This window comes from Amblyomma mixtum, chromosome 9, assembly GCF_055824585.1.
Source record: "Amblyomma mixtum isolate Tamu chromosome 9, ASM5582458v1, whole genome shotgun sequence".
NCBI classification, from domain to species: domain Eukaryota; kingdom Metazoa; phylum Arthropoda; class Arachnida; order Ixodida; family Ixodidae; genus Amblyomma; species Amblyomma mixtum.
Genome location: NC_143020.1, coordinates 8,914,334 through 8,985,842, shown reverse-complemented (window position 1 = coordinate 8,985,842; position 71,509 = coordinate 8,914,334). Strand labels below are relative to the sequence as shown.

The 71,509-nt window shown below is 48.9% G+C and overlaps 3 protein-coding genes across 3 annotated transcripts in view; all 3 read left to right on the top strand.

Annotated features, from left to right (window-relative positions):
• The window catches only part of LOC149328246 (uncharacterized), a 20,594-nt gene extending 18,692 nt beyond the window's left edge, over positions 1 to 1,902 (top strand). Inside the window, exon 5 of the mRNA XM_089559774.1 lies at positions 1,536 to 1,902. Coding sequence (XP_089415900.1) covers positions 1,536 to 1,902 — 367 coding nt within the window. The remainder of the gene's footprint in view (positions 1 to 1,535) is intronic.
• Positions 1,903 to 15,833: 13,931 nt separating this feature from the next.
• LOC149328245 (uncharacterized) lies at positions 15,834 to 21,583 on the top strand. Its single transcript, XM_089558947.1, has 2 exons — positions 15,834 to 15,938; positions 20,882 to 21,583. The coding sequence occupies exons 1-2, from the start codon at positions 15,834 to 15,836 to the stop codon at positions 21,332 to 21,334; spliced, it is 558 nt and encodes a 185-aa protein (XP_089415073.1). The 3' UTR covers positions 21,335 to 21,583.
• Positions 21,584 to 33,302: 11,719 nt separating this feature from the next.
• On the top strand, positions 33,303 to 63,128 carry LOC149328244 (uncharacterized). The gene is made up of 5 exons (XM_089561278.1): positions 33,303 to 33,531; positions 34,643 to 34,769; positions 38,739 to 38,879; positions 44,648 to 44,775; positions 62,183 to 63,128. Exons 1-5 carry the CDS (start codon positions 33,338 to 33,340, stop codon positions 62,547 to 62,549), a joined length of 957 nt encoding a protein of 318 aa, XP_089417404.1. The 5' UTR covers positions 33,303 to 33,337; the 3' UTR covers positions 62,550 to 63,128.
• The last annotated feature ends 8,381 nt before the right edge of the window (positions 63,129 to 71,509 follow it).

Sequence of the window (71,509 nt, the reverse complement as noted above, 5' to 3'; positions counted from 1 at the left end):
TCGAGGCAAGCTGTCAGCTGAGACAACGTCAGGGGCGGTGTAAAGAGCCGGATAAAAGCGATAAAATCGTAAAAACTATAAAATTTTAGCAAGGAACGATGCCTGTGGGAAGAGTGACACATAATAATATGAAAACAAGATGCAAGTGAAGGATGAAAAGTGGGCTTGCAGTTGGGTAAAAAAGGAACGTGGCTAGCGCTATATGCAAAGGGGTTAAAAACATAAAAGTGTTCTACGAGCGATAGCATCACTTCTTCAGATAGGCAGTCTCTTTCGAAAGATTGATGGATGGACTACTGACACACGTGTCACCACGATCTTAAATTAGGTAAGCTTCATGTATCTCACGTGTGCGCTTCCCGTGATATCAATTCAAAATATTTGTCTTGTCGAGGGCTAGCATGCAAGAGCGTTTCTTACAGTGAATGACAAGGTTGCAGCCTGTACCGGTCTTGAGTGACTTCGAGTGCTCCGTCAGACGCTTGTTGATGCACCTTCCTCTTCGTCCAATGTAGGCCGCACCACACGATAGCTGTATCTCATATACAGCCGAGGTCACTCAGGGTTTTAGATATGCTGCCTTGTGCTTGATCTCGCACGCGCTTTTCGGCTGATTCTCTTGATTGACTCTTTTACAGAGGACTCCTAATTTGTTAGGTGCCGTAAAAGGTGTTCTTGACCGATCCGGGATTCTGTTGGCGCGGCGAAAATGGCGAAGCTCTCGCAGCAGTTTCCCTGCCAAGCTAGCGAGGAGTGACAGGGGGAACCCCGCGTCTGTCCACCGTCCGACTTGCGCCCGGAAGCTGGTCGGGATGCAGTGATACCATCATCTTGGAAGTGCGTTCCTTAGAGCTGATGTCGCGATGCTGCGCTTCACTACTTTCGAGTGCGGCGACGAAAAGCGCATGTGTTGTACGGTCCTGTGTTCGCGCTGTTCCCTCTTAACAGTGTCCAACCAGCTACCCCGGATGAGGTGTCGTTTAACATCCCAGGAATATCGCAACTTTATGATAGCCCTTTTCAGAGCCCCTTTAAATGGCCAAACACAATTTTACAGGGAAGCTCTCTTACAACTAAAGCGATGCCACTTTAATCACTCTGCCTTGACCGCCCACAGCTTTAGAGTGGACCGCTTTCTTGCATAGCTTGTTGATTCATGCTTGGGCCCTCTGCAAGGTAAATGCCTCTCCCAAGCCGGTGGGTTCGGATCCCACCGGCGGCATGTGGTTGTTTTTTCTTCTGCTTTTCTAATCAATTAGCTTTCAGCGATAACATATTCTGTAATATTCTAAATTGATCCACACCACAAAATAATTAAAGAAATTAAAAATTCCCTTTGCCCCTGGGTTTCTGCAGCTGTTCGCTTCTCTCATATGTATGTATAACGAGCCCTTCAATCCCCTTTCCTTGTTTGCTGTATTTCTCTTATAGTGTATTTTAAATGTTTTTTGTCCCATATACTGGTCCATGAAGAGTGTGTATATCAAGAATATATAGACCATTTTCGGGCTCAGTTGTGGTCGTGGCTATCCCAGGGTCTCCGACCGGACCTCAGAGCGCACCAGCGACAAGAGCAGTGACAAGAACGCGTCGCGCGCCTCGCCCATCTGGTCGGCGAGCACCTCCGGGCGCGAGTGGACCGGCAGTGGCGCCCCTGGCGGAGCCTTCGGCGGCGGACTCCGGCTGCTCCTGCTGGGCGACGAGGGCGACTCGTGGGCGTGCGTGTACGCCGTGCTGGCCTTCGTCACTCTCGCCAGCGTCGCCATGATCATGGCGGCCGTCGTCTCCCCGGAGACGGTGCGCAAGATCTTCGCCTTCCTGCTCAACATGGACTCCGCCGTGGTCGTGGCCGCCGCCGCCAGTGCTGCCAACACGTCCAGCGGCGAACGCCGGCATGCGTGAACACTCTCCCATTCGCGATACTTTTGTGCAATTCATTATCCTCATCATAATTTATCTACCTTTTCCCGCTGGGGCATTACATAATAGTGAGGCAGAAAAAAATAAATGGCCAAATATTAATAGCAGATAGATGTTCCGCGAACTTGTTTGAATGAATAAGCAAATAAATATAATAAGAGGGCAGTTTCAAAAACCACTGACAAAAATCATCTGTGTTTGAATTTTGTGGAATTTTGCGCTGTGATCCATTGCGGAAACATGGTAACTAACGCTAAGAAATACAATGGACCACGAAAGGATACCGACGTGACGGAAAAGCATCAGCAAGAGTCTTTGTTCTTTAATTAGCGCCGTGAGGTTATGTTCAGGAGAAGCGTTGCGCTCCGTGATAGTAGTTTGTAGAAACGCTAGAAATAATTACCTTCTTCCACACAATATCGCTCTCAATGTCTGAGCCGAGACCGCACTTGCTGTGACCAAGAAATCGCGTTCGCACTACCATATGAGTGCCACTGCCTTAGCATTGGACAGTCCGGGATGTTTTCATTCCATTGTGATTCTGCTGCCTCAGCTCTTAGCCTATATCTGTGCTCTTTCCAATAAATGCTTAGTTGAAAGTCAGCATCTCTGCCGTCTTTAGTTCGCACTCGTCTGCCGCTTCAACTGCCCTATTTTTCATCCAGACTGAACCATACTCAGGACCCCTGGATGTCAATTCTATAGTAGGGTGTAGGCACTCCTGTAGTGATAGCCCGGACAAGGAAAAATAAAATATGCTACGTTCTTCGGCTCCTGCAGCAAATCACAGGAGGAGGAGGAGGAGAAAACATTTATTGCAGCTTTGTATTGAATTGGGAAGGGAAGCTGTGGATGGACGTTGACCTGGCTGGCAGTCCCTATTTCGGGACGCCATTGGCCGTCGCCGCTGCCCGTGCTCTCTGGACCAGTGCCCGCTGGGCCTCCAGGTCCGAGCTGGACAGGGCCGTTTCCCAGCCCTCTCTAGTTGGCTGACTTACAGCTGATATATTTGTATGTAACTGGCAGGGAGACACCATGTGGTATACGTCAGCATACTGCCCGCACAATTTGCACCTGACCGTGAATGCCGGGTCCACGTGTTTTAGTACGGCGGGATTTAAAAAAGACCCGGTTTGGAGCCGTCAGATGTGGCACTCCCCGGTTCTGTCGAGACCCTTGGCGGGTCCCGGGAGTACCCTCCTGCAGAGGCGTAAGTGGTTAGTAGTATCCGCGCAAGAGATCAGCGGAATCGGTATGATTGCCGCGGCAGAATCGGGGGATTGAGCGGAACCTGGGTGAAGGAACGCTCGGGCAGCCACGTGAGCGGCCTCATTTTCCTCAACCCCCTGGTGACAGGGCACCCATACTATCTGTTTTTTTCTTATAGCCGAATTCGAATTGCTCTCAAATGCCAATAGTATTCTGCGGGCGAGCGGCGCTATCCTACCCCGCACGTAATTTCGGCAGGCCGGCTGCGAGTCCGACATTATGTACGCTGCGCCGGAGTGGGTAGCGGCCAGTGCAATCGCCACTTCCTCCAACATTAGCGCGTCGCTGCTTTTTACGGAGAGCCCATTTACCTGCTTTCCCTCGACACTGCAGTGAGCTAAGGGAAAGAAAATGCATCTAACGTTGAGAGTTAGCGTGGCGGCAGCGTGGGTTTAGGACGAACACGTGGTAGTATGAAGAACAGAGTAAAGCGAAGTAGTTCTTCACCACGCTTCTTCGAGGCACACGTTATTTGGCTGCGGACGCGTAGCAGGCCGCCAGACGATGGACGAACGAACGACACAGAAAAACAGAGGAACTAAACTCTATAATACGACTTCAGCAATAACACAGAAACACATATACACGACAGTTGCAGTAGCGTCACACACAGCAGCCGAAACAGACTCAACTCTTATTGTGTCAGCTTCACTGCTGACGCAATGAAACGATCGCTCTTCGCGACTTCCCGAAAACTGGTGCCTGCCTGCTTCACTACGCGAAGCATGAACTAGAACTGCATAACAGTACTCAACACACTCTTGTATAACCAGGCCTGATACCTCGAGAAGCGGGCTACGGCGCCGAGAAAGTGGAGTAGGCTGACTCTAGAATAGTCACCGAAGCACGCGGTGTACTGCGCCTTGCTCCCCTTGCCTTCTCGAGCGTGCTCGAACCATCTGGAACCCCGAGGCCGCGCATGTCTCCTTGCCAACGTCGCGGGAAGGGGAGAACTAGGGCCATGCGCTGGACGCACTCGCGGCCGACTTCGAGGCCGATCGAGAAATTTCGCTACCCTTTCATCCGGCGGGCACGCCGAAAACGCGCACCGGAAACGCTTATTTTGTCAAAGTACTCAAGCCAACGTGCTGAAGAGCGCAAAGGCTGAAAAGGCGCCTTCTGGTAGAGAAAGCGATATATTAGTATGAACAAAAATATGGCAGTGGCTTAGCTGTGGTTCAGCCTGGACATACAAGCGAAAAGCTTCACTTACGCTAGGTTTGAGGTCATGGCTGTCGCAGTTCGCGCACAATGCACTGGGAGCACCGCGATAACGGCGGAGGCATTCGGCCGTCCACACACTTCCTGTACGGAGACGGAGGAGGATACAGAAATCGGCGCGGTTAAAATTCAGGACGCACTTTGGCTCTCTAAAGTGCTGCAAGGCGAAAGCGTTTCCTGGCGCACTGCTTGTTTCTTTATTTTCATATTTAATTTTTTCGTTTCATTTTCTATTTTTCCTCTTTTTTGTTTAATTATATTTTAATGTTTTTGTTTTTAAATTTTCATATTTTTGATTCAGTTTTTATTTCTGTTAATTTTCTTATTTTATTGTTTCTGTTTTTACTTTTTATTTTTCTTTCTTTCGTTTTTATTGTTTCCAACTTTTTTACTTATTCTTCTTATTTTATTGTTTTAATTTCATTTATGATAGCCATGCATTCACTAGATGCGCCTTTATTCGTGCTCAAACATTGAGCCTTCGTGGCGGAGTGGTAACGCCTCCGCTTCAAATGCTAAAGGCCCCGGTTCGATTCCCAGCCTCGACGTAGTTTATTTTTAAGCAGCGCTGCGGCGGAATCGTAAGGTAAAACGGTGGCGAGAAGTAGCGCGCGCAACGGTAGCGGCGGCGCACATGCGCAGTAGCGCGCGGCTGCTGCCACCGGCGCCACGTGTGACGTCACTCGGTTTCGCGCATGCGCAGAACTGGCAAATCTGTGCACCGGCTCATGCGAAGCTCGGCTCTGACACTCGTAGTGAAGCTTTTCTCTTCACAAATGGCACCGCTCGGGCTACACGACGGAAAAGCGTCAGCTGTCGCTGTTACGAAATACGCTCATTGACCGCACGCCGATTCGTTTTTAATTTCTTTCATTTTTCGTCCTTGCCATCTTTTTTGCGTCGTCTTCCTCTAACGCCACGACATTGGCCATTTTCTGCTTTACATTCATAGATCCCTGGGAGTCATCATACTGCTACTTTCGCAGTGGTGCAACGGTTAAGCGATGCGCCACTTCCCTGCGACGGTAGGTGCTGTCACAGAAGGGGCTTGTGCGACCCAGGTAGTTCTTCCCAGCAACCTCTCGCGGCCAGCCATTAATATAACTTCCCCTGCCATGGTGGGCAGTTTGCTCACAATTAGCTGGGCGGGGCTTCAAACTTGGGCTTAAATTTTGCCGCGACATGTTTCCTCTAATGCTCACGCATAAGAAAAAGGAAAAAACACTGCGCCAGAAGCGCGACAAAGCAAAACCAACAATACATGAAAACTGCCTGTGCAATTGATCAAAATTTTGGTGTGGGCTAGTCGGTGGTTCATCTTAAGTAAAGTATACGCAGCGCAAAAAACAGGGACAGCAGAGAAGACACAAACAACAGGACTGGCGCTGTTGTTTGTGTCAGTCCTGTTGTGTGTGTTTGGGCCAGTCCTGTTATGTTTTCTCTGTTGTGTCTGTTTTTTGCGCTGTATATTACTTTCCTTAAGACTTGCCTGTGCCTTGTTTGCAATTCAAATTCTCACCTTGTGATATATTGTTCACTCGGTGAGTACATAGAGCATGTTGGCTGGTTAAACTTTAATGTTAGCATCGGTCATGTTCACTGTATGCTGGGTCCCCGCAAAAGCTCCTTCGCGCTGCTTTGAGATGGCAGCGGTCGACATCAGTTTTGGGAACAATGTGTACATAATGCAGAGCTAACAAAACGAGCTAACATTCCTCCAGCAAAGGTAACATCACTTTGATAAAAATTTTCTGCATCTGTCGTGCCGCTTGATTTTTGACACTGAAAGCCCGTGTCATAAACCACAGTGCGTTCTTGTTTTTCAGACTGGAACACCGCGAGGTGAGTACCGACGGCGCTCTTCTGCATTACAAAAGAATTTGGCGCCCCTAATGTTTTCAAGCGAATTCAAATGTCGGTAGAGAAGTGTTGTTTTATTCGCCACCAATTGAATGCAGCCGGGATGGAACCCGTGAACGCGCCCTCAGCAGACGAACGCCGCAGCGCAGAACCGCCGCAGAAAATATTTGAGGCGCCCAGAGAATCTGAAATCATGTCAAAACTACTCAACGTCAGACTCCCGTTGCTTAGAGGCACCATTCTTATAGCCTGGCGCTTTCGCCTCTTGTTTACTAGATTTTGTTTTCACTGTTATTAGTTCACCTCAACTGCGAGATTCTAAGTGAAAACAGGATTGTCAATTGAATCGTTGATATTTTCTGCATCATAACCTACACTGCAGAACTTGTATTCCCAACAGTAGTGCACACGAAATGCGTATATTATTTCAGTCTGAAATCGTTGCGCGAGACGAAAAGGTTATAACGCGGCGAATTTCTCTTCAGAAGGCGGCAGTAAGCATTTGAAAGGCGCATCTCTTGTTGCATTGGAGATAATGTATCCTGCTCAGCGCACTCTGGCAATTTCGCGGGCCAACTAACTTTTCGCTCGGAGACATTCGCTGCAGTCATTTCTTTATCGTCCTTTCCTTTTGTCCGTCGAGACGCTTCACGTTTTGTTTTAACGCTATAACACTAAGGGCCCCGTCCAGCGGCAACCTTTGCTTCATCGGCGTGTCGAGAAGGGCAGGTGGCCCGCCTCCCACCTAGGTCACGTGACCTTGTGACGTCATCACAACCTGTAAATCGCTGCTGGCGGCAAACTGCCGTCGGGATTGGGAGCAAACTGCCTACCGTGGCAGGTAAAAAACTAAATTAACGATGGGTGAAGAGAGGTTGCTAGGGGGAAACAAGCAACGTGGGTCCTTGTAACACCCACCGTTGGCTTTGCTTGAAACAGCCACCTGCCGGGGCAGTTGCGCGTCGCTTAACTGTTCCACCAATACGCCAGGCGTGGCATGAAGACCCCCATATCAATGAATTTAAAGTAGTGAATGACCAATTCTTCATATTAACCGATGCGGAATACATTCCACGACGAAAGCGACTAACAGGGGGCTACAGAGGTTAGTCTTTCTGGGGACCAACAGATTTACGACAACTATTAGTCTTGAAGAAGCGTGGCTTCTTGGGCCAGTTGGTGCATGGTAGATGGAAAACCAGCGGAAAGGACGCGTTCACGAGCATAAGTACACAGGACAACGCTGGAAACCAAACAAACTAATGACGTCCAGCGGCGGAACATCGTTTTTTATGCAGTGGGAATAAAACCGGTCTTTGCAGGAGAGGTAGGCGATGGTGCTGACGCAGAAGGAAGCCTGGTCAGAAGAAGGCTGACCATGTAGAAAGATGCCCAAAAAACAAGCATACTATGCATGCTCCCAACTGCAGAAAGGAGCACTGTTGGCACCCAGGAAAGGGGTGCAACAGTTACTCCCTGGAAGCAGCTGTTTACAGAAACAATGAGAACGACGCGTGATTTCGAGCCGAAATTAGAGCGGGATAGTCTGGGCGGAAGCACTTATCACAAGCTAGAAGAAAGGAAACAGAAATAAACACACATGAAAATACCAGGATGCGCTCCCACAGCCTTTGGAATGGGAACCGAGCACGGATGTGACCAGGCCATCAAAGCAGACGGTGCATAATAGAAACTAAACGCCCCTTATATACAAAGTACACGAATTCCTTCGGTTTACCGCTCGCAGTTTTATTAAACGTATTGCGGTTAAGAGCAAAGTCTCGTGATTTTGCTGTCATTTGATTTTGCAGCAAGCTACGGCAAGCCTGAAAGGGTCAGTCTACTCAGGAAGATGACTGTATAAATAATGGCATATTCTGGTAGTTGGCACCCTATAGCGTCAATAACGAGGGAACTGCTCCCGGTTTAGGCAGGAATTTATATTTTATTTCGCCGTTAAAAGTCGTGTAAGAATGCATGGTGGTGACCCCAAACGTTCCTTTTGTTGCAGCAGGTGATCGACTTTTTTTTTTCGTAGAAGCATAAGTAAATATACTACGTACCGTGTGTATGGCCCAGTGTCACAGAAACGTACGTTTTCTTCTAGTAAACTGTAGAAGGCGTACCGCTCGCTTTTTCTATAAATCACATGAATATTTACAGTTATACGTACGCTATACGCAGGCGCATTCGCACTTTTAGTTCAGTGTATGCTAGCAGACACGCAAAAATAAACTCAGCCTATAGTGGCGCCATCTGGTTGTCAGGACGGGAACCATTACTGTAAACAAACCGACTCTCCTGTTAAACCTATAGAGGCGGCAGAATGGCCACTCTAATTAAAAAAATAAAGCAAATTTATCACTTATACGTTTTCTTATAGGGGAGGTGAGACAAAGCGAAAGACCGGTGCCCTATTTATGGCCAGTGAACGCACTGAAAAAGGCAGCAACAACGACAATTCAGTCCGAAGCGAGAGATGCGGTTTAGAAGGGCGCCGCCATGTCAGTCGCTGCGCGGCGGAAATCGTCGGGATCGTCGCTACTCTCGTCATCACCTCGGGTGTCGCGAGCGCGTTCATTCCGAGGCGACCACGGTGGAAGAGTTGACTCATATGGGTCAAAGTTTTGTTCGTTCATCCTTGACAATATTCTCTTTTCAACTTCGTTCAGACTCTGCAAGCTTAACATACTGACTGTCAAACAAGATACCATGTGCATCGCGACGCCACTTCGTGTTGGATTGGACTGATTGCCCCGCCCTCTCATGATCATGGTACTCACGTTCTTGTATGTTATTAATGACAAAACACTGCTTCTCATAACTGCGACATAAATAACCAATGTCCTTTAAGTTCCGATATCTTGTAATTATCTCAGCACTTGAAAATTATAGCACTTTATAAATTGCTACGACATTTGTATTCTCATGGCTGCCAGGTAAGTCTACCGTCTCATACAGGTGTGTTCCCAGATCAATAAATTCTATTTTAAAATGTTCTACCACACTTCTTGGCACCACACCTGGCTAAACGGTAATTTGGGTAAAGGGCTATGGGTTCCTGCAAAGAAAATATGGCCGATAAAATTCAGTAGACTGGCCCTTTAAAGCATACACAGAGCGGTTTAAATCGCGGTTCTGACCAAAAAATAAGGGCCGAACCATGCATACATTCTTCTTGCCGGTACTTAACAATCACCACAACTCTCTGTTTTCAGTAGTGTGGAGAGCTGGGCCAGTTGGTACGTAGTTCTAACGAAAAAAAAACAGCAGCAGACACTGACACAGGGCAGGACGGAGACACAGAGAGGGACACACAGGACCACAGATCACAGGACCAGCGTCGTCCGGTGTCCCTCTCTGTGTCTGCGTCGTTCCGCTGGTTTTTTTCAGTTAGATCCTTGCTTTCTTTTAGTTTTTTGCGGATAATGTGGCCTTGTTTGTAGCATGTAGACATTTGTACATTGCGGCCTGTTGAAAAATGATGTAGAAGGCCGTGGATAACTTCGTTTTGTTACTGGCAGGCAGCGGCGTGGGGCATTTAATTTTTGCCGCTCACCGTTTCACGAAGTGTCGCCGGCACATACACACCACCATTTACGCTCGTAAACAAACGGGAACGAAATAAAACTACATATACTCGCTTGAGAACACTCAGCCTTTTAACTCACATTCGACACGTATTGAAGCTCCAAGTAATTGGTTATGCAATTTTTTAGCTCCCGGTCGGTTCGGTACTATTAAGCCTTCTTCTCGCGCAAAACAGTCTATCCGCTTCGGCACGGACAGCGACGGTGCTGTCACTGGCCTTAAGATGGCTTATTCACTCTTAAGCATTCGGCACGGAGAGCGAGCGAAAACCGCTGCCGCCGAAATGCTGCCTCATTCACACTTCCCGGCCGAACTTCAGTGATTTTGTTCAAATGTGAAGTCATTCATTAAGTAGTTTTCTCGGCTGGCAGCACCAACTCGTTAAGCACTGATCTCAGACGGCGTGAAACAAAGTTTAATGCGATTTCCAAATTCTTATTAGCCCATAGTGCAGCCGCTGTTTCTCTCTGAGCGAGAGTACCAACAGATACTCACAAGAAGGGGCGAACCTGAGTACGCAAAATAATAAGGGTAAATTATAAAGCAGTTGCAGTACAAAAGTAAATATCGTTAGTTAATAAATGCCCGCCGAAATAAAGTTAAAAAGTAATTATACGGTCACACTTAAGGTGACCTAGAGAAAATAAGTCTAGGCTACCAAAATATAATAAAGAAAAACTCTAATCGCAAAATGTGAACTAGTAAAAACAGATGCTTGGGCAAGTTGGTAACTGATTTTCACCGGAACAGCGCGCACTAAGACACGGACACGAAGGGAGGCACGACACACACGAGCGCTCGTGTGTGTCGTGTCTTCCTTCATGTCCGTGTCTTAGTGCGCGCTGTTCCGGTGAAAGTGAACTAGTATTTTTGCGTTTAGCGCTGACCTTGCTGAGCCACCCCCCCCCCCCCCCCCCCCGTCAAAGTTCATAGAAATCAATCCAAGTGCGCAGTGCGATTGGGATCAACAGTCGTAGACTGCATATGAATAATTTGGTATTTTCTATGAGTACCCACAAAGATATAAATGTCTGATGGTGACATAAAATTTGTCTCTAGTCAATTCCCCTTTGTCCGTGTTAACCTACGTGTACCTAATGATGGTCCGCTTATTACGTCGAAGATCCATGCTAGGACCACACAATGGAGAGCGTACCTTAGTCAGTTAATGAGTGCCTTTTTGCGCAACTTTTTTAACGGTCCAAGCCAGTCAAGCCTTTGTTCACACAATTGAAAGCTTCGCGGCCATTTCTTCGCTTCGTCCAACTGAGTACCATCGGCACTCGCGAAGAGACAAAAATTATTTTGGCACTAAGAAAAGGACTTAAGAAATTCCGAAAAAAACAGGTGCAACAGGTCGCGTCAAACAGGTCGCGTGAATTTAAACGTACGAAGGGGAGCCACCGAGGACCATCGAGTCTACTACGATCGCGGATGGTTTTCTGAACAGACCCCGAGGACAGATCTGAACCTTAAGCTCTCGTCCTACGACCCGTGCCTAGCTGGAGCCTCGGCCAGTGACTCCAGCTACTCGCTGCGGAGAACAACGTGAAGAAATACGATACACACCTACTGAAAGGTATGTTAACAGCTTGTTAAATGGCCGGTTCTTAAGCTCTTTATAACTTACGATGCTATAAACAAGTTGCTGGAGAGAGTACGAAAGAAACAGGCATATTCCAAGAATTACACGGACCAGCGCAAGCAAAACCTCCTTTCCAATGTTAGTGACTATGTTAGAGTATTTCGACATACAGTTCGTTACAAGGAAGACAAAGCGTTTTCCGGACTTAACATGATAATTGGCCAAAAGGGCCCTTCTTTTCGTCTCCATGATGGTAAACTGAGGGAGCGCTTCCAAATTCACTACATCTGTGAAACGTACAGGTCCTGAACCGCACGAGGGCTTCTACTTTTTGAACATGCCATTTCCATATGGCTCTGGCAGTTATACATGGGACTTGAGCTTCGCACCAACAGCCAAGAGCTCGGAACCTTCTGTACCTACATCCTTCCATGGTATGTCTCAATCCTGAAACCGTGTCACTATTTCGCAACGGCCTGTCGTTCATTCTCAACAAACATCAAGACACCGGTACTGAGGGTAATCTGCCAAACTTCACTATGTGATTCTTTTTGTCGAGGACTCTCTCTGCTATCTAATTTGCAGTGCTCAGTGATTCTGGAGGATGACTCCCGACACAAGGGACTGCAGTCTTCCGTCAGCAGCATCTGCTTCAAGAATCCACACTCCCCTACAACGCACCCAGCCTGTTCCAGGATCTCAACCTCCATCACCCTCTCAGTCAGCACCCCAACGATCTCCTTTGCCTAAAAGAGAGATGTGCAGGCCTATCTGGTTGAAAGACTATTTGCCTAAATGAATCTCCAGTATATTTTTTTTTGACTGAGATGATTGTTACCATTGATATCTTGCATAGATAATGTAGAGGAGGATCGTTTTGTTATCTGAACATATATTAATAATAACAAGAATTTCACTCTAAACACTGAATTCAGCTTGCGTTTTTCTCAGCCCTCATAACTGTAGTATCAAGAAGCATATTCAACTCACGCTTAAGGTGCATCATGAAGACAGTGCCATCAATGTCAAGTACATTGCTTTATTCACGAATGTATAATGTTGCCCGCAAAGCTTTGTTTCAAGTAACAGAAGACAATAGATTCCATTTTTTTTATTCTCTTATGCATGCACATACATGGAACCTTATAGAAAGATAGATTAATTGCTGCAAACATTGACATAGGAAACATTAGCTGCTCTGACCTCCTCACCTACTTTACTTCTGAAGCCACATTTTTCTAGCATTCTTACTTTGAACTTGTATTTCATGTATTGGTTGCTGTTGTTATAATCTTTATAACAGGCTTTTTTGTTGCTTTTGTGGTTATTTCTTAAAGGCGCATTGCTTTTCTGCCCACGCTGGTGATTGTGTATTTGTCTGTTGTCTTTTTTTTTCTCCCCCTCTCTCTCTCTCTCTTATTTTCTGAGAAGTGCCGTCGCATGCCACTGCCTACTTGCTGTACAGGGGGGTGGGAACTCTGTCAAGCGATAACCGCTTTTATTCCCATCCCCTCCAACACTGTATGGTGATAGAAATAAATCATTATTATTATTATAAGATGCACTAGTTAAAAGTTATTTTTGCTTTGTAACCCTTTCTAACTATCAACCAATACTACTTTTGCTATAAATACTTAAAACTGTTCTGACATTTTTTTAATGCAGCAATGAACTAGATATTGTCCTCCTTGTCATATTGTCACGTTGTAGTGACGGCAGTTCACCGGTCAGGAAGACACCAACCAGTCTTGCAAACGAAGCTCTTTATTTGGGCTGACTTGCGCCCGCAAAAGAACGGAAACACTTGGTGGCGGCGTAAGCAACAAACGTGCTCGTCAGTCGTCGAACTACGAATGCCCGCTGCTCGTGGCATCGCTTAATTTAAAGCCGGCGAGGAAACTCCGAGATAACAGGTCAAGATCATCTACAGTAATCTGGAATAACGTAGATGCTGCTCTTCTTGCCTGTGATGAATCGAGATTAGACCAGTCGCTTCTCGCGTCACAAACAAAAATGGTAACACCCCTTTCCTGCGACCTTGAGCGCGTACGAACAGCCACTACAGAGATACGGGGCAATATTACTGCATTCATTTATTATACAAGGTGCAAGATCGCGAATTTTTGTTGTTGCAATCATTGTTCCTTTAAAAATCACTTTGTCAGTAAGTTGGCGAAGGTAGATATAATGATTATCGCACCTCGCCTGCATACATTTAACCGGAAGTAAAGTAAATTAATGATATGCAATGTCCGGGCACATTTAGTCTCATGTATCCATTGGTTTTGGTTTCGAATTAATGTCTTGTACCTTTGCTTGTTTGTGTTTGTGTGCACTTGTTGATCGGCTGTTTCTGTCACGTGCCATTTTTCTATAGATACTTGTACGCGGCCAATAAATATCGTATTTAGTCCTAGTTTACGTTGAGTTTTGAGATCATGCATCTGCATCTGCCTCGGCCGATACTAAAGGACTCTTTGATTGTAAAACATTTTATTCGCCGGGAAGAACTTGGCAAGAGGTCGCGTTAAGTGGTCGAGAGTACGTAGCCCTCGACGACTTTGTCAGCCCACTCCACCGCCAAAACTTGCGTTCTGGGGTCAGAGCTAGCCAGCACGGTCTCCCACCGCTCGAGAGAAGGAGCTGTAACTAGATCACCCGGAGGTGGCTCTATTTTGCAGTCCCACAGGATGTGATCGTAGGTAGCACGTTGGCCAAAGTGTTTGCAGTTTGGGTTGTAAAGATCTGGATAAATGTGCGCGAGGAGTGATGGGGTGCGTATCGATCTCGTCTGTAGACGACGCCACGTAACCTCTTGTTCTTCAGTAAGTCTTTTGTCTAGAGGGGGAAAATTCTCCTCTCTAATTTAAAATGATTGGTGAGATCATGATATGTGATCATGGAGTCCTTCGTGAAATTCAGGGAGCCAGACTCATCCACTGCCCGGTCGACGAAACCTCGGGCTTTATTGTGGGCTGCCTCGTTCCCAGGATTCCCCGAATGGGCTGGGACCCATATCAATTCGGAATAATTTGGTGAGAATTTGGTTGCGTTAAGGATTCTAAGAGAGGTGTTTGTAATTCGCCCTTTAGCGAAATTATTGATATCCATTTTGGAATCGCTGAGGATGATGCTCCCTTGGGTATGTGCTAGGGCGAGGGCTATAGCCGCCTCTTCTGCCGTTTCAGAGGATTTCGTTTTGATTGTCGCCGAGACGATGTGGTCACCATTCTCGTTCACAACCACAATTGCAAAGGCATTGGTATTTTTGTATTCTGCCGCATCTACATAAAGTGTTGCAGCGCACTGTCTGTATTTGTTATGTAAGGCTTTGGCTCGTGCTTGTCTTCTACCCTCATGGTGTAAGGGGTGCATGTTTTTGGGGAGTGGTTTGATTAGTAGGGCCGTCCTATAGTCGCGGAGTAGGTCTACTTTAGCATCGTTATTCGTAGGTTGAAAGTTAATTCCGAGTCTGGTAAGAATACTCCTGCCAGTTCTGGAATTGGCTAATCGCGCAGTTTGAGCCATTAAATGGGCTTCTTTCAGTTCATTGTAGGTGTTATGTATTCCTAACCTCATAAGCCTTTCGGTTGACCCATTTAGTGGGAGTCCTAACGCAGCCTTATAGGCCGGCCGTATCATACTATCCAATTTGTCCTTTTCCGCTTTCGAAAATTTGAGATAAGGGGTTTACTTTGCTGAAAATTACAAATTTAAATTATCCCAACTGAGCGGACTATGCTACACGTCGTTCCCTGACCAGCATCATCATCATCGTCTTCAGGCTAACAATGCCCACTGCAAGACAAAGGCCTCTCCAAGGTATATCCGAATAACCCTGTGCTGACCCAGCTAGGGCCACCTTTATCCAAAAGATGGCGCTAGTTGCTGCATGTCCAGGAGAGCTGGGCATATATTTGTGTCCTATATGCAAGTCCGTCTAGATTTCTGTTTTCTTTCAAAGTGGCGTATGCGCATCTTTGGAGAGAACTTCATCAGTCATTGTAACAAATATTCCAACTGTGTACCGTAGCAGGAACGGACAACGATTGTTAAATCGCAACAGAAACAATTAAGGGCACTATTTGCGCATTTTTGTTCTTGGTCCGTCCCCTTTTTCTTCGCCTGCATGGCGCTTCCTCTTCATTTGCATCGCTCGTGAGTTACGTCACGCCATTCGCTCGCGTCCTTCACGCGCCGTTGTTCGACTGCGCCGCCAGCCTGGCTGGCCGTTGTCTCGATGGCAGTTGCTCCGTCATCACCAGTTCTGCAGGTCCCAGCGTCGCACGAGGACCAAAGCATGGACCCGTCGAAGCCCTCCATGTCAATTCGACTGCCTTGTCCCGCAGGACCCAGGTCCACGAGGATCCGAGTCCCCCAGGTCCCCATGACCCCAGGACCGAGGTTCCCCAGGGCCCCTCCGCTGGCCGAGACACAAGCCAGGTGTGTGTCCGTAGACGACAGCTTCGACTCCGATTTGTCATCCGAAGACGTAAGCCCCGACTCTCTTTCCAAAATCATCGGCGATCGTAGTGGACGCGATGGTCCCCGGTGGTCGCCCCGCCTGCGTTTACATTCGCGCGACGAGGTTCAAAACCCGCGTTGGGCCGTCGACCCAAAGCGAAGGTATCACTCGCCTGAACACGAGCGAGACCAGTTTTCACTTCCTTTTGCCGCCCTAGCACGGATGGTCGACATAATTAATGGACAATCAAAGTATCCCTAGCGCAACGTCGATAAGGCGTGACATGGAAAGCGAGGGGAGGTATGCAGAAAGATGTGAGCGACTAACTTCGATGTCTCTCTATGTCGGTACCCTCACTGCTCAGTTAATGCCAAATTATACCTATGCTGTCTAGAATGCTGATGCAGATCATTCGGCACAATTGGATAGATACTGACGGGCTTTGAGGTGAGGGCAGATAAAGCCAGCGCTCAATGCTAAATCGAGAGTTATCGAGGAACTTTAGCGGGTAAAGTGGTGAAAAGCGAATGCCCGAATGCTGCATTCTGCTACGGGAATGTTCACTTCACATTCTGTAGGTGCATTAATTAACTGCCAATTAATGACGCTTAATCTTTGCCTTTTGGAGTGGAACGCGACAGCGTGTTGTAGCGCTGCCAGGGAGTCCACGGAACGCCACCACCCGTTCGGCGCGATGCGTTGTCCTTTGAACGCAATGCTTTTTGAGGAAAGGAAATGGCGCTGTAATTCTCTGTCATCTCTGCGGACTCCTGAACCGCACCGTACAGGAAGGAAGGAAGTAGAGTGAAAGAAGAAAGAGAAAGAGGGGCCGTAATGAAGAAAATGAAAATTCTATTTGAGGAAAGGAAATTACGCAGTATCTGTCTTACATATCTCGGTGGACGCCAGTCGAAAATTGTATTTGAGGAAAGGAAATTGCGCGTTAACTGTCTTACATCTCGGTGGACACCCGTCTAAATTCGAGCGCAGTGACGTCACGACCATTTCGCCCAATCTGAAACGCGGACAAATTTGCTAACACGTCATGGTTACGACAGTATGAGCCATTAAAGGCTTTCGCGTTTACACTTTTTCATCAATACTTTTGGGAGCCTGGGCGTCCGTTGTGTTTATTAACATTAAGTTGTACCGTGCCTACTTTTGAGCTTTATTATGGGCTGCATTTATTAACAATTTTTGCTTCTTTAGAGCGACTTCTTCATGTTGGGTTCTTATTTCGCGTACTCAGCTTCACGCCTACGTGCGAGCAACTGCTCGTTCTTTCGTTTAGATGGAAACAGCGGGCTGCTATACGGGCCCATCAGAACTGGGTAACGGGATTAAGCGTTGTTTGACGCTTTTGCTTATCTGTGATTAACGAGGTGACGGTAGCCAGCCCCGCAAACTCTACTTTTCAAATAGCTGGACATTTAAATTAATGCCCGAGGGTTCGTCACTTAACTGCAGTACGTCATTTGCGCGGCTAAAGGTATTCCGCCACAAGTGTGCACGGGATCAGTTGCAGATACCATGGGAGCGATTGCTGCGAAAATGCGTTTCTAACGGTTGGGCACAGAACTTACAGCAATCTATCGAGGCTATCTCTTCCTCCTACTCCCTCTTCCTCTTTTGCACCTTTCTTTCTTTCCGAGCTCACCTGGACAACATTAAAAAGCAGTCCTCCTTTCTACGTACCCATGTGTGGAGTTTAGCGGAGCATAGCCATGCACATACTGCTTGTTTCGTAAAATAAATACGCTGTTGATATAGCTGTCCAGGTGAGCTCTCCAGGGTGGACACATTGCTGTTGGCATGAAGTGTAGGGCTAGTGTGGGCGAAAGTCTGTCGTATTAGCGCCAGAATGCATTGCTGCACTTAAGAGAACAGGTCATGCATGCTGACGTCGTAGCCCCTCCAAAACGCGGAAGGTCCTTCAGGGCCTCACAGCGGCTGGTCAAGAGGAGGAGGAGCGGTAACCTATGCTTTCTTTATAAGAATTGCATCGTGAAAGTTTTGTCAACCGTGTGTGCTGTTGGGATTCAGGTAGCGTGGTCGAGCCGGAGAAGGGACGAACAAGCCGGAGACGTTGTTTTTCACAAAAGCATGGAAAACTTTATGCAGATTATTTGCATAATGTACAAGTAAAAAAAGGGAGCTTCTGAGCTAATGGGAGCCTCTCGGGCGCACTGGCTGCGGAGTTTTATGGGCTCTTTCTTCCCTGAAACGCCTAGATGGAGGTAGGGTCTCCCATAGAACGCGTGTCCCGACAAGCTCGCTGGCACTAATCACACACGTTCTGTTCAGTCGCACGCTCCAGTCACGTGTTGAGCTTGAGGATGAGGAGGATGGAATCTATGTCGTGCAGGCCGCGTGGGTGCCATCCCAAACGATCTGCAGGCGGCCGCACGAGTGGCTTGCACTTGCTCTCCATGAGTGCAAGACCACAAGGTTCAGGGCCACGTGCAAGGCAACGCGGTGAAAGGAAACCGCTCCTTTGTGATGAATGCCGTGCTCAAACATGGACACTGGCCCTAGCTGACACCAGGGTCGCCTCTGGGGGGTCCATTACGGTAGGCCTTGAGAGTTGTCTTCGTCATGCGATCTCCCACCGGAGGCTTGCTGTGGGGTCGCCGCCTCCGTAGTTACCCCTGGTCGAGGTAGTCCGCGTTCTAATCCACTTGGGCAGGGAGGGGGCGCGCGCATAATAGTACAACTTTTTTTTAAAAGCCATGGGTGCTGGGCGGTAGCTGTCTAAGCGCTGGAATCTCGGAGCCGGATTTGCGACACACAAGCAAAATATGAAGCAGAAAACTTACGCCATGGTGTATCCATTAGCTGTTTCAGACACCGTTTCCTCTTTTGTATGCGGAAACAAACAGCGTGACGGCTACACGTTAATGAAACACCTTACCACTGCGTCACGTGATCTATGCGCAAGAGAGAGAGAGAGAGAAAACTTTATTTACAAAGGAATTCGGGGCACGCCCCAGGGTCCCCGCACGACCCCACTGCACTCAAGTGTTTATGTTCCTGAGGCCCATAACACTGGCAGCACGGCCGGTTGCGATGGTCTGCACGGCCGGGTCCTCCGAATGCAGCAGGGTCTCCCAGTCCTCCCAGGTCTTGAGGTTCTCTAGGTCCCGCGGGGGAGGGTCCGCCGGGCAGAGGGAAAGGATGTGGAGGGAAGAAGCGAAGGGTTCTGGGCATAGGGCGCAAGCAGGAGTGGGGAAGGAGGGATGATAGTGGGTTAGGGTAAGGGGCGAGGGGAGAGTATGTGTTTGTAATCTGCGCCAGAGTGTTGCGTGTCTGTTATCTAGGGAGGGGTGGGGCGGGGGGTAGAGCTGGCGAGAGGCTCTGTATGCCTGGGTCAGCTCACTGAATGAGTGCATGCGATCCTTCGTGAATCCCCGATCCGAGGCCACCTGAGCCCGGTTTAAAGAACCTCGGGCTAAAAGGTTGGCGGCCTCGTTTCCGGGATTCCCGGAGTGCGCAGGCACCCATATCAGCTCCACTTGGCGGGGCGGGGTGCATCGGGCGAGTCCAGTATGCCAAAAGCAGGGACATGAACTCGGCCTCGAGCGAAATTTAGAATCGCAGTTTTAGAGTCAGTTAAAATATACCGGGCTTCCGTGCGGGTTATAGCAAGTGCAATGGCGGCTTCCTCTGCAACCTCTGGGGATGTATCTGGAGGGAGAGGTAGTGTGAAGAGGGTGGATGAAGAGGAGTCCACCGCAGCTGCTGTCGCTTCATCACCCGTGCAGGCAGCGTCCACCCAAACGGCGTCCGGCTGGGGGCCGTACGCTCGATGGAGTGCCTTCGCACGGGCTCTGCGGCGCTGCTCATGGTGGGACGGGTGCATATTCCTCGGGAGCGGCCTGATGAGAAGCTCTCGGTGAAGGGATCGTGGGATGGCGAAGAGGGTTGGGTCGTTGGCCGGTATTCTGATGCCGAGGGAGTCCAGGATATACCGACCTGTGGAAGTTTGTGTGAGCCTGATGTATTGGACCTGTCGGTGGGCCTACACTAGTTCCCCGATCGTGTTGTGGAGGCCCAGGCCTAGTAATCTGTCTGTGGGTGTGTTGAGGGGAAGATGAAGTGCTACCTTGAATGCCTTGCGAATCAAAGCATCCAAAGCGTTTATGTCATGTTTGGATAGTTGTAAGTATGGGGTAGTGTACAGTACACGGCTGAGGACAAAGGCATGAATGAGGCGACATAGGTCGCGCTCCTTCATGCCTCTATGATGTCCCGAAACCCTGCGGATGAGGTGCGATATCGCGCCTGCAACCTGCTTGAGTTTCTTGAGGGTAGTGGTGTTTTTGCCATCGTTCTGGATGTGCAAGCCCAATACACGGAGGGTGCCAACCTCAGGTACCGGGTAACCATTCAATTCAATGGCAATGGGGGAGCGGGGACAGCGGTGGTTCTTAGGCCGGATGAGGAGCAGTTCGGACTTATCTGGGGAGCAAGACAGTCCGATGGTCCGTGCGTAATTTTGGGTGAGGGTGGCTGCTTCCTGTAAGGTGTTCTCTATGTCGCCGTCACTGCCGTGGGTGGTCCACAGGGTGATATCGTCGGCATAAAGAGTGTGCTTGAGGTGGGGAATAGTTGCCAATTTCCGGGCGAGGGGTATGAGGGTTATGTTAAAGAGAAAGGGGGAAAGGACGGACCCTTGAGGGGTGCCGATACTCTGAAGTGTGTAGGAGGTGGAAGACAGAGGCCCGAAGTGTATCTCAGCCGTGCGGTCAGTCAGGAATGCTTGAATGTAGGCATACGTGCAAGACATGCCGCAATCAGTCAGAGCGCCATCTGATGTTGGAAAAAGGAATGGTACGCTTACAGACGTCGGTGTAATAGAGCACCTAGCAGCACTGGGCGAACAACTAACGACAGCAGATACGATTCAGAGGCCGCGAGAGAACGCGACACTGTACCGCACTGACTAATAAACCTGTTTTGTCTCCATGCAGCGGTATGAAATATCCATCCAGCAATGGACAATCGCCCACATTCGGCCCGACGGGGAGGCTACCATGCATCGCTGCGAGGATTGCGAGAAGAACTTCCACCTTCCCAGCAAATTCATTGCGCACAGTGTGTACCGGCATCAGGGCAACGAAGCCGCCGCGTCTGGAAGAAGAGGGCCATGTCGCCTGTGCCAAGCGCCGTGCAAGAGCAAACGAAGAATGGCTCTGGACGCTGGGACTCGCATCGGGGAACGGCGCTGCGTGAAGTGCGGAGCAGAATCTGCTTGCGCAACCACTGCGTTTGCACACAAGCAGTTTCACAAGACGGGCGGACGCTTCATGTGCGGCTTTTGCCAGAGGCTTTCCGCGCACAACAGCGATCGCGAGGAGCACATCCGCGTGGAGCACCCCCGCCAACGTCGGATGAAACGTCCCCGCTTTCCATCCACCAACTAGGCCAGCACGGGACGAGAAGGCATTGTGGACATCATCATCAACATCATCATCATCAGCCTGACTACGCCCAGTGCAGGGCAAAGGCCTCTCCCATGTCTCTCCAATTAACCCTGTCCTTCGCCAGCTGCAGCGACCGTATCCCTGCAAACTTCTTAATCTCATCGGGTCACCTAACTTTCTGCCGCCCCCTGCTACGCTCGCCTTCTCTTGGAATCCACTCCGTTACCCTTAAGGTAACATCGAAGCAGAAATGGCCGCTAAAACTTGTGCCATGGAGTAAAAGTCGCGGCTGGAATAAAAAGTTTTCTAACTATCCTGTGAAATCAAGACCTTTATCTGTTTCATGTGGTCAAAAGGAGGTTTTATTGTCCGTGCTACAAAACCAAACCCACGAAAAATGGGAACTCTAAAATCTTAAACGGAATAAGTTGTATGCCTGCCCCTTACAGATTTTATGTGCGTCACGGAAATCGTGGGCCAACGCAAGATAACCAATGTCTAGCGCGGCGCAGCGTCGGATGCAGGCTTCATTTTTCTTCGATTTGTTTCGTCGCGGCTTCACTTCGTCAAAGTTGGGAATATTGTGGGAACTGAAGACTACCACTCGACTGTGGCCCGAGAATAGTCCCCGTTCTTACGGGCGCGTATAAAGTGAGAGGAAACACATCAAAAGTTCCATGACAGCCTATTTTCGCGCATACACTGCATATTGCATATAATTCCCAACACGTTAAACTGCAATTCCCCGAAGTTGCAGTTGATTCTGCGCGGTAGATATATTTAAAACGAATTTTTTTCGTTTCTCTTGCGAGCTGTTTGCTGGTCTGGCAACCTCTGACCGGTGACGTGACAAGGGCATACCTGCATCGTCTGCTGCGCGCTGTTCGCTGCGTTCAGGTGCTTGCTCGCACACCGTGGACACCGGTTGCTCGAAAGTTTTTCCTTCTTTCAGCTGACCGAAATAAAATGCATTTTCGTGTTTTCTTTTCGGAAGCCTTCAGCTTATACACGAGTTTAGTGATCCTTGAGAAAGTGGACTTGCTCGTGGCGCACGTTTTTTAATTATTGAGCAAACAAAAATCGGTGCACCCCTGGCTTAATATTTGCACTTGGAAACACTGAAGTGCTCCCGTATGTGAAAAACGCACGTGCCATGCACGCCTTCGCCCATGCGCGCCGTGAACAGCGTGGCGGTCTGTCGCTGGCTGTTCTTGCCCGCTATTCGTAGGCTCGATAATTAACCTCACATTATCACAACGTGGCACTACAGTAAGCTTGGGGCACGAAAGGAACAGAGAAAAGTGCCAAATGTGACTCCCTACCCGCTGCGTGTGTGTGCGTGTTAAGTCCGACATTTCTTTCGGCTCGCAGAAACCTTTTACAGAACCAAGCAGCAAGCAGAAACCATCACGACTCGAATGTTTCACTTCCCGCACAGAGGAATAGTAGCCGCCACCTAAATTAGTGCTTCAAGATAACAGTGCATCACTTAGCATTTACTCTGCGTGCGCTAAGTAACCCTGGAATGCGCCTATTACGACTACTGCAGCCCCGCGCTGAGGTTGTTTGAATAGCTGTGCTCAAACAGTACTGATCGTTTGCTTGGCATGACAGAAGGTAGGCTCTCCATATGTTAAATATTATCTACTCTTGCTTAGAAAATGCACTTTCACTCGTTTACACGCTACGATAAAACTGCAATAAGAGCCGACGCTGTTATCGCCTGCTTGGGACATGTTTCACGTACGTACGGCGCTTCTTTCTTATTGTATCTGCTTCCTCTGATGTCACCAGTGCTTGATTTTAAATCCCTTTACCTGAAAATACGCCTCGACACCATTTCCATTAATGAAAACAGCCACATTTTTTGTCCATGGTCGACGCCGACGACTGCTGCCGGCTGCCAACCTTCAACGTACATGCTGTGCAAACCGCATCACATCGGCACTTCTCCCTTACTGTACGGGCGTCCTGCGACGTAGGCAGTCGTTCCTTTGAAGTCACAGTAGCCAAAACTACGGTCGGCGGCTGTTTGCATGCGCTAAGAGCTGTGAATTCACTCTCTGCAATCGCCGAAATCGCACACACGAATCCTGCGGACTCGCTAGGCCTCGTCACCAAAGGGGCAAGGGGCCGGCGGTCTGCCGTCCACTGAAATTTTAGAATCTGGCAGAAGTTCACCGAAGCTCACCCTGTACACTACTATGATACGAGGTCCTTTGTGGTACTGGCGTCGTTGTCGGTTCCAGCGTTGCATACCGGTGCGTGAGATATACGGCATCTGCATACCGACCAGCCGACCGACTGTCGATCGGCGTCGCATATCGGTCTAGTGTGACCGGAACCTACCGGAAAACTACGTTACTGTTATCGCTTTTGCGGCACTAGTCACCCATATATGAGGGACGGCTGCTAGTGCAATCGCCCGCGAAAGTACAGGGGACAAGAGACCTCGCTGCCCGCATTGTTCTCGGCAGAGTTCGGGGTATGATCCAATCCTGTAGGCAGCGGATATACGGGCTAATGTGCTAGGCGCGGAATCGCTGTAGTCCGACACACTCCCAAAAAGGTGTTGTGTGGTCGGGTTAGTGGCTACGTCACATACAGAACAGGACAACTGTTGCGAATGTGAGGCATCAGGCGGGAGAGGTGCTAGATGGACAGCAAGGCGACTAATGCTGGGCCTCGTTATCAGACAAGTGCGTTAGCCTGGTCATCTGCTTGCTAGAGCATTCACAACATGCTCTTTCTCTCTCTCTCTGTCTATCTTTCTTTCTTTCTTTCTTTCTTTCTTTCTTTCTTTCTTTCTTTCTTTCTTTCTTTCTTTCTTTCTTTCTTTCTTTCTTTCTTTCTTTCTTTCTTTCTTCCTTTCCTTCTTTCTTTCTCTCTTTTCTTCTTTCTTTCTTTCTTTCTTCCTTTCCTTCTTTCTTTCTCTCTTTTCTTCTTTCTTTCTTCCTTTCTTTCTCTCTTTCTTTCTTTCTTTGTATTTGTTGCTTAGACGTTTGCCTAAGAAGGGGCTGAGGCTAAAGGCACAATGTTGCCTGGCACGGCCTCAGCCCCCTACTACATGACAAACAAACATACAAATTACAAAAGTCCAGCGGGCCGGTACAAAATAGTATCGTTGATAAGGAAACAAAAACAAAATCAAACAAAAGTAGGCACAAAAGTAAGCGTTATACAGGGGAAAATACATACAGATGAAAATACATACACACTCAGCAAAAAAAGGCAGAAGCGCTTGACAAAACTTTGCATCAAAAACATACGATGAGTATATAAGTAAGAAACAAAGACCAAGACATAAATGAAACACTACATCAAATAACAAAGTTCTACTTAAGGCTTATTCTAACCTACTTAAAAACAAGGCATTATGGACATTTAAGCACAAACAAGAGTACAGAGACTCGAAGACAGAATCAGTAATTGTGAAGAAAAAATGGACTCCAACATGCTTGCATGAGAAATTTTAGCGATTGGCATAGGTGACATCGCTATAGCGAAGAGCTCCCTTACATTCATTTTTGAAAGTGGACAAGGATTTACTGTAATTATTATTTATATCTTTTGTACTGCGAATTCTGATAACAAGAAAAGAGAGTGCTTGACGACCATAATTGTCCTTAGCCTTGACATCTCTATTTTCGAGTGTCTGATAGCGTACAAGTTTACTCTGTCTGTGACCTGCCATTTTCTGTCAGAGCATGACCTGTCATATACAGGCTAGTTGGATCTGTCATAAACCTCTTTTTGTTTTGTTTTTTTGCGCAGCGTGAGCTTGAATTTACTATCAGGGAAAATGTTTTCAGAGACAGAAGGAGACTTCTTTACCTTCCGCAATTAAAGAGCAACAGAGACAGCACGCAGAAAGGAGAACGACGGGACACGCGACACCTTTTGTTGCAAGTAGCGCATGTCCCGTCGTTCTGCTTTCCGTGGGCTGTCTCTGTTGCGCTTGAATTGTGGCAGATGCATCAACTTGCCCCACTTAATGTTTTATTGAGACTTCGTTAATGTGCGGAAGGGGGGAGTGGTCGGACGGAGCGTACCCAGGAACTATGGAGAAGCCTATTTTTTCAATGGGAAATTCTTTATGAATCTTTTTTTTTTCGCGCATTGTAAGATTGGACCATAACGTTAATACATTGTCACGTGGTGGAGACGGGAGCTCGGCTTCGAGGAAGGCAGCGAAAAGAACTTTCAAGCTTTCAAAAGAAAGTGTCTATTGGGTTGGCTCGAGCCTAGTGATGCAAAAATATCGATAGTACTATCGATACTATCGATAGTTGAGTCACTATCGAACTATCGATAGTACCATCGATATTACTATCGATAGTTCTATTGGCAGTACTATCGATAGCCGTATCGATACTACTTTGGGCATTAAGCCACTTGAGACCGTCAAAGCAATAAGGTATCGCAAATGATATCGCTGGCCAACAAATGCATAATATCAATATTGTTGCTATCAATAATCTTACAATCGACAGTTTCACTATCGATAGTCTTGCTATCGATAGCGGTTCTATCGCTAGTAGTACTATCGATAGCAACACTATCGCTAGTATTATCGATAGTCTACTATGGATAGTATTACTATCGATAGTAGACTATCGATAATACTATCGATAGTAATACTGTCGATGGTAGCACTATCGCTAGTTTTTTTACACTATCGATAGTTTCATGAAAACTATCGATACTATCGATAGTCAATTTTCCGATAGTTTTGCATCATTACTCGCGCCCCCAAGGAACTGACGGATTGGGCGGCGATAACAAACGTGCTCGGCGGTCGTCGAGCGCTCTCGGCAGCGCTGAATTTAAAGCGTGCAAGGAACCATCGAGATAAAACGCAAAACCAACTGAAACAATACGGAAGCCGTCGAGGGAGGCTGCGATTATTCAAAAAAGTCTCGTATATTCACGAATCGAAAGTCAAATGATAAAGCCCAGTGACAGCAACTTTGATTTAGCAAGGCGTTCAACTGGGCTGGTTGGTAAAGATTCATGGTGACAACACACGCAAAAAAACGAGGAACCAGAGTAAGAAGACACAGGACAGGCGCTGACTCGCAACTAAAGGCTTTATTTCCTAAAACCTTCTTATATGAAGGAAACAGGCAGAAAGATACACCCCAAAACACACAAAAACTAAACCACACAAATAAGCGCCTACAAGAGCATAGGAAGAAGGTAAGAAATCGGGACACCCTATCATATCTGGTCAAACATTGTCTAGGATGTGAAGAGATGAAAAAGAAAAAGTGCACTGCTTTGTTTCATCGTGCACGAGTGCTGTACAAGCAAAATGATCAGACTACACGGAAAGTGGTTGAGGCTTTTCACATCGAAAATGACAAGCAACATTCCGTCAGCAAACCATCAGTTTCCTTAATTGATAAGGAGATGGATTTTCTTGGTAACGCTGGACTGTCGGGCGCATTTTCATGGGTGTTGTTAGTTTTTTTGTTTTTGTTTTTGTGTGTTTTGTGGCGTGTCTTTCGGCCTATTTCCTTCATATAAGAAGGTTTTAGCAAATAAAGCCTTTAGTTGCGAGTCAGCGCCTGTTCTGTGACTTTCTTACTCTGGTTCCTAGTCTTTTTGCGCTATGATGTCCCCATGGCAACTTTGAGCATCATTACATACCCTTTAATGCCCTGAGGGAATAAAAAGTGCTTTAAAAAAAGAAGAGTACTGAGATTCCTGGCAGTACCCAAAGAGCCCTCCTCGGTACAACTGTAGATTTCTGCTGTTCATTGTCAAAAAATGCACCCCTGTGGTTCTCTATGACAGTCTAAACTACTCGATGCGAGCTCAGGGCAAACATTAAAAAATCTTGCTACGCGTTGGAAGATTAGACTATTCTACTGTAGATGTTCACAGCGTGTGACTCACAATATTCCACAGCCGCCTAACCAGTACTCTTAAAAATTCATCTCATTGGTTTTCTTAGCAGAGTTAGGAACTCGGTGTGAGCGCAGGGAAAACTTTAAAAGGAAAAGTTTTCCACGCATCGCAAGATGACACCATTCCCATAAAAATATTCAGAACAGCATCTTACAATATTGCACAGTATCCTCACGATTAAAAGTGACGTCCAAGAAAGCTGGACTTGCGGTCTCCAGTCTCCTACTCCACGCTAGGGTAGAGTGGCAGAGGCAAAATCGACCGAAGGTGAGACAGATACCTCTGTTATTAGCTAATGGCTCCAGACCAGACTTGGCGATGCGAAATTCAGGCTCACATGCTGTAAAACGGGACAGTGAGTTGAAATGATCCTTGAGAGACAAGCGACCTATATGCCTCACTTTTCGTACGTCCAGGATGCATCTGTCACCGATAGTGCGTCCACTTCCCTGGCACACTGTGACGCTTTGTTTTAACCCGATAACGTTAAAGGCCCCGTTGTCCGGATAATCCGCAATCGGCATTGTCACCATCGGCACTGTGGATGAAAAATCACGAGCATGGCTCTGGCAAGTGGCGCCCAGAGAGGAACGTAGGAGGCAGGCGGGTCACTTAGGTCACGTGACCTTGAGGAGTCATCACAACCTGCCCGCCGGATGGTGAGAAACTCTCCACCGTGGCAGGTGGTAGATAAATTAACGATTGGTCGCTCGGGAAGAGCAACCTGGGCCGCGCAAGGCCCACCGTTGGGGGCATCTTCCATCGCAGGGCAGTGGCGTATCGCTCAACCGCGGAGCCACTGCACCAGGAGGGGTGTGAGGACTCCTAAGGATCTTTCAGTGAAGAGAATGTTTGGTTTGGTTTATTGGAGTTTAACGTCCCAAAGCAACTCAGGCTACGAGGGACGCCGTAGTGAAGGGCTCCGGAAATTTCCACCACCTGGGGTTCTTTAACGTGCACTGACATCGCACAGCACACGGGCCTCTAGAATTTCGCCTTCATCGAAACTCAGCCGCCGCGGCCGGGATCGAACCCGCGTCTTTCGGGTCAGCAGCCGAGCGCCGTAACCACTGAGCCACCGCGGCAGGGCGAACAGAATGTGTTAACCCATTACGCTATCAAGTCACACCCTTAAGGTGTGACGCGATGAGCTGCGTTTTTAAGAGTAATGAGCTGCGTTTTTAACAGTAATTGTTAGGCAACTGTGGAATATTATTAGTCATTGTTATGAGCATATTCAATAGAATGGTCCAGTCTTACGGCGTGCCGCAAAATCTTTTAATGTTCGTCCTGTGTGTAGAGATTGCCGAGATGGCAGGGTTGCAGAGTTGGGCCGGCTACTAGGCCTAGCCTGGACCCATGCTAGCGGACGGAGCCGCAGCAGTGAACGCTCTCAAGACCGGAAGCCAAAGACCCTTTATTGACGCCGGCGTCTCTATTTATAGAGCCGAACCAGCGCCCTCTACATCTCCCCTTCCCGACACATTGACCCCCATCACGCACACGACACAGCTCACTGTCACACAGTCTGCGAGGTTCAGTCACACAGGTTCACAGGTTCAGTCTGCTCGGTGTCCTCACACGTCGGCCGGATCTTGTAGTGCGCCCAGGTGGTGACGAAGAGGGGAGAGCGTCCAGAACTTCTTCTGGCGAAGACTGAAGCATCTCACGATGAGGTGAGGGACCGTGCAACCCTCGAGGTGGTGTAGAAACAGGGCTGCTGTCAAGTGCATTTGTCGGAGACGACAGCGTGCTTGAACCCTGAGTTTAGTGCTTGCGCCCGAGGACTCCTCTGATGCTGCTTGAGTCTGAGTAGGCAAGGTCGAGTGCCCGTTCTCATTCCACACAAGCTCTGTCGACTGCGGAACAGAAATGTCATTGACAAAAGGCATCAAATGAATCCTGTTGCGGACTAGAACCTTAGTCGGCGTCTCCACCACATAGCAGCGCGGTCGGGCTGCTGGACTAAGTACCACCGCAGGATTTTTTACGTCTCGGACCCAAACACGATCCCCAGCTTCTAGATCTCTCTGACGACTGGCTGCATGCCTTTTGTCGTAATGCTTCTTCTGAAGCTGGCGAGCCTGCCGATCCCTGGAGTGGAAAGTCGTAGATGACGGCCATTTGAGTCTCAACTGGCACTTAGCCATTGGCAACCTTGTTCTCAATCTTCTACCTAACAATAGCTGCGCTGGGCTGTAACCAGTGACACCCGGAGTATTACGATAGGCCAACAATCTCAGAAATGGATCTGAAGACTTGGTGAAGATGTCTTTGATGGTGCGAACCATTCGCTCAACTTCACCGTTCGATTGCGGGTAATTAGGGCTTGACGTTCTATGTTCGAAACCATACTGACCCGCAAAGGAGGAAAAGAGCTTTGAAGAGAACTGAGGTCCATTGTCACTTCTTACTAGCTTGGGTATGCCGAATCGAGCAAAGATGCTTTTGATGGCATTTATAACATCAACAGAAGTTGTATTCTTCAGGTGAATGACATCTGGATATCTCGAGTAATAGTCGACTACCAACAGATAATCATGACCTCTGTGCTTGAACAAATCTATGCCAACCTCCTCCCATGGCATCAAAGGAGTTTTTGTAACCATAAGTGGCTCCTGACGAGGGATTCGTGTTGAAGCACATTGTCGGCACATGAGTACCTTGTCACGGATCTGTTGAGACATGCCAAACCACCAAACAGCTTCTTGCGCCCGTTGGCGAGTTCTATTGATACCCTGGTGACCTTCGTGGAGAAGTTCTAATGTCACCTTTTGGAGAGAAGCATGGATGACAAGTCTATGGTCCTTAAAGAGAATATTATCTATGAGGGACAAATCACCTCTATACTCCCAATACTTTTTCATATATTGTGGAAGCCTTTCCTTATGCGGCCAACCCTGAGTACAGTATTGAGTTAAAAGGGTACATTCCCCATCCTGCTGTTGATGGCTGCGAACATCATCAGGACTGATTAGACGAGTCTCAGTGATTGCTGAAATATGCAGCTTTAAGAATTTTTCGACCATATCCACTTGTTGGGGAGGTGAAGCTACTGGAGTGCGGGACAGCGTGTCTGCAGTAGCAAGCTGCTTCCCAGGCACATAAACAACTCGGAACTGATATCGCATCAGTTTGATACGGAACCTCTGAATCCTAGGTGGCATCAAGTCAAGATCTGATTTCCCTAGAAGAGTTACTAGAGGTTGATGATCCGTTTCCACAATAAAGGAGATACCACGAATGAACTGGTCAAACCGGTAAATTGCCCATGTCACTGCTAGAGCCTCTTTTTCGGTCTGGCTGTAGCGTTTTTCTGCCTCTGACAGAGCACGAGACGCAAATGCTACAGGACGTAGCTCACCAGTGGGCTGTTCTTGCAAAAGAACTGTGCCGATGCCAAAAGAGCTGGCATCACATGACAAAGTTGTGTTGTAGCTTGGATGATACTTAGCTACACACAGTGAAGACGTGAGCATTGACTTGACCTTGTTGAAAGCTAACTCTTGCATAGGACCCCAGTACCAGTCGCTATGCTTATTTAGAAGTTCTCTAATCGGTGCTGTAGCCTGTGACAGGTTTGGAAGGAAGCTACCAATGTGGTTCACCATACCAAGAAACCGGCGAACACTATGAACATCTGTCGGAGTTGGTAAAGAACGGATAGCTTCAAGCTTGTCAGGACTGGGAGAAATACCATTTTCACTTACAACTACGCCTAGGAATTCTATTTGCCGTTGGCCAAAACAACATTTGTTTTTGTTAAGCTTTACACCTGCTTTGCTTAGACGATCCAGAACTTCAGATAACTTCTGGTCGTGTTCCTCTTTATCTTTCCCAAAAACAAGAATGTCATCAATCATATTAACAACATTAGATTGGCCTTCCAAGATTCTAGCCATTTCCCTTTGAAAGAATTCCGGAGCAGATGTTATTCCAAACGGTAAACGACAGTAGCAGTAAAGACCAAAAGGCGTGATGAATGTAATGAATTCCTGACAATCTTCCGAAAGACGGATTTGATGAAATCCGGCAGTAGCGTCCAGCTTTGAGAAAACTTTGGCATCACCTAGTTGTCCTAACACCCATTCAACCGTAGGTAAAACGTGCCTTTCCCTGAGAACTTCCTTGTTAAGTTTAGTCAGATCCACACAGAGGCGGTATCCACCTGAAACTTTTGGAACTACCACCAAGCCTGCACACCATGCCGTTGGCTTGTCAATACGCCTAATAACTCCCTGTCTTTCAAGCGAGTCAAGTTCATCTTTAACCACGTTATGGAGGGGCAGGGGAATCCTACGTGGGACGCTCAGAGCAAAAGGTACAGCGTTCGGTTTTAGTCGGATAGTGTACTCCGCACCAAAAGTCCCTATGCCTTCAAAAATATCCTGCGTCGGCAACTGACCAGGAGAATGAGAAGGAGGAGCCTGACTTACTTGCGAACGTGCCAGAGCATCAACGAAATGAACAACTCCAAGAGCTGTGATGGCTGGATAACCCAGAAGTGGCGTCGACTGCGATGGCAGGACGTAGACTCTCTGCTGCGAAGTGCGACCTTTCCATTCGAGGGTAGCTAAAAATTGACCAGCAACCCTCAACTGCCGGTTGTCTGGCCCGGTGAGGCGACCCTCCGGCGCGTCCAGCCGCGACGGAATGCCTGGAAAAGTGGCGGGAACCACAGTCACTTCTGCACCAGAGTCCACTTTAAATTCAAGAGGAAGTCCGTTGACCTTCACACACACGAACTTGGCGTTCTCCGTCTTCTCCTTCTTGATAGGATGCACAGAAATGGAGTGCGAGTGTCTTGCGGATGAGCGTTGCTTGGAGACGCAGACGCTCTCAAAATGACTCTTCTTTTTGCAGAATCTGCATGCAGCGTTCCGCGCAGAGCAATTATCACGTGTATGAGCTTCGCGTCCGCAGAAGTTGCAGGGTTTTTCCGAAGCGTTTCGACGAGCGTCTCTCGTTATGGATTTGCGACGCGCGGTGGCGTCCACATGCACAGGCAAAGTACCGTTGTGCGCTCGTTCCTTGCTTTCTTTCTGCGCGTCTTCATACATGCGTGCATGTAAAAGCGCCTTCTCGAGAGTCAAATCCGGCGTTCGGCAAAGCTGTTCCGAAAGCTTAGTGTCGAATAGGCCAACAACGAAGCGGTCACGAACCAGTCTGTTTTCGACGCTGGAAGAGCCGTAATTGCATTTGTTTACCATCGAACGCAGAGTGGAATAGAACGCGTCCACGCTCTCGGATGGTTGTTGTACACGCTTATGGAAGCGAAAGCTTTCATGAACTTCGTTCACAGGATGAATGAAGTGAGCCGTGAAACGTTGTTTAACTTCGGCATACAACGCGCTTTCCAGCTCGGTGAGCCCAAGAGAATAGAGGATGCGGCGCGCTTGAACACCCATGCAATAAAGAAGTGTGCGAATCCTTACTTCGTCCGTTGCTGAAGACGCACCCGTGGCGACAGCAAAATCTTTAAATTGCTCCACCCACGATGACCAGGAGGCCGGGTCATCGAAGTCGAACGCTGGTGGCGGCTCTAGGCCAGACAAACCCGCGAATCGAGGTTGCGTCTCAGTCGAAGACGACGCGTCCATGGCGCTGCAGATGGTCTTGGTCTTGAGATGGTCTTGAGATGGTCTTGAGATAGCCTAAAGATTTCAAAAAAAAGGGAAAATCAGAATCCAAACACTTCTGACACCATGTAGAGATTGCCGAGATGGCAGGGTTGCAGAGTTGGGCCGGCTACTAGGCCTAGCCTGGACCCATGCTAGCGGACGGAGCCGCAGCAGTGAACGCTCTCAAGACCGGAAGCCAAAGACCCTTTATTGACGCCGGCGTCTCTATTTATAGAGCCGAACCAGCGCCCTCTACACTGTGCTAGCACCGAGTATTTAAGATGGCCATGGAGAACCACTGCATTTTTTAATACGAATAGCAGAAATCTACAGGCGTGCCGATGAGGCATCTGTGGGTACTGCCACTAAGTGTCACCTGCAGTTTTTTTTTTAGTGGTGTGCAGGTTCCGGGTGACGAGGGACCCACAGGGCGGTAGAAGAAGAAGAGGAAGAAGAGGAGGAGGAGGCCATGTACTGGGAGGCCGGCGGTCCTGCCAAGGAAGAAAGCGAGGTCCGCCGAGCACCGCGGTTCGTGATTCGCCGGAGCAGCGCATCGCCCAGGAAGAGGCCGGGGGACGCTGCCCCGAGGCCTCCGGTCGCACCCCTCCCTGCGCCCCTGTTCACGCTCCCGTCCAGCCCCAGGCAGGCCGGAGACGAGCACAGGTCAGTCGACGGAAGCACTCGCTGCTTGCTCGCAAAAGCAGGCATCGGTCTCGCCTCGAAGGCCCGTTGCTTAGAGTGTCCCACTGCTAAGATACTGGCCACGCTTAATGCAGGCGAAATGCCGACATCTGAACTTCGCTGAAAACAGGGTTTTTATAAGGTACAATAGGTGAAATACAAATTTCGCGGCCACCAGATGTCTTCACAAGCTAATCATACGGTGACCCCAAGACTGTTTCGGAGCAACGACAGGAAATTACATATACTTGCTTAACACCGACTCTTAGAACTCATGCTGAACATATCTTGAAGCGCTTCGTACAAGTGTTGTGCGATTGCAGCTGCACATCGCTCTGATACCCCTAAGCCTTTTTTTTCGCGCAGAAGAGTCTATCCGTTTCTGCACAGACAGCAGCAGTGCGCTCACCAGCCTTTGATGGCATCCTTCGCTTCGAAAAAAAAAACAGTCCTATTGGGGTATGATCGAATACTTTCGCATGATCATGTCCAACATTGTCGGATCAAAGAATTTGAAAATTGAAAAATTGTAAGATACTGTTATCGAAATATTAATGGTAGGGTTCTATTCTTTTGATATGTACCAAAATCTTTCTTTTGTAGTATTTCAATCGATAGCATCAAACAGCTAAGACTGCCTTAGAAAACCAATGGGGAAGAGGGAAAATGTAAATAGAAGAAAAATGCAAGACTGCCATCAGATGATTTGTGGATATATTGTTTGCTATAGTGAAATCTTACATTATATGCAAAACCTTTCGTTCATAAACGGTTTCCCGCTTAAAAATGCTTTTGTACAGAATTGTTGGGTATTTTTCGTGCGCTGCTGTGCTGCGGAACGTCCCCCGGCCGTTCGTCTCCTCTTGGAAGTTAGTTCGTTGGGTTCACGCACGGCACTATTGGGGCAAGAGGCGCGCCATGTGCACCCTTATGACTAACGACTGGCTTAGAGGACTCCACTTCACATTGCTCTCTCACGGAGCCGGTATTTTTTTCGAGATTGTTTACGGGGTATTAGCGGTGCAATGCTCTTTCTCGAATGAAAACTCTGATTTCGCAACCAACCGCGAAGACCTTGTGCTGCGGTACGCAGGGCGGAGAACCCCAAGAAGCCGAAGGACGCGAAGCAGCAGCGCAAACCGAGGAAGAGCAGTGCCGAGGTCCCGCTCGGCCGACGCAGTAGGGCTCCCGGCGCCAAGAAGAAGGAGACCAAGAAACAGGCGAGCCAGACGCCGCCTCGTTTAAAGGCCGAAAACTTTGTAGGCAGCGCCCCCCTCCCCACAGGCGGGAATATGAAGCTTCTCACAGATATTCCGCTGGATAGAGCTAGTGTCGTGCGGGGTCACATGTCCCTGTCCCGCTTCTGCCTCACGTATGGTGAGCACAGCGGATTGTGAGCGTTCGATTGAACACCGTGTAGCAAGAATGGCCACGAACGTCCGCAAGCATGGCGGCATGGTACAGCGTTTGTCAATATACTGGGTGATTTTTTGAACCTCTAGAGATTTTTATTTTATAAACATGCACACGTGCTCACAATTACTCGCTCACTGACCCACTCATACGCGCACTCATTCTCTCACTCGCTCCCACACACACGCACACGCACTCAAACTCATAACCACGCACACACTGTCTCTTATACACGCACGCTCGCGGACCCGCCCACGGTGTGCGTGTGAGGTATACGTCAGTGCGGTCTACTGAGCTGGATTGTGTAGCGAGAGTCAGCAATGAAATTCCTAATAAGGAAATGTCGCGTCTTGAAAGGGGAACGACACTGTAGCCGAGGTGTGACAATAACTCAGGTTTATTGTCAGCGGGCGCGCGTCCCGCTGGTCGACGACTCCCCCGTGAAAACCAGCACGCATGTGCTTATATCGAGATACAGACAGGCGAGGGGGCGGTGCCCAAATACCGGCACGTGGCCGTGAGTTCGCCGTTTGCTTATCGTGATACAAACACTACATTCCCTCTTCCCTAGACAATGCATGCTCTCATTACACATGGTTGTAAAGCTAACGAACGGCTAGCTTTTATACAGAAATAACAGAAACAATTAAGCTAACGGTTCCAACTCTAGTTCCAAATGTTGATTGACACAATCACGGCCCTGATGTGTGCCGATCCGGGGGACGTCTTTCCCTTGTTGGATACCGATGTCGTGTTGAGGCTTCGTGGCCCCTGTTGCCAGGAGAAGACCCCGAGTCGTGATCAATGTCTTCGGAACCGAGGGCTTCCGTCGATACCCCGCCTCCTGCGGCAAACGGCCCTGAATCTTCCTCAGCTCTGCCCGCTGCTTGTTTCTGCGGCTGCACATTCCTTGAGGGTAACAGAGTGCATTCCAAAATAAGGCAAACGTAGCAGGGGGCGGCAGAAAGCTAGGTGGGCGGATGAGATTAAGAAGTTTTGCGGAGATGGTGTGGCCGCAGCTGGCAATTAGGACAGAGTTAATTGGAGAGACATGGGAGAGGTCTTTTTCCTGCAGTGGGCCTAGTCAGGCTGATGATGGTGATGATGATCTATAGCGATGAGTACTTTATGTACCCAAATCTACCAATAATTAAATGAATAATTAACCAAAATTCACTGATAAACTATTTATTTTTGTTTTATAGGTCAAGGTTATGTTGCGAAATTGATGGCCTTCAGCATCGGGGTTTAGCTAGTGACGGCTCTGAGCGTGATATTGTCGCTGAAATACAGTTAGCTTGTTTATCGTCAAATACAACTGCGCGTTTATTTGATGCATAAAAATATGAGGAACGCTTTTTTATAAATATGCAATGTGGCAAGGACAACCCAATGAGATTTCAAACATGTAATCTTGACTTTCCATATTTCGAACCACTTTGCCGATGTGGAAAAATTAATATACAGCTCACCTGAAATACAGCCACCAGTTTTTTGGCTAAACTAGCCATTGTTTTGGCTAGTTTAGCCGCTTCTTTTGTTCCATTGTTGTATGCAAAATTTTTATGGGTGGTACTATTTTGAATTGACGGTCCTCTGAGATACGAAACCAGCAGCTCAATGTGCAGATCTTTTTTTTACTATTGGCCCGATGAAGCATTTGACTCCGTCGAAACCTCAGGAGTACCACAGGCATTGCGCAATGTAGAAGAGCCATCAGTCGTGGTACTAGAAAATATATATAATGTCTATAAAAGGATTATAGCGATTGACAGGGAAAGTGATAAAATACCAATCAGGCAGGCAGTCAGGCAGAGAGACACGACCTCTCTACTACTATTCGCCGGCGGTTATACAGGAGGTATTGAGAGAATTGGCTGAGGAATAGTTGGGTATAAAGTTAATGGAAAATATCTTAGAAATCTCTGCTTTGCTGATGACATTTCCTTCCCATGTAACTAAGGGTCCGAACTTGAAAACATTATCTAGGACATTGACAGACAAAGCCGAACGATGGGAATGAAACTCAATACGAAGAAATCTAATTTAATGTTCAACATTCCCGGTAGACAGCTACAGTTTACGATACGCACGAAGCATTTGAAGCGGTAGGAGAGCACATCTACATATAGCGTAGGTACACAGCCTAGATCCGGATCACGAGAGTAAAATAACATGGAGAGAAATATTGTGCGCATTTGGCAGGCACTTTCAAGTGATGAATAGCAGTGTATCAATACCCCTGAAGAGGAAAGTATATAGGAGTTATATCTATGTCCAATATTTTCGGACAAAAATTTTGAAAATCAGAAAATTGTAAGACACTTATGGAAATATTGAAAATAATGCTCCATTCTTTTGATATGTAGCAAAATCTTTCTTTTAAAGGGTTTCCACCGATCGCAACGAACAGTCAAGACTGCCATACAATACCAATGGGGAAGCTTTTGACGATAGCAAAAACGTTTGCCAATCGAAAAAAAAGAAAACGATGCCGCCGGCTGATCTGCAGATATAATGATATTTATAGTGAAAACGTTCATTACATAAAAAAATTGTCTTCATAAATGGTTTCCCGCTGAAAAATGATTTTGTACAGAATTTTTCGAGGCATGGTACTCACCTATTGGCATAAACGTGGAAGGTAACAAAATGGGTCAAACTTAAGTCAGGACAACGCAGCGTGCTAGAGAATGCAAAATTATAGGTGAAACGTCAACACACAGGAAAATGGCAGATTCACTGAACAAAAACGAGTTAATGGTATCGTAGTCGAAATCAAGAACGATTTGACATTTGCAGGTCGTACATTGCGCATGCATGATAACCCATGGTCCTTCGAGATAACGGGGTAGATTGTAAGAGAAGCTAGCGTAGCAGAGGTTGTCAGGGCGTCAGATGGCTGGATGAGATTAGAAAGTTTGCGGGGATAAGTTTGCCGCAGCTGGCACATGAGAGGGTTAATCGGAACGATATGAGTGAGATCTTTTTCTTATAGTAAACGTACTTATGCTGCTGAGGATGATGATGACGATGAAATTGCCCTTTCCTACCGTTAAACCTTATTACTTTATATAGGTAGCTTCCTCTTAGGATGGAGCCCTTAGTTCAGGACCCACATTGGCTCCACGCCTCTTGCCCGCTGGATCAGCCGTCGCTCCTCCTGCCGATCTGAGTTAGTGGACGCAGTCTCCAAGGAGAAAATTGTGGTCAAAGGGGGTTTCTGCACAAGTAGAACGGGGACGTAGTTCACGGCGGGCGACACAGAATGGGCGAGCAGAATGGCGGGCAGCGCAGAAGATTGCCAGTGCAGCCGAACCGATCTCGTGCAGCGCGGCGGCTCTTCGTCTTTAACCGGCGCTTCGTCTTCGTTGGCGATTCGTCAGTGATCTTCCCAGGCGGTAACAGGCGCGGCCGTCGTGGTTAGCTACAGTGAGTAGAATAACAAGGGAGTAGCCAGGAGGGTGTGCTCGTTCGCAGGCGCAATGGTAGACTGCGGGCTTTGCTTTACAGAAGGCACAGGAAGGGGGATGCTGTGTGGGGCTAAAGGGCGAAGAGCAAATAGACAAAGGAAGGAATTAATTTTCACCTGCCGCCATATGCGACGGCCTCTCCTATTGAGGGAACTACTCTTCGTATTCGCAAAAAGCAGTCGATGACAATGACTGTTGGCGAACAGCAGCTTTCGCGGCGCCTTAATGAAAGCCTCTTTGTAGTCTTGTCGAGTGCAAAGAGACAGGAGTGGCCCATCCCTGGCGTCCCTCTTTTCTTCCCAGGCCAAAAAAATGCCGGCCAAGGCAGACCCGTACGGTGAAGACATCGGTGTGCGCCCGACCGCCGCCGTCGGCGTGTTGGACGAATCGCCGCCCGTACTGACCGCTCGGCCTTCGCCGTCCATCTTGGCTCTCAAGGAACAGGTCGGTCCATGGCAGCGTATGCACGCTTGCGGCGATTACGGTGCTGTGAAATTCTTGTGACGACTAACGCCAAATGTATTAAAAACTGATAAGGGATAAATTTGATATGTGTTACGATTAATCCTTAAGTGGATATTTTTTCAACCAGACAGTTCTCGTAGCACACCGCAGTTTCGTTGTGTTGTTCTTTACACTTCAGTTACACTCTCTGGAGATTCGGAGGTCTGAGCTGTCAGCCTCAGATACTTGTACCGCATTTCTATCCCATAGCTCCATAATACTGACCGCTGTTTTGCCCTACGAAACAGACCCTTTCCAATTTAAGTAAATCAAACATATGTGTTCAAGAGCAGGCATTGTGGACTATGCAAAGCGTGCCACACGAACACGGCCGCTCCCGAATGTTGGTCACCTCCGCAGTAACGGCGAATCCGACATGACCTGGCAGCATAAGCCGCTATGGGCGCGCAGTTAGCATTCACGCTCAGATATACCTCCAGAGCAAGTTTTGATTCGGTACATGAGTTTCTGTCTGCAAGGTTTCCGTATGAAACTGCAGAGGCCGAGTCGAGCCGCGCCACCGAAGCGAGCAGAGTCCCCCTGGCGATGTTCACGAGCCTCACACGCAACTCGACGACGTAACGCGGTGTCTTTTACCACACTGAGCATTCGTCGCTGAGGGAAGCAGTAAATATCTCAATAAATTCGTAAAAACGGGGCACTTCTAGGCTGCTCCATGTCTGACCGAAGTTGCGCTTACATCAAATACGTGCAGTGCAAGATTTTGAGATATTTGCTAGGGACTCCAGACTCGATGCGTGCATTGATGTGTAAAACGCATAGATGTCATAATGGAATGAGTTGTGCAGTTTGCCAGAAGTATGTGGTGTTTTGCTCAAAGCTTGGTAACATGATTGTGCTATTATTGTTGAAGAGTATAATACTAAAGCATTTATCGAACTCAATGGAGTCTAAAGAGATATTAGTGATCGTATAAAAGAGAGTTAATAAGTGTCTGTCAGCGGCGACGAAATCAAACAACTCCACACTATTTAATATGAATATTCGCCAGAGATCCCACCATTGTTGCACGGGTTAATGTCATCTTGAAGGTGGGCCCTGTTGGGCAGCTATCTGCTGTAAGCTCAGCGCTGTTGTGTCCTCTATTCTCGTGTCGTTGCCTTTTCGCACATTTTTTTTTCATTGATCAAGACCACTAGAAATTCCACAATCCTGGCTAATACATCGGGACATTAATTCAAGTGCGAAGGTTTCAGAAGCAGGCTTTTCATGAAGTTTGCGCCATTCTTGCGTAATTTTATCTCGTCAAAGCGGCGGCGATAACAAAAAAAATCGCACCAGAAGTAAGTTTAGTAATCTTTCATAATCGGCAGTCCATTACGTTCTCACCAGCAGAAGATTCTTTTTGATCATGGATATAATTCGTACAGCGGCATACAATCCGCGATTTGAGTTATTAATGAAAAAGCATTATATATTCCATTAGCACAGGAGCCAGCGTCCGTCGCCTTTCATGGCACAAAATTCCACAGTGACGTCAGCACGCTCTCGCATGACGCCAGCCGTATGCCGCAAGGTAGTGACGTCAACTGCGCAGAAAAAACAATATAACTTCTTAAAAAGGCACCGGGATTTGACCCAGATACCTTGACACTTCGAGGCGAGCACGCAACCCATATGGCACAAAACCACGTTATATCTTCACCAATCCTGGTGAATAATGGCGAACCCAGAGTATGCGCTTCCTTACGACTGTATGCTAATGAGTAGAAGTGTCATTAGACAGGAATGAATCTTTAATCAGTCTCGCAACTGAGCAGTCAATACGCATCCTGTGGTGCATAGTAGCGATTCCGAGATCGTTGGTTTGAAATTGGCTTCCGTCCATTTGTGGTTATAGTTCTGAGAGCCGGAGCATACAGTATCTGCCGAGAAACTAAAGTTCAACGATCCTTCTTTACCTTTCATTAACGCATTCCAATTACCTCCGAGTGATGCCTCAGTACAAGCCGCTACAGAAAAAGGAATCGAAGCTTGCAACTCGCAGTTTATAGCTCGTAGTTAACCTTATCGTAGAGACGAACTGTGTTACGGATAATTCGGCATGTTCCTGGTGTAATATGAAAAACTACCATAAAAAAAAACTGCAATAAGGAAGTCGCAGTTCATACGATCTCCGTATGACATGATAAAAAGTCACTTCGAAACAGGACAGAATTGATGTGGAAACCTGCACGAATAAAATATAGAGAGCATACTAAGAGGGCCTCTAAAACCGTACGGATAACATGGGGAGCAAGCTATTTCTATATTACTACGTTCCCAGTACTGCGAGCATTTCTCAAAGCCACGGGGCATCCGTTGTCCGAAGGCTTCACCCACCTCCAGAAGCTTCAACCCACCTCACAGTGAATGGGTGAAACAAAGTGGGAATGCGCACTGCGTTAGCAGTACTACGCCTCGTAGGGCGGCCAGCGTGAGTAACAGCCTTGAGTGAAGCCAATGCGATCAGCATCTTTAGAGTATGACAGAACAACTAGCGTTCTTTGCGTTAAAGGAAAAACTCGACGCGTGCGCGTAGCGTGGAGAGCATGACGCACTGCTCGCCCGCAGGCTCTTTCCAAATTGCTACTCGTTCTGTTCTCCTGTGTTTCAAGCGCGCGGACTTGTTTGCTTCTCCTGCCAAAGCGAATGTACAAGACGTGGCGGCAGCCCGGCGCTATAGTTGAGCGGAGCACCACAGAAGAGAGCTTTAATATAGCGTGCGTAGACATACGCAAAGGCATAGCGAACGCTATGAAATAGCGTCATTCGTACTGCGCGTGCTCGAAACAATACTTCAAATCCAGGTTTTACGTACGCTGTTTTTCGAATTTAGCGTGCGTGCTCTTGCGTACACTAGGAAAAATAGCGTTGTCAACATGGCGGCCCCCACGTCACCCGCTTCAGTGAGAATTCGTCAATGGTTTGGGCTTTTCGGCGTATTCATTGCCTTTAAATGGTACACGTGCCAATAGCAATACGAATGAGGGATAAACGTGCCCTATTTTCAATTCTGTGTAACGATCCCGCCGTTCTTAGCCCTATACTAGGATGCAACTAAAAAAAAAACAGCAGTTGCTAACACTGGGCTGCGGTCCGCGGCGTCCTGTATTACTCCGCTGGCCAATCGCAACTGTAAACGAAATCACCTTTTAAATGTTTGACTATATCAAACAATCAAATCCGTGTATAAAAATTCTAGAGCTCATAATTTTTTTCTTGTCATAAGCTTCTTGTTTACGTAACAAGAAGCGTGTAAGCAGCGGACTACTTTTTCGCCGTGGAGGAATTCTGAGCGCGAAGGCTGAATGTGGGCGGAGCTTCACTTCAGACTCAAGTTGTACCCGACTATGACAAGACACCACTTATAGTGAATTGGCTTCATTTGTATTTTTGCGCCAAGGTAATCATAGCCTTGCCAAATGTCGTTTCGGGGGTAGGCAGAAGGGCCCGAAAGAACTTACATGGTGTTATTAAAAACCTAGCAAAGTTCAGCGGCATAAAAAAAAATAAGCCCTGGCTCGACTGAACTGGCCATGGAACTGGCTACATACGCGATACGACTTGGATAACCTTGGATAAGTGCGAAAAATGTGTCACAAAATATTTCCACATCATAACACCAGATGGCGCCACTGAGGCCTGCGCTAATGTTCGCGTCGGCATCATCATCATCATCAGCCTGATTACACCCACTGCAGGGCAAAGGCCTGTCCCATGTTTCCCCAACTAACCCTGTCCTTTGTCAGTTGCCGCCACTGTATTCCCGCAAACTTCTTAATCTCATCCGCCCACCTAACTTTCTGCCGCCCCCTGCTACGCTTGCCTTCTCTTGGAATCCACTCCGTTACCCTTAAGGACCAGCGGTTATCCTGCCTTCGCATTACATGCCCTGCCCAAGCCCATTTCTTCCTCTTGATTTCAACTAAGATGTCATTAACAAGCGTTTGTTCCCTCACCCACTCCGGCCTCTTCCGATCTCTTAACGTTACACCTATCATTTTCCTTTCCATAGCTCGCTGCGTTGTTCTTAACTTAAGCTGAACCCTCTTTGTTAGCCTCCACGTTTCTGCCCCATAGGTGAGTACCGGTAGGATACAGCTGTTGTATACTTTTCTCTTCAGGGATATTGGTAAGCTACCATTCATGATCTGAAAGAACCAGCCATATGTGCTCCACCCCATTCTTATTCTTCTAGTTATTTCCCTCTCATAATCCGGATCTGCGGTCGCTGCCTGCCCTAAGTAGACATATTCTCTTACTACTTCCAGCACCTCGCTACCAGTTGCGAACTGCTGTTCCCTTGCTAGGCTGTTGAGCATTACTTTGGTTTTCTGCATGTTAATTCTTAGCCCCACCGTTCTGCTCTGCCTGTCTAACTGATTGATCATGCTTTGCAGTTCTTGTCCTGAGTGGCTTAGCAAGGCAATGTCATCAGCGAATCGCAAAGTACTGGAGAATACCTGAGAATTAATGGAGAGTACCTGAGTAATTCGGGTCGGCATACGATAAACTAAAAGTGCTCAAGCTATTTCCACTGTAACCTCCCGCTAAATGCTCGCGTATAACGTGCGTATGCGCTCATACGCTATACTAAAAGCCTCTAATCTTCGCCGCCAGCGACACAGAGAAGGACGACTTCGGCATTTGCAAACGCAGATTTGGCGTATCACATTCAGTGATCGTTTAGATGTTTTTTTTTCACAGTGACTCGAGGCGTTTGTTTATTTCTTAGTGTTAAATGGCGCGCGGCTTCATCGCTTTATTTGTGATGCAAGACGCGACCAGATTTAGCTCGAAGGATCGTAGCCAGATTAAAGTGATTCTAGGTTGTTCCACACTGTCCTGGTTACAGTGCACGCCGTATTTGTAAAGTTTGCTAAAAGCTTTAAACTGAGCACGGCCGAGAGCGGTGGACATTCTGTTCGACGACCGCCGGGCACGCTTGTTGCGTTCGCCGCCGCCGAGTCATTCAGTTCATTGTGGGCGCAAATCAGCCCCAATAAACAGTTTGTTTTGAGAGCTTTTTTTCGCTGTCGTCCTCACTGCCTGCACTGCCGTCACCAATACGTGGCAATATTATATGGACTTCGTGTTCCCGTCAGAAAAAAAAAATTCAGGGGGCACTTGTTGACCTAAAGTGATAGGAGGAGAAAGCCTTTAGCGCGGTGTTGCTGCTCGTGTCACTGATGTGTGGTTAAGATGTTAATTAAGTACACAATTGTTTGTGAATCTTAAATGCTGTAGACACTGGAGGGCGTTTGGGAGGCATCCTTCTGATTCGACGCCTTTCTGCAAACACTCTCCAGCGTCCTAGACAAGGGGAACTACGTATGCGTTGGCAGGAAGTAGCGTAGCCATTAGCACGCTCGGCTACTGAACGGATGATGGTTCGTTTCTCATCGTGCACAAATTTTTTTTTCTGATCTGACTAGAAATAGCGTGACAACCTTCTGCTGACAACCTTCTGTCGTCAACGATGACGCATTAAAGGCTTTCGCCTCAATACACATGTACAGCTCATATGGGACGCTTCAGTAAGGAAGGCGCGGTAACTGTCTCACTCCCGGTGTTGCCCTGAACTGTGTCTTTGGGGAAGAGATGGGACGAAAGGAGTGACAAGGGGAGAGAAAGGAATACACGCACAGGGCCTATGGGGAATGCGTGGTTGTTTCTCACCACTGACTTGCCCAAACCTGGCGCAGATGAAGCGCGCCGCCCAGCGGGCCAACCTGGAGGAGAAGGCGGGGAGCAGCGGCCAGCCGTCTGTGCTGACCGCGTCCGACGGTTCTGCGCCCAAGAAGCCGCCCGCCAAGCCTCCAGAGGCCCACAAGTGAGTGAGCGCTGGCTCTCAACTAACTTTATTTGTCGTGAAATGCAATTTGTGCGCATGAGCGTCTGGAAAAATTGCGTGTAAGGAGAAGGAAGAAAGAGTATAGTCACACATAACAAACAAGATACAACATACAATCCTCAGAGCCCTCAGCTTGTCTCCAGGAATGCAAGCTCTTTATCTGTAACAATTATTGTGACCTTGGTGATGCACTTGCCCCTGTTACAGTTATATAACCAATAGTCAGCTCGCTGCTGTGTCCTAATTTCGAGTTCAACCCTTTTTGTTAACATCTACGCTTCTGCCGAATAGGTTAGAACCGATATGGTCCAGGTGCTGTATGCTTTCCTCTTCAGTGGTAGACTGCTATTCGTCATTTGAAATTGCGTGCCAAGTGCACAGGCATGTGGACTGCTCCAGCCTGTGTGGCTAAAAATACTGCTGCTGCTTCTAGGTAAAATCAATGTAGGATTTTACTTCCACCTTTCTAGAGTGTGCGAGGCTTTCTTAAAAGCCTTGGCTCGTATTAGCGGGAAAATGCATACCAGCTTAAATGCTTGCGTCTTAGCCGCTACGTTATACTACTTCTTCCCTCGCCGCTAATCTCCTTCTTAGTTGATGCGTAGTATTCCTGGTGCAAAGCACGTTTCTTTTTTGGCTGTAATTTTTATTGCGTCTGCAATCGAGGTTGAAACGCAGGTGCGTGTGGTAAGCAACCTCGACTGCAACTCTAACCAAGTTATTCCAAGATCCTTGCGTCTAAAGAAACCGGGGGAAACGCATTTTGGTCTCCATGTGGTTGCAAAAGCTCTCTCTACGTTATCGCCTTCAGGCAAGGATCGAAGAATGCAAGCTGACAAAGAAGCGCCTAGAAACCAAACTGTTCTTTGCAAAGCGAATATTGGAATTTATCCCTCAGGATGTCCTCGCCAGCGTTCAGTTGGTTGCGATCCAAGAAATGTACAAAAGAGAGGAGACACATCTGAAATCGCAGGACCAAAAGCTACAGACTTTACTTGCTGAAAAAGGCACAGCGATGAGGGCCATACCAATCTTCGAAACATGGCACCTGTCGTCCCACAAACTGTATCCATCCGAATCCAAGGTGCTCAGCCGAGGTTTGAATTTCAATCAAGGGAAGGCACCGAACCCACGAACACTTGCATGTGCCGTAGAAGGCGCAGTACTACTTCTGGTTACGAGACGTTAAGGACGAAGTTCGAACGAAGGCGAAAAGAGTGTTGTCACGCATGAAGAAGACGTCATCAAACCGCCCTCTTGGTCAAAATCAACCCTCAGCAATCCGGAGCTTCCATGCTAACATGGACATAGCCATCCTACAGGCAGATAAAAGTAATGTTACTGTTATCCTTGACAGGTCTTTTTACCAGGAAAAAATGGAGGCCATGCTTCAGGACGAGACCACTTACTGCCGGATCCCGATAGACCCTACTCCCAAAGTGCAGACGTCTCTTCAATGAACGCACACTAAAATCTTCAAAAGCATCCCTCCGTCTATGAAACGGCTTTATTATCAGTTGCTATGAGCAAACGGCTCACCGCCTGCCATATACAGCTTACCAAAGGGGCATAAACCAGGGATTCCCCTGCGCCCAATAGTGGATTTTAAAAAGTCTCCGTTGCACTCGTTTTCACATTACCTTCATGGCGTTCTGTCTCTGCTGGTGGGCAAGGCAGGCACGGACATCAAGAATTCATCCGACTTCATCGACAAGGTCAACGCGGTCGCCATAGAAGACACAGACGAGATCGTTTCCTTCGATGTCTGCTCGCTATTTACAAGCGTACTTGTAGATCTCACAGTTGAGACATGTAAACAACGTCTCGAGAATGACACTTCGTGGCAAGATCGGACGCCGTTCGAAGCAGCGGAACTTTGCCAACTTTTGCATTTCTGTGTCGCCAACACTTATTTTACGTACACCGGCAACTTCTACCAACAGACCTTTGGCACAGCAGTGGGGGCAGTCATCTAGGTCAGAGCGGCTAACATCGCCATTGAAGCCATGGAAGCAAAGCTTTGGCCACCTTCCAACCGCGGCCAGAAGTATTTCTTAGGTATGTGGGTGACTGCTTCTGCGTCATAAACCGAAAGCACACGCACACTCTCATCGACCACCTCAACGCCTTTGAGCCCTCAATCATTACTTTACTGTTGAGGAAGAGAGGACCGACGGCTGTCCTCCATTCCTCGACACCGTGGTAACGCGTACTCCGACTGGTCTTAGTTTTGCGTCTACTAGAAACCGACGCATTCTGGAAGATACCTAGATTTTAATTCAGCGCACCCAGTGAGTCATAAGCAGTCAGTGGTTGCATCTTTAATCAACCGTGCCAGGGAAGCATGCAGCGAAGACGCAGCCCTAAACCACGAAATGAAGACCGTGAAAAATGAATTGAAAAGAAACGGCTACCCGCTTTCCTTCGTTCGGAACACGCGAAGAAGATTGACTCCACCGAAAAAGCTTACTGCCAGGGAAGACGAAAGTGCTAACGCACCGACACCTAAACGAGCCCCCCTCCCATATGTATTAGGGATCAGCGAGGCGCTGGCGCGGATCTTTCGCAATCGTGGCGTCCATGTAGCACATGTACCAACAAGCAAGATAAGGAATGAGCTTGAAAACGTGAAAGACCAGCTCCCTCGTGCCAAGTTTCCCAGCGTGGTTTACAAAATCGCCTGCGCCGACTGTTCATCAGTTAACATAGGCGAAACGAAAGATTTCACTAGACGCCTGAAAGAACATCATTACATCATTACGACGTACGAAAAAGAAAAGTGACAACGAACGCAATCGCGGAGCATGCGCAATAGATTGGCCATGAAATTAACTGGGATGAAGCAGATATAGTGACAACGGAAAGTATCAGCCCGCCGAAATCTCGAGTCACTAATCATTCAGACTACGCCTAACAAAATAAATTACAACGATGGCACATTGCGCCCTATCTACGTGAGATGTCTAAGAACGATACTAAAGCCTACAAAAAGCCCGGAACGTCCAGTCGGTTGCCCATTGTGAACAAGGGAACCGTAGCACTCCCGAAACATCATTTGTGTTTGACCATGGTCAGGGACCTATGAATCTGATCACCTACACATATACTATCTGCAAAGAATGAAATGCAAACAACAAGACTGAAATGGCAACAACAACAGCAACAAAAACACCAGCATATTACCTCTTGGAGTGGAAATACAAGTGTGTTTGAGTGGAGCCTTTGCGCGTTCGAAGTGCGAATAACCGTAGAGTGTACTGAACTTTCTCTTGCTAGAAGTTTCATATTTTGCTGTCCGTGGTTCAGTTGTGTTTTTCGCGTTTGATTCCTTGCAGATAGTACCATCCTACGGAAAGTTTATGGAGGGCGACTCAGTTCTTCCAAGTCGTACTGCTTGAAATTGTATTGGTGCACTGTGTAATCTGCCAATTTAAAATTGTACTCCATATATCTATCCCAGGACGGATGGAAAGACTGTGATGATCGGGGTCTGTTTTCGCTAATATATTGTCTACTATAAATGCGACACTCTGCGTTTGCAGCTGCGGCTCTGGGGCACGGCTCCTCCACCCTGGTCTCCGCATTATGCTGAATGCATGGCAGCTCGGGCAACCGAATTCGGAATGAAGGCCGTAGCACAAACGATGATGCACACTAGCCTTCATATCAGTCACGAATCCGCCCAATCATTCATAAGCTAACGAGTCTGCTTGAACATACTGACATAAATGGGCATGGGCAGGGCTTGTAATGCGAAGGCAAGGTAACCGATGGTCGTCAAGGGTTACGGACAGGATTGCAAAAGAAGGCAAGCGTAGCAGGGGACGGCAGAAAGTTCGATGGACAGATGAGGTGAGGTAAGGTGGTTACAGCTGAAAAACAACACGGTCAACGGGAGAGATCTTTGAGAGGCATTTGTGCTGCTCTGGGCATAGTTGCGCCGGTGCTACTGCTGATGATGATGACGATGCGGCTGTTTGGTATTTTGTCGCCGGCAGTTCGGTGTCAGCAGCAGTCCTGTAGCACTGCCTTCATCATTTGGTGAGGCAACGAGCGCCGATCACTCGTCGTATACTCTTAGGCTAAGCGGCCGTAGTTTTCATTTAATCCCGATAACCGTGTCTAGATAAAGTACTGCGTAGTGCAAGCGTGCGCCGCATCTTCCAAGGGAAACCAGCACATCAACAATGACTATATTGCCTAAGTAAATACCGGCTTCTAAAACACATGGGCTTTTTCCGTTTGTGCTATCGAGCCGTTCTCACTATAGGACAAAATCTAAGGTGAGGCTAGTTAATAGAACGCAGCCTTTTCCTGCACCAGTGCTGCATCGCAAGCTCAAAAAGGCAATCATAATCTGAAATATTGAGACCATAGTTAAAAATAAGTTCCCCTGCCCCCCCCCCTCCCCCCCTAAAAAAAGAACATTCGTTTGATGTGACCATGAATCTTACGCGTCCGTAGTTCTGTCGCGTAGCATCTTGTGGGTGACAAGATAGCGAGAAGATTTATTGGGGCGAGTTCCAGACTGAACGGGAAAGCCAGAAGGCCGGGGCGACGGCCACAACTGATATTAGACTGAAGAAACTAGACAATGAGATAAGCAATGTCCTAATAAGGGATGCACGTAAAAGACCGCTCGGCATTCTAATCAGCGCGTCAACAGCAACGCTACTGAAGCTGGGAGTTCAGATCACGCTGAATGAAATCACTGAAGCCCACCTAACATCGAAAAAATGCCGCCTAGCTAACAGTAGGACAGGCAGATAAGTGTTGGACAGACTCGAGCTGCCACACATAAGCACAACGCAAGACCAACATGAATCTTCCAAACAGATGGACAACATTATACAAGTAAAGCCCATACCAAGTGTTGAGGTAGGAGCCTACGGCGCCAGTTGCTCCCTTCCCCCTCTTGCCGGTAACTGCCGTGTCCGTCGAAAGTCTCGAGGGGTTAGGAATGGTGACAGCGCATCGCACGCTTCGGACGCTGTCCAAAGCCGCGGGAAACGGGGAGCAAGACCGCGAACAACCTTGTCAGGGTCGCAAGGGGCCGGCGACCTTTTCCCATTGAAAAGAGATTAGCTCTCAAGTGTGTGGGGGTCAGTAAGGTCGGCGACTTCTGAAACCCCCGACTATTTAGCTAAGCGGTGGACTTTACTGGCGCCACGATGCATGTTCCAGGAAAAGTGCGCGGCCCGCTCAGTCGGGCTCTGGCGAGCGCTGGGCTCCGCCCACTTGTATGTACAGATAGTAGATGAGTCCTTTAGAGAGGCTCCACATAAGTACTCCCCGCTCCCCGCTCCACATAAGTACTCCCCCCACATAAGGCTCCACGCTCCACATAAATACTCCCCCCACATAAGGCTCCCTGCTCCACATAAGTACTCCTCCCACATAAGGCTCCCTGCTCCACATAAGTACTCCTCCCACATAAGGCTCCCCGCTCCACATAAATACTCCCCCCACATAAGGCTCCCCGCTCCACATAAGTACTCCTCCCACATAAGGCTCCCTGCTCCACATAAGTACTCCTCCCACATAAGGCTCCCCGCTCCACATAAGTACTCCCCCCACATAAGGCTCCCCGCTCCACATAAGTACTCCTCCCACATAAGGCTCCCCGCTCCACATAAATACTCCCCCCACATAAGGCTCCCCGCTCCACATAAGTACTCCTCCCACATAAGGCTCCCTGCTCCACATAAGTACTCCTCCCACATAAGGCTCCCCGCTCCACATAAATACTCCCCCCACATAAGGCTCCCCGCTCCACATAAGTACTCCTCCCACATAAGGCTCCCTGCTCCACATAAGTACTCCTCCCACATAAGGCTCCCCGCTCCACATAAGTACTCCCCCCACATAAGGCTCCCCGCTCCACATAAGTACTCCTCCCACATAAGGCTCCCCGCTCCACATAAATACTCCCCCCACATAAGGCTCCCCGCTCCACATAAGTACTCCTCCCACATAAGGCTCCCTGCTCCACATAAGTACTCCTCCCACATAAGGCTCCCCGCTCCACATAAGTACTCCCCCCACATAAGGCTCCCCGCTCCACATAAGTACTCCCCCCACATAAGGCTCCCCGCTCCACATAAGTACTCCCCCCACATAAGGCTCCCCGCTCCACATAAGTACTCCTCCCACATAAGGCTCCCGGCTCCACATAAGTACTCTCCCCACATAAGGCTCTCCGCTCCACATAAGTACCGCGGGTAGACAGATATTAGTTTGGGCTTAAAAAAGAAATAACAAAAAAGTGCCCTGCCCAACCGCGGGTAGACAGTGCGATAGACAGATATTAGTTTGGGCTTAAAAAAAAAGGAATAAGAAAAAAGTGCCCTGCCCGCACCGTCATACGACACAACGGGCTAGTGCGATAGACAAGTTTTAGTGTGGGCAATTAAAAGAAATAAAAATAATAGTGCCCTGCCCGCACCGCTTACAGCACAACGGGCTAGTGCGATAGACAGATATTAGTGTGGGCTTTAAAAAAATAAATAAGAAAAAAGTGCCCTGCCCGCACCGTTAGACAGAAAGTAGATTGAGGTTAAAAGTAACCTCGCCCGCTCCACTAAAGTACCGTGGGTAAAACAGTGCGATCGCAGCAGTATTGGTTGAAATTGGGCGAGAGCAGATTTAATAAAGCTCCACCCAATTATCGAAGGGATTAAAAGCCCGCTGCAAACAAAGAGCAACAGGAGCGCGCCGAGTCCCAGTCTCGGCCGCTTTTAGACAGCCTTTCTTTTAACCGCCTTTTTCTGCTGTTGCCTTTATTTTTGGTCTCGTCTTCAATAAATAAGTTTTTTTCTGTCAAGAAGTTTGGAGTGGCTGCCCCAACCGGCAACGTGTCGTCGGACGAGTGGACGAAGACGTGAAATGCCCAGCATTCGATCAGACCAACCGTCCATTCCGACGACGATCCGGAGAAACTTAACTCCAAGGATCATGTACCATGTACACCACGGAGGAAGATGGCAGGTCGCAGGAAGAAGAGAAGACAGAGCTCAAGCCACAGAAAAGCAATCGATGAACGACAGAAACATATTATACACAGACGCTTCAGGCCAGTTGGCGGCATCATGACGAACGTCGTCACCCACTCGGATGGCAACCTCAGCACTAGCGCATCAATCAGGTGCTGAGACCCAGCCCGGACGGAGGAGGCAACCATTGCGCTCGCAGTAACCACACAGAAAAAAACTAATATAATCAGGTATTCGCAAGAAACGTGTAGGAACTACATCAGGGAAAGAATAGGGCAGGCAGCCATTATAATCATAAAGGACATGGGGAGGCTGGAAAGCTAAAAAAGCTACCAGCGCATCAGTCCGTAGTGGCGAATGAAGGCATACACACGGCAGCCCATCACTACCACCCCGGGCACCCCAACACACGGACGATCACAACTACCCAGACATGCTGACCACATACTCAGAAATCCTAACAGTGCAGTAAGCTATGCAGAATAGAATACGCTCCACTGAATGAAGAACTACAAAAGGAAAGGGAATAACACTGAGAATTATACGAACGAACAGACTCGAGCCCCAAAAGATTACCTAGAAAACTAAGAGCCACAGTAGAGCACACTGTGACGTAGAGGCGGACCTATACCCCATTATACGGGCCTACCGAAGAAATACAATGAATAAAAGAACTGACGACTGAGCGGCGGGAGGAAATGCCGTCCAGTTCAGACTCGAAAGTTCAGCAGGATCCGACCGAAATGGCTAGAGCGGCTGCAAGATTTAGAGGACTCCCGGAAGGGGGGTGCCGAACATCAGTTTTATCTCAATAAACTGTTTTAATAATCATCGCCGAGATTGCTCACGCCGCAATAGCTGGCGTCATGTCTTCCACAATACGGAGTGTGACAGAGTTTTGGATGGTCTCAGACTTCCTGTTTGCCGCCGTGTTTAGCTCTAATATTACAATCAATTTGCTTTCTGTTTGCATGTTACTGCACATTTCCTTAAATGCTGGTCAAAATACAAGTCTGCTGTCTGCTCTTAAGGTACATGTTCTATAGCAAACTGGAAAGCTGCATGCCATGACCTGCAGGTGTTGGTGAAGAGCTCAGAGGGTCTGTTTTTAAAGAGGTTTGCAATCGTTTTGTAACATTTTGCTCTACTTCTCTTTTGGTGTATTTTAGATGTTTTTTTTCCCATATACTGCTCCATGAAAAGTGTATATCAAGAGTATATAGCCTCCGCATTGCATTACCATTCTTTTTTGATAACGAATCGTTTTGCTCAACTGATTCTTTTATAGCAATGCGTGGCTCCTGCTGCTTATCTTATAATTCCGGTTTTTCCCTCTGACTTGCTTGTTTATGTCCAAATGATGGTTCACAGTTGTAAGTTCAGCGTTTGTGTGTGTGTCTTGTCTCCTTCTTGGTCCCTGTGTGTTTGCGCTGTTGAACCATCGTTATGAATCTACACCAACTAGCCCAATCTGCAGTTCTTCTACATGTTTTATGTGTTTTCCAAGTGACGTGTATAAATTGCGTGTTTCAGCAATAAAACCCCAGTTGCGAGTTAGCGATTGTCTGCGTCGTTTCCTTTCCGACCCTCGTGTTCCTTTTGCGCTTTTGTTGCATCATGTATATAGACCATTTTTATAAGGGCTAAGCTGTGCTCTGGGTGTCACAGGGTCTTGTTACATCATGTATACAGACCATATTGTAACGTGGCGGCCTTCCGAAGAATGAGGCGTGGTGAACCATGAACGAGAGATGATTTAATGGCCGCTGGCCTAGCGCGAGCGCTCCGTCCCGCGCCACTGCCAGCTTCGTCTTCGTCACACTACCCGGGGCCTCCGAGCGATCGTCCGAATCGGTGACGAACAGACGGCGAAATGGCGATGGTCTCGAGTGTGGGGTTGAACAGTATGTAGAAGATGGTGCAGTGCTTGCCGCCACGATCGCCGCTACGATAAGAAAGATGAGAGAATGAGTCCCGGTCCACGAAGCATCCGGGCCGTAGGGTGCCAGGAGCTGACGGCCGAGGTCCTTGGACGCACCGAACGGCAAGGGCAGGGGGGCGGTGTCCTCAAGTGTGGTCAGGGTCTTGGGTCGTTCGGGTCTTTGGTCGGTTGGGTCTTGGGTCGTCGTGTCTTGTGGGCCGGGCGGGGGACAGGGCTGGGGTGAGCGGCGAGGTCGGTTCAGGTCGGTTCAGGTCGGGCGGGCTGGGGCACGGCCGCGTGGGGCGGACCAGGTACTCACGGCCGACGTCCCTGGCAGGCGCAGGACACCTATGCTCCGTGACGAGGATGGCGATGAACGGACCCCAGCACCTCACACCAAAGGTAACGTGGCGGCCAGCCGAAGAATGAGGCGTGGTGAACCATGAACGAGAGATGATTTAATGGCTGCTGGCCTAGCGCGAGCACTCCGTCCCGCGCCACTGCCAGCTTCGTCTTCGTCACAATATTGTCACGACCAGAGGAGCCGTGAAGGTAGACGTCGGGGAGAACCCAAGACCGGGAGCCTTCTTTTTAATTATCGAGCCAGCTTCCACGACACAGAACAGAACAGCGCGCCACGAGAGCCCACCACCGCTTCGTCGTCGTCTTCCACTCAGCACGGAGGCCGCGCGGCGCGTTAGGCGCGTGGCATTATTCCCCCCCGCGAAAGCAAACATCGTCTCGATGTGGAATGGGATATGTACAGTCAGGGGAGGACTGGGGGTGAGGTGAACTATACAGTGCGCGCTAGATGACATGCAGGGGAGTCAAGTTCACACGTGGGGTAAGGGGAAAAGGTACGAAACAGCGTGAACACAGCGCTCAGTCACGCGAAAAGTACGGCTTTAAGCGCACTACATGCACGATTTCAGGCCGTTGACGCTGAGGGCCGACGACCACAGTTCCATGGGGGACAACTTCGTAGTTGACGCTGTTCAGGCGGCGCAGGACTTTGTACGGGCCAAAATACCTGTTTAAAAGCTTTTCGCACAATCCCTTGCGGCGCACTGGTGTCCACACCCACACGTGGTCGCCCGGCTCGTAGTGCACGTCCCTGTGCCGAAGGTTATAGTGTCGGGCATCGGCGCATTGCTGGTCCTTGATGTGCAAGCGGGCCAGCTGACGGGCCTGCTCTGCTTGCTCCACGAAGTGGCCAGCTTCAGGGGGAAGCTCTGCGTCGCCGTACGGCAGCATGGCGTCTAGCATCATGCGGACCTCTCTGCCATACACGAGACGGAACGGGGTGAACTGGGTGGTTTCCTGCGTCGCGGTATTATATGCGAAGGTGACGTACGGCAAGACCTCATCCCAGGTTTTGTGTTCAACGTCGACGTACATCGAGATCATGTCCGCCAATGTTTTGTTGAGCCGTTCCGTTAGACCATTTGTTTGGGGATGATACGCTGTTGTTGGTCGATGAGCAGTATGGCTAAGCGCTAAGATGTCACGTAGGACTCGGGCTGTAAACGCCTTGCCTCGGTCAGTAATGATGGCCGATGGGGCGCCGTGTCTAAGCACAATGTCGTGCATAAAGAAGTGGGCAACTTCGGCGGCAGTACCTCGCGCAAGGGCCTTCGTTTCAGCGTAGCGGGTCAAGTAGTCTGTGGCGACTACGATCCACTTGTGGCCGGAAGACGAGAGAGGAAATGGCCCCAGAAGGTCCATGCCGACTTTGTCGAATGGTATTTGTGGCGGCTCGATGCACTGAAGCAGCCCAGGAGGCTTGAGCGCGGGTTTTTTTCGCCGCTGGCATTGCCGGCATGTCCGGACATAATGCTTGACACTTGAAGTTAGGTTGGGCCAGTAATAGTTCTGCCGGATTCGGGATAAGGTGCGGGTAACTCCAAGGTGGCCGGAAGTCGGTTCATCATGGCAGGCAAGGAGGACTTCATCCCGCAGATCAGACGGTATGACGAGCAGGTAAGTTGTCGGACTTGAAGTAGAGTTCTTTTTATAAAGCACCCCTCTCCGCAGGCAGAACGACGATAGTCCACGAGCTAGGTTTCGTGGTATTTCAGGGCACCCACCTTCGAGATGTTCGATGAGCAGACGGAGCTCGGCGTCGGCACGCTGTCTGGAAACGAGCTCAGATGTGCTGACCGCTCCAAGGAAGCTATCATCGTCGGTGGTGTCTTGCGGAGGAGGTTCGACGGGAGCACGTGACAAGGTATCAGCGTCGGTGTGTTTCCGGCCTGACTTGTAGGTGACGGTGAAATCGAATTCCTGCAGGCGTAATGCCCAACGTGCTAGGCGGCCGCAAGGGTCCTTTAAATTTTTCAGCCAGCACAGCGAGTGGTGGTCGGTGACGATACGAAACGGTCTGCCATAGAGGTATGGGCGGAACTTGGCGGCGGCCCAGACTAGCGCTAAACATTCTTTTTCCGTGGTAGAGTAGTTCAACTCAGCACGCGACAGTGCGCGGCTGGCGTAGGCAATTACTTTGTCGACACCGTTTTGCCGCTGAACTAGAACGGCGCCAAGACCGACGTTGCTCGCATCCGTGTGCACCTCCGTGTCGGCATCTTCGTCGAAATGTGCCAGGATGGGCGGTGATTGGAGTAGGCGTCGTAACTCGTCGGAGGCAGTCTGTTGTTCGTTGCCCCAGGAAAATGACGTGTCATCACGGGTTAGGAGCGTCAGAGGGCTGGCGAGCTGGGCGAAGTTTCTAATGAAGCGGCGATAATAGGAGCACAGGCCCAGAAAACGTCGGAAAGCTTTTTTGTGGGAGGGGACCGGAAAGGCAGCAACGGCAGCAAGCTTCTCTGGGTCAGCGCGGATTCCGTCAGCACTAATGACGTGCCCGAGGAACTTCAATTCGGTGAACCCAAAGTGGCATTTTTCTGATTTGAGGGAGAGGTTGGCGGATCGAACGGCTTTGAGGACAGTCCTGAGGCGGTGCAGATGTTCCGTGAACGTTGCGGAAAAAATGATGACATCGTCAAGATAAACAAAACAGGTCTGCCACTTCAAACCGGTGAGAACGGTGTCCATCATTCTTTGGAACGTGGCAGGAGCACAGCAGAGCCCGAATGGGAGGACGCGAAATTCATACAGCCCGTCCGGTGTAATGAAGGCGGTTTTCTCACGGTCCCTCTCATCAACTTCTATCTGCCAATAACCACTTCTGAGGTCGACCGAAGAGAAGTACTTGGCTTGACGAAGTCGGTCGAGGGAGTCGTCGATACGCGGGAGCGGGTACACGTCTTTCTTGGTCACACTGTTCAGCTTCCTGTAGTCGACGCAGAACCGTAGTGTCCCGTCTTTCTTTTTCACGAGGACGACAGGAGACGACCACGGACTGCTTGACGGTTGGATGACGCCGTCTGTGAGCATCTCTTCGACCTGTGTTTGAATAGCATCTCGCTCACGAGGGGACACACGATAGGGCTGCTGATGGATGGGTCGGGCTCCTTCATGCGTGATAATGCGGTGTTTAACTATCGACGTTTGGCGCACTTTGGACGACGACGTGAAACACGCACCAAACTCCCGCAAGAGGTCCTGGAGTTGCCTCTTTTCAGTGGGTGGAAGGCCAGGATTTATGTCTACGCTGGTGACCGCTTCGGCGTCAGCTCCAGGTGTGTCCTCCGCACAAGCAAAGCATTCGGCCACTTCCTGAACATGGTCGACGTAAGCGATGGCTGTGCCACGGAACAGATGTCGATGTTCATTGCAGAAGTTGGTGACAAGGACCTCTGTACAACCGTCATGAAAGGATCCAAGGCCCCGTGCCACCGCAACCCCCTTAGTGAGTACGAGGGAGACATTAGGCTCGACAACCCGGAGTCCCCTATGTGGCTCGTCGCACGTAACTCTCGCGAGAATGCTGGCACGTGGTGGCACCGTAACGTTATCGTCAGCGACTCGCAGGGCGGACCGAGAACCCTGGTGCGCAGGTTCTTCTGTGGCCATTGCGGTAGAAAACGTCACCAAGCGGTTCGGGAGGTCTATGATCGCACCGTGCTCGCGAAGAAAGTCGATGCCAAGGATGACATCGCGAGAACATTCGCGGAGAACGAGAAAAGTGGCAACGAATGTGCAGCCTCGAACCGTAACCCGGGCCGCACACATGCCGAGTGGTGCGACAAGATGTCCGCCTGCCGTGCGTATGTCGGGACCGTCCCAGAGTGTCGTCACTTTTTACAGGGCCGTCGCAAGCCGTCCGCTAAGGATAGAGTAATCTGCGCCCGTATCAACCAACGCGCTGACCTCCTTTGCGTCGACGAGAACAGGGATATCCAAGGAGACCCTGCCTTCAGTACGGCCCGTCGATGGCTGTTGTGGAGGATTCAGTCGGTGCGGCGGCGGAACCTGGTCGGCGACTGGGGTTGCGCTGTCGGAGCGATTCAAGCGGCGCGTTGGGGGAAACTCTTCGGTGATGCGGCGTTCGGCGTCGGGGCGATTGGGTCGGTGCGGCGGCGGAAGCGGGTCGGCGACTGGGGTTGCGGCATCGCGGCGATACGAAAGGCGCGTCGGGGAAAACTGTGCAGCGATGCGGCGTGCGACGTCGGGGCGATTCAGTTGCTGCGGCGGTGGAAGCTTTGCGTCGGAACGGCGTTCGGCGGCCTCGCCTCCAAAGGCCGCCGGAGCTAGTTTTCCCGACGAGGGCTCGAGGAACCACGTTGTCCTGAGGCGAAACGGGACCCAGAGGGCGAAGACCGGCGTGGAGAGGGCGATCGCGACTCGCGGCGCGGAGGAGATGGTGAACTACGCTGGCGGGTGACATACTCGGCGATGTCTTCAGGGCGCTCTCCAGGGCGTGGACGGGGGCTGTCGACAGAAAAACCGCGTAGTCCCATTTCGCGATAGGGGCACCGCCGGTAGAGATGGCCGGCCTCACCACAGTGGTAGCAGAGCGGGCGTTGATCCGGAGTGCGCCAGAGGTCAGTCTTCCGCGGTGCCTGGCGCCGATCCGCCCAGTAAGGAGTCGGCTGGGCAGAGTGCACCGCGACCAATGGTGCGGTGTAAGGCGAAGGCCCAGGAGATGGGGCCGCGCGGCGCACGACGTCCGCGTACGTGACTGGCTGGACAGGAGTCGGGTACGACGCGGGATCGTATGGGGTCGGTTGCGGCGCCGGCACAGCTGCAGCGTCTTGTGCCCTGAGTGCCTGTCGGACTTCCTCGCGGATGACGCTGGTGACGGAATCGAGGCGAGGGGCAAAGGTGGCTTGAAGGTGCTGCAGCTCCTCGCGGACCACGGAACGGATGAGTTCGCGAAGAGAGTCCAGATTCGTCCTGGGATCATGGTCCAACCGGTCCAACGTTGATAGAGTCGACGTCTTGCGCAGTTGCCGGTCGTATTGATGGGATCTTTGCTGCAGCAATTTCTCCATGTGCACGGCGTCGGCCAGGAACTCCGCGACGGTGTTGGGCGGGTTCCGCACGAGGCCGGAAAAGAGCTGGTCTTTTACGCCGCGCATCAGGTGCCGCAGCTTTTTTTCTTCAGGCATGGCCGGATCGGCGCGATGGCAAAGACGCTTCACATCCTCGACGTACATGGCAACACCCTCATTGGGGAGCTGAATTCGGGAGGACAGTGCACGCTCTGCGCTCTCCCGGCGGTCGCTGTTGGCGTACGTACTCAGGAGCTGACGTCGAAAGTCCGGCCACGTAGAGAAAGTAGTCTCAAGGTTTTCGAACCACGTTCGTGCAGAGTCTTCAAGGCTGAAGTAAACGTTACGCAGCTTTGTAGCGTCGTCCCAGCAGTTAAAGGTCGCGACCCGTTCGTAGTGAGCCAACCAGTCTTCGGCATCTTCAAACAGGTCGCCGTGAAAGGGCTTAGGCGTGCGTGGAGTCTGAAGGGTGAGATAGGTGGGGCTGGCTGCAGGGACAGTCGTAGGCAGGGCGGGCAGTGGCGTCGCCATGAGTGGAGTGGTAGTTGAAGGCGCGCTGACAATAGGAAGGGCCTCGGGGGACAGGCCGCTGATCCTCCGGCTGGCACGATGGACAGGGGTGGTCACAAGAGGCGGACGCGTCGAGTCGTCCTCAGGAGTAGGGAGCATCGGCCGCACCTCCACCAGTGTCACGACCAGAGCAGCCGTGAAGGTAGACGTCGGGGAGAACCCAAGACCGGGAGCCTTCTTTTTAATTATCGAGCCAGCTTCCACGACACAGAACAGAACAGCGCGCCACGAGAGCCCACCGCCGCTTCGTCGTCGTCTTCCACTCAGCGCGGAGGCCGCGCGGCGCGTTAGGCGCGTGGCAATATTTATAGACAAGCGTCAGGCCGTGACGTCACGGAGATGCGGCGGCGCTGGAGTCAGCAGTGACTTTCGCTGTGTAGGCAAAAGCCGGTACCGTGTGCCTTGGGTATGCCATGCTTGAGCGTTTCTGAACGCATTTTGCAGTATTCCGGCGAGCTGTGGTGCGGGTGGTTGAACCGCAATGTTCAAGAAAGGCAGCGGCACAAGTTTTCACAAGTTTATCGCATTTAGATATGGGCCAAAGCGTTGCGCAGCGGCCGTGGAACGGGAAAAGTTCGGCGACGGATCGGCTGCGCGGCTAGTATTGCATTTCTGCATCGAAATATGATAGTTTGCGTCTCTTAATCCGCATGTTTGCTCTTCAGCCGCGCGGCGAACAGTGCAATAACCAACCTCTGCAGCTTGTTCGCGTTCTGTCGGGCTCTCATTTTGAGAAGTCTGGACCCGGCAGTGTGACCGCAAATTGAACGCGGGGGACCGTTTTCAGGTGACAATCACCCGGACTACGTCCCGGGCATCTCTTCGCGCTAAAAAAAAACAGCTGCTGCCAGTCGCCTTAAGCATTCATCGGGCACTAAGCGCGACGTTTGAAGCACCACTGTAGTCCGGTAGTAATATACGACGCGTTTTTTTTTCTCTATTTTCGCTTCCACGAGCTTCAACTTGTACGTTTTTTCCCTCACCTATCCTAGAAAACGATTAAACGTCGCTAAGGTATCGGCAAAATCATACAATGTTATTACCCATTTTACCTGTGTTTTACAATTACTGGTCAATCAGAACCTGACGAAAACAGCAAATACCAGACCAAAAAACAGTTATCAAGCAGAATAAGGCCTGCAATCAGAATGACTTGAAATATTTAGCTCTGCAGAGCAAACATAACTTCGTTGTAGCTCGAGGTAAACTTCTATCCATTCGCCTGTGCACCTCTCTTAAAGCCAAGCGAATAAAAAAGCATTTTTTCAGACATTACCAGTGAAGATTGCATTTGCATGACTCATTCAAAGTAACTGCATGGCTTCAGTATCCAGTAGTGTTCGGCGTTCTCCGCACTGAAGTGGCTGGACGAGAGCAGGCACATCACAAAGGTTCGTCATGGGAAAGTTGCCTCCCGTCGTTCTTGCAATTAGCGATCGGGTATGCTGTATCGCCCTAAATGTTGAGACTGCAGACCTGTATACCTCGTGCTTTCTCGGTTTCATTTAATAAGTCAACCTAGTCAACCGCCGTAGCCGCACCGTTACTGCCAAACATAGGAGCGCAGAAGGAAGCCTATGCAGCGCTTCGCCAGATAATTCCGTCTGGCGAACAGGTTGAAAAAGTGCTGAACTGCTCTCCGGTCACCAACAGAAATGTTTCTAACCACAAGCGACGCGCACGCTTTGTAATATGCGCTCACGCGAGTTAGTTTCGAAGGCAGCATCGCTTGGCGCGGGGTATACATGCTACGTTTTTGCCTACACCCCGCGTCGCTGCCGACCGCAGCGCCACCTTTGTTTACAAACATGACGTTTGTCTATAAGGGCTAAGTTGGGCTCTGGGTGTCACAGGGTCTTGTTACATCATGTATACAGACCATTTTTATAAGGGCCGCCGCGGTGGCTCAGTGGTTATGGTGTTCGGCTGCTGACCCGACGGACGCGGGTGGGATCCCGGCCACGGCGGTTGAATTTCTTTGGAGGAGAAATTCTAGAGGCCCGTGTACTGTGCGATGTCAGTGCACGTTAAAGAACCCCAGGTGGTCAAAATTTCCGGAGCCCTTCACTACGGCGTCTCTCATTTTCTCATTTCCTGAGTCGCTTTGGGACGTTACACCCCACAAACCAAATCAAACCAAACCAAACATTTTTCTAAGGGCTATGCTGTGCTCTGGGTGTCACAGGGTCTTGTTACATCATGTATACAGACCACTTTCATAAAGGCTAAGCTGTGCTCTGGGTGTCACAGGGTCTTGTTACATCATGTATGCAGACCATTTTCATAAAGGCTAAGCTGTGCTCTGGGTGTCACAGGGTCGTGTTACATCATGCATACAGACCATATTTATAAGGGCTAAGCTGTGCTCTGGGTGTCACAGGTTCTTGTTACATCATGTATACAGACCATTTTTATAAGGGCTAAGCTGTGCTCTGGGTGTCACCGGGTCTTCTTACATCATGTATACAGACCATTTTCATAAGGGCTAAGCTGTGTTCTTGGTGTCACAGGGTCTCCGACCGCACCTCTGAGCGCACCAGCGACAAGAGCAGTGACAAGAACGCGTCGCGCGCCTCGCCCATCTGGTCGGCGAGCACCTCCGGGCGCGAGTGGACCGGCAGTGGCGCCCCTGGCGGAGGCTTCGGCGGCGGACTCCGGCTGCTCCTGCTGGGTGACGAAGGAGACTCGTGGGCGTGCGTGTACGCCGTGCTGGCCTTCGTCACCCTCGCCAGCGTCGCCATGATCGTGGCGGCCGTCGTCTCCCCAGAGACGGTGCGCAAGATCTTCGCCTTCCTGCTCAACATGGACTCCGCCGTGGTCGTGGCCGCTGCCGCCAGTGCTGCCAACACCTCCAGCGGCGAACGCCGGCATGCGTGAACACTCTCCTATTCGCGATGCTTTTTGCAATTCATTATCCTCATCATAATTTATCTGCCTTTTCCCGCTGGAGCATTACGTAATAGGGAGGCAGAAAAATATTAATGTTCGAATATTAATAGCTGATGGACGTTCTGCGAACTTGTTTGAATAAATAAGCAAATAAATAGAATAAGAGGGCATGCTTCAAGAACCGTTCACAAAGCCATATATGTTTGAATTTCGTGGAGTTGTGTGCTGTCATTCATTGGCGGAAACGTGGTAACTAACACTAAGAAATACAACGGACCACGAAAGGATACTGACAGGACGGAAAAGCATCACCAAGAGTCTTTGTTCTTTAATTTGCGCAGTGATGTTATGTTCACGAGAAGCGTTTCACTCCGTTTCACAGAATGTGGATCTCAATGTCTGAGCCGAGACCGCGCTTGTGACAGATCAAGAAACTGCGTTCTCATTGACATATGAGTGTCACTGCCTTTGCATTGGACAGTCCGGGATATTGTCATTTCTTTGTGATGTTGTCGCCTCTGCTGTTGGCTTATATTTGTGCTCTTTACAATAAATGCTTAGTTGAAAGTCCGCATCTCTTGCGTTTTTAGTACTGTTACGTTTCGCTTTCGTCGTGTGGAAGAAAACGGCATGGTTGCAGCGGAACGCCGACTAGCCCCGAAAGGCACGTTGGGTCAACGCCTTTATTACCCACAGGAAGCCGCGTCCGTCTGACAGGATGAAGTTTTGAGCGAGCGTCTCCCCTACACCGAGTGCGAACGCACGTTCGAACGCATGAAATGCGCCGGAATGCCGCTCGTGGCCATTCCAGCGTCTGCTCGACGTGGATGGCATCTTTCTCCCTCTCCCAACACGTGAGGGCGGCGTGATCCCTCAGGAGAGTGTGTGTGTGATTGGTGCCACAGGGAACTTCCTTCCTCGGCAGGCCCGGCCCCCTTCTAGGGAACCTAGGGAAAGGGAACACTTCAAAACCTCGGCAGCGAGTACGGCCGAGGGGTCTCATCTCCAGGACTCATCAGATGGTCTCAGCATGTGCTCTCCTCATGCAGCATTCCAGCATAGAGCGTCTCGTCACCGAGCTCCTTTGTAAGTAATGTAAATTTAATTGTAGAAAGTTTTCTCTCCTTGTTTTTCCCGCATGCTCGTCTCCGACCTCCCTCATTCTCTCTCCGGCGCGACCGTGCTATCTGATCTCTAACAGTACGCACTCGTCTGCTGTTTCAGCCATCTATAGAAGTTGGTTTCAGCTGCCCTATATTCCAACCAGACTGAACCATACCCAGCACCCCTCGATGTGATTTCTATTGGAGGGCATAGGCACTCCTGTAGTGAGAGCCCGGACCAGGAAACAAAAATTATGCTACATTGTTCATCTGCTGCAGCAAATCACAAAAAAATAAAACTCGGAGACATCTTGCCTAACGACATTGCAGCGAGCTATGGGAGAGAAAACGCATGTAACGCTGAGAGAGCGGCGGCAGCGTGGATTTGGGACGGACACGGGTAGTCTGAAGAACAGAGTAAAGCGAAGAAGTTCTTCACCACGCTTCTTCGAGGTACACGTGATTTGGCTGCGGACGCGTAGCAGGCAGCCGGACGATGGACGAACGAACGACAGACGGAAAACTAGAGAAACTAAACTTTATAATAACATTTCAGCAATAACACAGGAACACATATACACGACAGCTGCAGTAGCGTCACACTCTGCAGCCAGTGGTGCTGAGGTTAAGCGATGCGCCACTCCCCCGCGATGGTAGGTGCTGCCACAGAAGGGACTTGTGCGACCCAAGTTGCTCTTCCCGGGGAACCTCTCGCGGCCAGTCATTAATTTACCGTCCCCTGCCATGGTGGGCAGTTTGCTCACAATAAGGTGAGCAGGGCTTCAATCCTTGGGCTTCAATTTTCCCGCGACAAGTTTCCTCTAATGCTCACGCATAAGAAAAAGAAAAAAACAGTGCGCCAGAAGTGCGGCTAAACAAAACCAGTAATACATGGAAACTTTCCTGTGCAATCGATCAAAATTTTGGCATGGGCTAGTCGGTGGCTCATCTTAAGGAAAGTATATGCAGCGCAAAAAACAGCGACAGCAGAGAAGACACAAACAACAGGACTGGCGCTGTTGTTTCGGTCAGTCCTGTTGTTTGTGTCTGCTCTGCTGTCCCTGTCTTCTGCTGTCCCTGTCTTCCTTAAGACTTGCCTGTGCCTTGTTTGCAATTCGAATTCCCACCTTGTGATATAATGTTCACTCGGTGAATACATACGGCATCTCGGCTGGTTAAACTTATAAGTTAATATACGTCCTGTTCATCACTGGGTCCTCGCACATGTTCCTTCGCGATGCTTTGAGATGGCAAAGGTCGACATCAGTGTCGCGAACAATGTGTCCATAATATACAGCTAGCAAAACGAGCTAACATTCCCTCAGCCAAGGTAACTTCACTTTGATAAAATGTTTCCGCACCTCTTGTACCGCTTGATTTTGAATAAAGGCTAAGTCGTAAACCACAGTGCGTTTTTTTCGGACTGTCTGCAAACGGCACGCACACGGTCGCAGTTGCTCCTTCCGCGCTCCTCACGGGGACTAACTGCTGCTATTGCTCGCTCGGGACTTATTTTGTCTAAGAGTGTAGGTCAGAATGACTAGTAGTAGTTTCGTAATTTGGCGCGGCAACACTGATCGCCGGTTTCATCAGCCATTAACCTGGCAACGGATCCAATTGCTCTGACAGCCTCCACTTTCTCCCTTGCTTGATTAAGGGGGATAAGGGTCTTGAAAACTTAATTTTTATTTGTCGTCATAGCTAGTTGAAACTTGGCACGCAGGATGATAATAGAATTCTGAATTTAAATATGCATTTATATTTCAAATATCTCACCTCGAAGAAAATTAATCGCAAAATAACATCCCAATTAACCCATTTCTTACGGGCCTTTGTACTAACTTATCAGTTAAAAAAGCTTTTTTAAGAATATGCAGGTATTGCCTAAGGTCCACCGTACATCCTAAAGCCTTCTTTTTTCCTTTAAACATGACATATTAGCTATTAGGCCAAGTGTGTGCTAATTACTGCCACATCGTTTTTTCTTCCCAACTTTGTTATTTATTTATGATCAACAAAATGACTTTATAGACATTTTTTTAGCTTTAGGGTGTGCCCTGGGCCTTTGCAGATGTCTGCTTATTAGTAAAGATTCTTTCTTGACTGATAAATTACTAATAACAAGGCGCGTAAGAAATGATCTAATTGGGAAAATTCATTTTGGCATATATTTGTTTTCAGCCAAGAAATTTTAAATGTAAATGCATAGACGAAATCATCATTCAATATTATATGTAGGTGCTAAGTTTCAGAAAGATATGTTAACAAATAAAGAAACAGCTTTTAAGACCCTCATCCCCCCTTAAGCCTAATCAGGTAGCTTAACTTCCCTTCGCTAACAATGGTGGGTCGAGAAGCCTCTCTCTCGTCCCGATGAACCTCTCGCTCGACATAATAGACGATTACTGCTCTTCAAGAAGCCTCGGCAAGCAGGAAGAACAGCGCGAGCATAAGTTCGTCGCCGAATGCTACATTCAGCGCGCCTACATCGAAACGTCCTCATTCATTACGCGGTAAGCTACTGTAACGGACACGTGTCGTGTTTGTATCAGGGCCACACATAGTGCATGTATCGCGCAGATATGCATCAGTAATGCGCAGTAGGTACTGTGCTCTCGCTCGGGCCTATAAAAGCGGTGCCCTCAATAAATAACGCTTTATTCTTGCACTCGCCATGCTGCTTTAAGCGTCGTCCCTCCTGCAGGCTACATGGTGTAAGAAGTGGGATTCGAACCCACGCCCAAGGGTACTAACTCCTGCTATTGCTCGCACGGGACTAATTTTGGCTCTGAATGCAGGTGAGAATGACTAGTAGTAGTTTCCTAATTTGGCCCGGCAACACTGATCGCCTGCTCTGGCAGCCCCCGCTTTCTCCCTTGCTTGCCTAATCAGATAGCATAACTTCCCTTCGCTACCAATGGTGGTGGTCGAAAAGCCTCTCCCTCACCCCGAAAAGCCTAGCCGTCGACATAATAGAAGATTACAGCACTTCAAGAAGCCTCGGCAAGTAGAAAGAACAGCGCGACCACAAGTTTGTCGCCGAATGCTACATTCAGCTCGCCTACATCGAAACGTCATCATTCATCATACGGTAAGTTGCCACATTTTAGGACCAATTATAAACTCCAAACACTGCAACACAATCTTCCGCATGTACTCAACAAATATAAAGATACCATAAATTTGCGACGGTATTTTGTTGATATCTGATGTATTTTTTTTACATTCATTACTTTTGATTCTCTAGGTGCACTATGATCTACAGAGACAATTTTGTGCATTTCTCTAAAATTTTGGTTATTTTATAGAACTTGATGTGTATATTATGCTTTAATGTGTGCATATATGTCCAAATATCTATGAGTGAACACTGAGTAGATGTTTGTGATTCTATTACACGTTTATTTTTCTTGATTAGGTATCATTTTGCACTAGACGAGCCTAGAAGCTACAGTTTTAACCACACAATTGTATTTATTAAGTGTATTTCCTTGTTCGTATTCTATAGTGTGTACTTTTGTTCTCCTTTTGTTGTATCTTTCTTAAGTTTATTTCCATCACCTTATAAGTCGAAGCCACTGCTATCTGACGGTTTACCGGGCCCAGTCAAGCTGCGAAAGCTCCTTTCTGCCTAGAAATCCTTGCAGTCGTTCTGGAGAAATAAATTCAATTCAATTCAATTTAATAGTGCGACTTTAGCTCATGTCGCAGAAAATCCGGCGTCGTCTTTGGCGTCGTTGACCGCAGGCACAAAATCCATGAAAAATCCGCCGAGAAGCAACCTAGGAGGCAGATGGGCCACCTAGGTCACGTGACCCTGCGGCGTCATCGCAACCTACCCAACGGGTTGTGAGCAAACTGACCACCGTGGCAGGTGGCACTCAAATTAATAATTGGCCGCTCAGGAAAAGCAACCTGGGTCGCACATGCCTGACGTTGGCGCCACTTGGCATTTTCACAGCAGTGCCGCATCGCTTCTGCACCATTGCGCCCGGAGTGGTACGAAGACTTCCAAGCATCTACGAATGTAAGGTAGACAATAGCCAATTAAGTATATATGGGCATTAACCCATTAAGCTATCGTGTTACACCCTTCAGACGGAGTCTAATTGTTCCCTTCATTTTTTGTTGTTTTCTAGTACTTTTGATAGCGCGTCCGTCATAGCCTGAGTCGTTTTGGGACGTTAAACCCCCATAAAACCAAAACTTTTTATAGCATACAGGCACAGTCTTTGTCAAAAGTAACCAGGCTGCATGGTTTGCTTCTAGCTCATACAGTGGAGCCCTTGCAGCTTCCTAGAAGCTGAAATGGTCGTTAAAGGTAAGGACTGGTGGTCTTCTTACCTTCCAACACGTCTTGATCTTTAGGAAAGCAACAAGGGCTCTAGTATACAAGCTGGGCTCTAGTATACAAACCATGCAGCCTGGTTACTTTTGACAAAGACTGTACATGACGAATTATGTTAGTAAACCGTCAACACACAACCTCATTCGAGATTTTAAGGTTCAATGCATTAGCTTTATAGGGCTGCACTCGGGGGCAGCCATAGCCAGCTAGACCGCGTTCCTGTTATTTCTTCACTCCGATTGCCCAGTGCGCAACAGTAATTAAAATGTCATGGCTTTATTTTTTTCTGCGTAGCGACTCCACGTTCGTGTATGTGTGTGCGCGTGCGTGGTGCTTTAGGATCCAGAAGACTGCGTAGCCGTATGAAGGCAGTGCTGCGATAACGGAAGGTTACTTCACCGACGGCTCGACATGCAGGTGCGCTGCGGGAGAGATAGGTGCGTGCTATCAGGCTCTGGCACTGCTGAAGATGCTGCTGTTGCTGAAGGAGCAAATATGTCAAGAATCACCACCCCAGCTGTCCTGGACAGAGCTGCTGCAGAAGTGTATAGACGATTGCATGAGGACAAAATATCGCCGAACGCGTTAGGTGAAGCAGACTTCAGGCCCGCATGGACTGGTGGTCTGGAGTACGCCACTCCTGCTCGACTTTACGAAGCTCGCAAAAAGCAAAGGTTTGCAGAGGGTGTCAAACAATCCACTGTATAATTGAGACAATACCTTGCAGCAATCGTGTCAAGCCCTTTTTCAATGCATTTACAGGGAATGACAGTGAAACCAGCTAGTTCTGCCTATGGAAAAGCATGGTATGGCAGCATGTCATGGTTACAGATGCCGTTAGTCTCTCATCATTTCTCCTGTCATCTTAGTCCAAACATCAAGTCGGGTTCCACACCGAGAGGTCCCGACTCGGTGCTACCAGAACCGACCATCATATCTTCAACATCAGTGTATATGGCTTCATCTCTGCACCTCCCAGCACCTCAGAAGGACATAATTGAGGTAAATACATAGGTTGTAGACTTTGGACAATCTGCGCGAATGAGAATGTGGGTAGGAAGCCAGAAAAACAATATCTGCAGCTGGAGCTTTGAGTGTTGTACTTTTTTAAGTGCATATAACATACACTGTGCAAACACACGGCAAATTCTACTAAAATTAATTCTGCTCTTAAAGGGACTATGCAATAAATTAATTGAGATTACGTAAAGCAGGCGAGAGATAGGCCTTCCACCACTCGTCACCCCAGCGCAAGAATGTTTGAGCTAGGATCAATTAACAACGAAGTTAGAGACGATTAAAAAATACGCTCCTCCTCTCCCCCTGAACTCGTACATGCGGGGAACCATAAAAAAATAAAGAAAAAGTTCTGGAACTTGGCCCCGCCCATGAATCCGTCGTTCGCTGACGTTGGGTTTGCGACTTCCGGTTGTCGCACCCAGCACCGCATCAGTAGCGTCGGCAGCGTCTCTCCGGTCTCTTTGCCTCCCTGGATTATCGCGATTGGCTCCCAAGCCCCCGACAGAAAGAGGCGGCAGAGGCAAACTGAAACCGTATGCGCAAAATCAGTGCCTAGCTGGCTCGCGCTTGCCCGAGGGGGTTTCCTTTTGATCAGCTGACCGGAACGACTCGTAAGTTTTGTGAATCTCATCTCATAACCACATCTATCCCTCCTCGCTCTTCAGCCTGGTTGTCATGACAAGTGTTTTGCCCTGTAAGTTATCACGTGGTTCGAGCGTTATCTTCTGCTCCACCAGTAACAATAAACTTCAACCGGTCTTAATTGGCCATTGATCGTTCGTCATCCCAAAACATACCTATACACTATTCAAATGCATCCGGGAAGAACATATTAGTTTAGGACGCTTATAGTCTTCAAAACACACACCGTGAAATATTCAAGCCTTTTAGCTTTTCGTTTCTGCTGAAAGCCGACCAGTTCGGCTATGAGTTCAACCTGTGAGATCGCGTTCATTAAAAAAATGTCATCTCACTGCTTACTAGGCAGCTTTAATGTTCATACTTCGCGGGCGGCAAAATATAACTGATTAAAATCATGGGGAATTGCAAAGTAGTCTATTACGTGCGTATGCAGCCCTTTTATTTGGCTCTCGGAACTTCCGAGTTTATCTTTGCGTACGTACACGAGATCACTGTCCAAAAGACGGGCCTGGCGAGCACTACTCTTATCACTTCCTTCTGGGTTAAAAAGAACCAACATTCTGCAAGCCAAACTGTGGTTTCATAACCGTTGTCGGCCAGTTTCTTATCGGTCTAGTAGCAGTATACTTGCTCAGATTGAGCAGTATATCTCAAGCGTTACTGTGAAACGGGCCGGGCCGGGCCCGGGTTGGGCTTCACTCCGGGATTCCCGGGCCGGGCCGGGCTCGCTAGAGCGAAAATTAAGCGGACCCGGGCCGGGCCCGGGCTTGAAGCCGCGGGCCTGGGCCGGGCTCGGCTTTCAGGTCTCGGGCCCGGGCCGGGCTTGGGCCTCAGAAAGAGGCCCGTGCAGTGCTCTAATCGGTAGTCACAACAGTGGGCAAATAGGGATCAAACATCAGTGCATGGAGAAATTCCTCTGTATGTGGCAGTGGGAACACATCAGGTACCACGGCCTTATTGACTTCACGCAAGTCAATACATAAGCGAATTTTTCCATTGGGTTTCTGGATAACCACGATTGGTGAAATCCATTCTGAAGCATTTACTATTTCAATAATATCTTGCTTCTCTAACCGTTCGAGTTCTTCAGAGACTTTCGAACGGATAGCAAGTAGTAACCGTCGTAGTTTGGCAACTACAGGTTGCACATCCGGACGCACTTTCACTTCATGCTGGAACCCTTTAGCCAGTCCCACTTCGACTGAAAAGCCGCCGCGGTGGCTCAGTGGCTATGGTGCTCGGCTGCTGACCCAAAAGACGCGGGTTCGATCCCGGCCGCGGCGGCTAGAATTTCTTTGGAGGAGAAATTCTAGAGGCCCGTGTACTGTGCGATGTCAGTGCACGTTAAAGAACCCCAGGTGGTCGAAATTTCCGGAGCCCTTCACTACGGCGTCTCTCATAGCCTTAGTCGCTTTGGGACGTTAAACCCCACAAAACCAACCAAAACCAACCAAACTTCGACTGAAAAGAGTTTCGGAAACTCAGTCGTTAATGCGGAGGGAATTTTCTCAACAGGATTCACCACCGTCTGAAAACACTGCAAGGTTGCTCCTACAATAAATAAATTCAGAGCTCGAGTGGCATCCAAGCCGATAAGTTTAGTACCCTCAGAGACAACATAGAAAAGAACAGGAACAGTTCTGTCATGATACTTGACTCGTGCAGTGAAACATCCTAGCACATTAATAAAACGCTTGGAATAATTAAAAAGTGTTACACGAGGTGCTTCATGTAGTTGAGTGGTTGAAAAATACCTTGTAAAAGTACTGTTATCAATAGTGGAAACAGCAGACCCAGAATCAACTAGAAAACACAAAGTGACGTCTGCCACTTGC

Bases quoted from the DNA above. Each gene is read 5' to 3' on its own strand.
- LOC149328244 (XM_089561278.1), top strand. From the start codon at position 33,338: ATGTACTGGGAGGCCGGCGGTCCTGCCAAGGAAGAAAGCGAGGTCCGC. The intron at 33,532-34,642 runs GTCAGTCGACGG...TGCGGTACGCAG, and splicing joins CAGGCCGGAGACGAGCACAG to GGCGGAGAACCCCAAGAAGC. The intron at 38,880-44,647 runs GTCGGTCCATGG...AACCTGGCGCAG, and splicing joins TCTTGGCTCTCAAGGAACAG to ATGAAGCGCGCCGCCCAGCG.
- LOC149328245 (XM_089558947.1), top strand. From the start codon at position 15,834: ATGACCCCAGGACCGAGGTTCCCCAGGGCCCCTCCGCTGGCCGAGACA. The intron at 15,939-20,881 runs GTAAGCCCCGAC...GTCTCCATGCAG, and splicing joins CCGATTTGTCATCCGAAGAC to CGGTATGAAATATCCATCCA.